The sequence below is a fragment of the Mustelus asterias genome, chromosome 8, assembly GCF_964213995.1.
Source record: "Mustelus asterias chromosome 8, sMusAst1.hap1.1, whole genome shotgun sequence".
Taxonomy (NCBI): Eukaryota; Metazoa; Chordata; class Chondrichthyes; order Carcharhiniformes; family Triakidae; genus Mustelus; species Mustelus asterias.
Window position 1 is genome coordinate 11,326,938 of NC_135808.1, and position 72,089 is coordinate 11,399,026.

General features: G+C 47.2%; 2 protein-coding genes across 2 annotated transcripts; both read left to right on the plus strand.

Annotated features, from left to right (window-relative positions):
- Nucleotides 1-38,783: 38,783 nt before the first annotated feature.
- LOC144497655 (putative G-protein coupled receptor 139) lies at nucleotides 38,784-43,049 on the plus strand. The gene is made up of 2 exons (XM_078219097.1): nucleotides 38,784-39,670; nucleotides 42,941-43,049. Exons 1-2 carry the CDS (start codon nucleotides 38,784-38,786, stop codon nucleotides 43,047-43,049), a joined length of 996 nt encoding a protein of 331 aa, XP_078075223.1.
- A 20,075-nt stretch (nucleotides 43,050-63,124) lies between these two features.
- Nucleotides 63,125-64,021, plus strand: LOC144497656 (putative G-protein coupled receptor 139). The gene has a single exon (XM_078219098.1). It carries the CDS (start codon nucleotides 63,125-63,127, stop codon nucleotides 64,019-64,021), a length of 897 nt encoding a protein of 298 aa, XP_078075224.1.
- Nucleotides 64,022-72,089: the final 8,068 nt, after the last annotated feature.

The window sequence follows — 72,089 nt, forward strand, 5'->3', positions numbered from 1 at the left end:
TGTGCTCCATGGGAACCACAATGGGGTCCACCAGCTCCCACGTCATGCATGAATAACACATCACCTGCCCCTCCATCACTATTTTAGTTTTTAATTTGGGTGAAAAAAAAATTATTTAATTTTGTTTAATTATTTATCTTCTTATTACCTCAGTCTCAATGCTATTTTTAACAGCAATTTAAATGAAATTTCAAATTCAGCACAGCTCCATGTTACCCAATAAAATCACAGCCCTCCTGAGATGTCACTTTTATGTTTTTTTAGTCCGAACTCAGTGACAGTTTCAGAGAATCACGAGGAACACTTCCTTACCAATCAGCACTCTCCCTTTGGCCTCCGCTGTCTGTTTCACCCAACTCCCTGTTTCCACCAAACTCCAAAAGCGCTCCTCACAGCCAGGCAGCACTCACCTTGCAGACCATGATACAGTGAAGTAAAGTTTATTTATTAGTCACAAGTAAGGCTTACATTAACACTGCAATGAATTTAGCGTGAAATTCCCCTAGTCGCCACAGTCCGGCGCCTGTTCGGTTCAATCCACAGAACCAGCACATATTTCAGACTGTGGGAGGAAACTGGAGCACGCGGAGGAAACCCACGCAGACACGGGGAGAATGTGCAAACTCCACGCAGACAGTGACCCAAACCAGGAATTGAACCCTGGCCCCTGGCGCTGTGAGGCAGCGGTGCCAACCACTGTGCCACCGTGCTGCCCATTGTGCCACCGTGCCACCCATTCGGGAAGGATGCTAAGACTGTAACACAAATTGGCAATGAACAGTTTCGGATGAAATTGACAGAAAGTTCTGGATGTAAGATCAGCCCTGAATTTTTTTAAGTTTGAAGTTAAATTTATTGTTACTGTCACAAGTAGGCTTACATTAACACTGCAACGAAGTTACTGTGAAAATCCTCGAGCCGCCACACTCCGGCGCCTGTTCGAACACTGAGGGAGAATTCAGCACGGCCAATGCACCCTAACTGTGGGGGGAAACCAAAGCACCCAAAGGAAACCCATGCAGACAGCGGGAGAATGTGCAGACTCCACTCAGACTCTGACCCAAGCCAGGAATCGAACCCATGTCCCTGGCATTCTGAGGCAGCAGTGCTAACCATTGTGCCACCGTGCCACCCATGTTGCAGAAATTGTGATGAATGTTGTTCTCATGTTTCATGCTAATATTTCAGTGGTAATAGTTTAGATCTGGGATGAGTAAAGTTGAACTGCAGAAAATGAGGAAGTGGCACGGTGGTTAGCACTGCTGCCTCACAGCACCAGACTACTGAGAAATCCATGGAACTTGTCTGGTCCCATTTGCCATTCCATGTGCAGTGTGATGTGCTTGACCACCACATCCTGGTTAATTCTAATCCCTGTTGGCAAATCAATGGAAGATGCAGCATAATTTGGATAAATGTGAGGTTATTCACTTTGGAAGCAAGAACAAGAAGTCAGATTACTACCTGAATGGCTGTAAATTGGGAGAGGGGAGTGTACAGCGGGACATGGGTATCCTTGTGCGCCAGTCGCTGAAGGTAAGCATGCAGGTGCAGCAGACGGTAAAGAAGGCAAATGTTTACCTTCATTGGGGGAGGTTTCGAGTACAGGAGCAGAGATATGTTGCTGCAAATTTACAGGGCCTTGGTGAGGTCACACCGAGAGCATTGTGTGCAGTTTTGCACTCCGTTTCTGAGGAAGGATGTTCTTGCTTTCGAGACAGTGCAGCGAATGTTTACCAGAATAATTCCGGGGATGGTGGGACAGATGCATGAGGAGAGACTGACGAGGTTAGGATTGGTTTTGCTGGAGTTCAGATGAATGAGGGAGGATCTCATAGAGATTCATAAAATTCGAAAAGGATTACAGAGTGTGGATGCAGGGAGGATGTTTCCGATGATGAGGGAGTCCAGACCACAGGTCAAAGCCTGAGAATTCGGGGAAGACCCGTTCGAACGGAGATGAGGAGACATTTCTTCACCCAAAGAGTGGTGAGCCTGTGGAATTCATTACCACGGGAAGTAGTTGATGCCAAAACTTTGAAGGTATTCAAGAGGCGGCTGGATATAGCACTCGGGGCGAATGGGATCAAAGGTTATGGGGCAAAAGCAGGATGAGGCTATTGAGTTGGATGAACAGGTGATGAATGGTGGAGCAGGCTCGAAGGACAAATGGCTTCATCCTGCTCCAATCTCCGATATTTCTATGTTTCTGTGTAATGCACATGGACCTCTTGTTAAATCTGAATATTGGAGCAAAAGTTAGATTTTGTAGATTGTTTGACTTTGCAGACTTTGCACAGTAAATTTTACATTGTTTGATTCAAACCGTTGTTTATTAGCCCAGCGGGTTCCTGGCATTTCAAACTTTTGTCTCCTCGAAGCACAACGTTACTGGTCATTAAACGGACCGTGAGAAAATTGAGTCAGGAGTCCTTTCATGGACAAGCACGGTGCAGGAAAAGAGTGATTGATCTGCACACAGCCAGTACCGAGCGGGAGAGTCAAGTCAATGCTTGTCCCATTCGAAATACGGTGAGTAACAGAATAGTGAAAGGCCTGGATAGAGTGGATGTGTAGAAGATGTCTCTATTATTCGGGGAGACTGGGACCCGAGGGCACAGCCTCAGAGTAAAGGGACAACCCTTCAGAACTGAGATGAGGAGGAATTCCTTCAGCCAGAGGATGGTGAATCTGTGCAATTCATTCCCACAGGAGGCTGTCTGGAGGGAGGGTCAATGAGTGTAATTGAGACAGAGACAGATAGGTTCTTGATTGGCTACAGAATCAAAGGTTACGGGAGAATTGGGTTGAGAATCGTGTCAGCCATGATGGAATGATGAAGCAGATTCGATGGACCGAATGGCCCAATTCTGCTCCTCGTGGTCTCATGATATTAAAGGCATTGGATTGGGAGGAATACCAAGAGAACATAATTCTCAAAAGCACCTGATCAGGTCAAGACCCTGTGATGAGCAACAGTCTAAAATCCAGGGGAATAATGAAACCACAATTCTCCAAATTAGTGTTACTGGTGATGAAATTATTCACTGATCTGAAAATCATTTCATTAATGATGTTTGCTGGATTGTCTGTGTCCCCGCTGGCAGCTGTTATGTAACTTCACCGAGCCATTGGAGGATTGGTTCAGGTATAAATCTGTGTGCTGCTTCCAATGCATGACGCACAGCGCCAGTTGGAGGCTTGCTCTCGGGAAGTTTCAATAATCTCCGTGCAAAATGGGAACAACCAAATCTGGAGATATCACTGTGATTGGTTATCCAATTCTTATCATTATCAGTATCCCTGGTGAGTAACAGGAAACAACTATTTATTTTAGAAAGCCCTGGTTTCGATGTGTTGTCTTTCTCTTTCCCCTTGCTGTCTGTTGCTGAATCCACGTTGACCATCGCTGCTCCAGTTCCTGGTGACAGTTTGAGCAAGAAAATAATCGTATTTTTCCTTATTTGCATGGATCTGGGGATCCGAGACAGAGTTTTGACAGGATGTTGTGATTCACAGTGGACACTGATATCTGGGTGGGTTGAGGGGAAATCCATGGACTCTGTCCTGGCAGCATCTGCCATTTAATGTGCATTGTGGTGAGCTTGATCACAGTTTGCCTGGAAACTCACATGCACCTCATGTTAATGATGTTAATGTGGCGGCACCATGATGGCACCGTGTTTAGCACTGCTGCCTCACAGCGGCAGGGACAGGGGTTCCATTCCCGGCTTGGGTGAATGTCTGTGTGGAAACTGTACGTTGTTCACTCTCTGCATGCGTTTCCTCCGGATGCTCCGCTTTCCCATACGGTCTGAAACACGTACTGGTTAGTTCTATGGGTAATGCTAATTTCTCCCTCAGTGAACCCGAACAGGCACCACAGTGTGGCGACTCGGGGAGTAATTTTATTTCCAATTTCTTACAGCTAACCTGATGGCGATTGTGGTCCTGTCCCGGGGAAGGTGCGGCCTCTCCAAAGGGATCACCTGTTATATGATCACCATGGCGATAGCCGATCTCCTGGTCTGCATTTTTAACGTCACTCTGGTCGGCATCTTTCGCTATCATTTCCCATATTCATTCCTGATGTATACCAGTGTGTGCAGTTTCATCACTTTCATAGAAGTATCCAGCGTCCAGTTGTCCGTCTGGTCCACAACATTATTTACTCTTGACCGTTTCGTAGCCATTTGTTGTCCAAAACTGAAATTAAAATACTGCACCAGGAGAACTGCCACTATGATTCTAGCGGCCGTGAGTGCACTCAGTTTTGTCATGAATATTCCGGCCTATTTCCGTTATGAGCCCTACTCTGTTGTTGCCAATGTGCAGTGGGGCTGCCGCACAGTGAAAGGATACGTTTCCTCACCAGCATGGAGAGCATACAAGTGGGTCGCTAGCCTCGCAATCCCATTGTTGCCATTCCCCTTGATGCTGCTGTTGAATATTCTCACTGTCCGGCACATCTTGGTGGCCAGTAGGTCTCGCAGGGCCCTGAAGGCTCACGGCCCTGGGGAGGGCAGTAGCGACCTCGTGTTGAAGAGCAGAAGAACGACTATCGTCCTGCTCTTCACTGTCTCCGGCAGCTTTATGGTTCTGTGGATGCCAATTGTAATACTTGACCTCCTGTTCGACTTCACCGAGATACCTACCTTGGAAGGTGCCAGTTCACTTCATTTGGCAATGAGAATCACACTCCTGATTATGTATTCCAGCATCTGTACGAACACATGCATTTATATATTGACCCAGAGGAGGTTCCGGGAAGAGATTCTGAACATGGTGAAATACCCATTCATTCTACTGTTCAAATTCCTTCAGTAATTTTAGAATAATGAATTGCTTGGGAAGAGTGGATGTTCGGAAGATGTTTCCATTAGTTAGAGAGACTGGTCTCCGAGGGCCCAGCCTCAGGGTAAAGGGATGGCCCTTTAGAATCGAGATCAGGAGGAATTTCTTCAGCTGGGGGGTGGTGAATTTGTGGAACTAATTGCCACAGGGAGCTGTGGAGGCCTGGTCATTGAGTGTTTTTAACACAGTAATGGATAAGTTCTTGATTGGTTAGGGGATCAAAGGTTATAGGGAGAAGGCGGGAGAATGGGGTTGAGATACATATCAACCATGATCGATTGGTGGGGAAGACTCGATGAGCAAAACGGCTTAAATCTGCTCCTTCATTTTATGGTCTTAAGTATTGGAAGGTTAAGATGAGGGGGTTGGGGAAATAGTTGTTGTTTGAAATCTCAATTGGACCTCACCAAGTGACCAGTAGATCGAAGCAAGTCTCGCTGTTCACAGCTTCTCAATCTTTCACAAAATCAGGGTTATTTTTTTGCTGAAGGAGTTTGGGCTAATATTGTTGTCCTGGGCACGAGTGGTTACCATTGACAGAAATTCAACGAGATACTTAAACAGCACCTTCCAAATGCACGACCACCTCGAGCTGGAAGGACATGGGCAGCAGATATATCTGAACACCACAACCTGCAAGTTCCCCTCCAAGCCACTCATCATCCTGACATGGAAATATAACACTCTTCCTTCACAGTCGCTGGGTCAGAATCCTGGAATTCCGTCCCCGAAGTCATTGTGGGTCAACCCACAGCACGTGGATTGCAGCGAATCAAAAAGGCAGCTCACCGCCACCTTCTCAACAGCAACTAGGGATGGGCAATAAATGGCTGCCCAGCCAAGTGACAGCTATTTTTAAAAATTCATTGGTGGGATATGCGTGCTTTGATCATGCTAAATTCTGGGGAGTGCGGCCAATCCCGGATTTTCACAGTAACTTCAATGCAGTGTTAATGTCAACCTCCTAATAAATAAATTACAAGAATTGTTGAACTGAATAAAATATGCAGATTCGATCAGAGTTAGTGTCGATGTTTTATTTGGAATCGAATCGCAAGGTTTTCCTGGAAGGAGAAATGTGTCCGTGTGAGAAAGCAGCAATCCAGCCTCTTCAGCTGTTTCACAACTGCTGGGGGGGACCCGATGTTAATTTTAACTTTCGGCTGTGTCAGAGAGCTGGCCTCCAAATCCAATTAACTTCCCCATCAACAGAGAGGAAAATCAGTCACAGTGGGTGGCCAATTCCATATCCGGTGTACAGCTTCACCGAGAGTTGAAGTGAACTCACGTCCCCAATGATGAATCTTCCCCTTTGACTTAAACAGTCTGTCAGTCCCAGTGTTGGTGTTAGCCACTGAGCTCAGGTGGCTGGCCGAATGGTTCGTGATGCAGAGCGATGCCAACAGCATGGGTTCAATTCCCGGACTGGCTGGCTTTATCCATGAAGGCCCATGGTGTGGTAGCCCTCAGGTTAAATCACAACCAGTCACCTTTCACCCAAAAAGGGGAGAGCAGCCTATGGTCACCTGGGACTATGGTGATGTTACTTTATAGTTTGGCACTGAGAACTGCACCCAATACTCCAGCTGAGATCCAACCGGTGTCTGGGAGGACAGAGGAGGTCTGGATTTAAGGTATTCTCTGAAAGACAGCACCGGTGGAAGTGCAGCACCCTCTCAGCGCTGGGATGGAGTGCCAGCCTTCATCATTGACTTCAGGTCCTGGCCATGGACTGTAACCCACCACATTCTCACCAGGTGCTGAGGGGATTTGCTCTGCCAGCGTGTGGTTTTTAATTGGGTAAATTAGGGTGGCAAGTTTAGGAATGAGGGATCTGGAAAAAAATTCGGGAAGAATTTCCCAGGAGGCTGAGGGAATTCAACATCTCTCACCAATTTTTCCAGCTGAAACATAGAAAGCACCCTTTCCGGGTGCTTCAGCTTGGTATGGCTGCAGCTCTGACCAAGACCACAAGAATCGACAAAGAGTCATGAATGTAGCCCAGTCCATCACACACCACAGCCTCCCATCCATTGACTCCGTCTACACTTCCCGCTATCTTGGAAAAGCAGCCAGCATAATTAAGGACCCCACATTCCCCACACATACTCTCTTCCACGTACTTCCATCGGGAAAATGATACACAATTCTGAGGACACAAGAGCAACCTCTTCGTTGCTTCCATCAGACTTTCGAATGGACGTACCATATATTAAGTAGATCTTTCTCTACACCCCAGCTCTGATTATAACACTACATTCGGCACCCTCTTCTTTCCTCCTCCCCTATGTACTCTCTGTACTGCACGCTTTGTATAGCGTGGAACAAGCATTCATTTTCACCAGGCAGTATTTTCCATCCTTGTTTGTCCCAAAACCGAAAATTCCCGCCCAAGGTCAACGGATGTGTCCCTCACCAGCTCCGATTCCCCAGATGGGCGGGCGGAGAAAACTCCAGCCATTGTTTGTATCCCAATGTGTGTGACATCAATAAATCAAATCAAATTAAAATCAAATCTAACTGGGTCTGTCCTCTGACTCTCCGGCCCACTGCGAGCACTGCATTCCTCTTAACTGCTTGAATGACTTCCTATCCCATGGTGTCCTGGTCAATTATCCATTGATGAATAAAGCCAAGGCGGACAGTGACGATTTTCTGGATTTTTAGAGAGTCACTGGATATTGGGGAATGAGATGGGAAGTAGAGTAGAGGAAGGAGATCATGCTGATCGTATTGAATGGTGGAGCAGCAGGCTGGTGGAGCCATATACTCTACTCCAGCTCCTATTTCTTATGAAGTTATGTCGTCATGTTCTCCTATTACTTTCAAGAAATAACAATATTATTCAGTCGGCTGTGACCACTACATTGGGAGATTTGCAATAATTTGCAATAAGCACTCACTGTGTTGAATCTGTCACTGCAGAAACGTTGAAGCAAACGGACAACAATGGGCTGAGTTTTTCACCTATCGGGCAGTCAATGGGCCCAGAAGTGGCCACGTAGCCAACAAGTGTGAAAGTGGTGCTGTGTAAGGCTGATTGCTGGTGGGGAGGGCAGGGAGAGGGTGCTGAGAAAAGGGAGGGTGCGGGTTGGCCTTTCCACGGTGCTCTCTTTTGCAAAGTTAGAATTTGGTGTTTGTGAAATTGTAAACAAATTGTAAATTACTCAGTGGGAGCGGGGTGGCGGAGGGGGGGTGGGTGGGGGGACATGTGGGGGGTGGGGGACGGCGGGGAGAAGCATTGCATGGTCCCGTTAAAAGGTGGCGCTTTTACTGTACTTCAAGATTTTAAAAAATTCAAGTGCATGGAGAGCCCAAAATGAAACATTTAAATGGAAAGGCCAAGCAGCAGTGCTACCAAGACAACAGGTTTTTGAATTCAGCCAATCAATTTCAATCAGGCACTTAGATAAAACACAACCTATTAAATTTAAATCTGATGGATTAACAACCAAGGATCAATCCGATTGGGGGAAATATTGATATGTCATCAGAGGTATAAAAGTAGGGGGCAGTGGAACAAAGAACAGACAGCAACTGCCGACTGCAAGCGTTAACAACTCTCTGCTCAGCTCTCTCTCTCTTTCTCTCTCCCTCTCCCTCTCTCTCGAGAGAGAGAATTGTTTGCATTTTTAGCTTCAACTGTGTCTTAAAGAAAGCGCCATTGTGACAGCAAAGGTATCAAAGAAGAACAACGTTATCGACAGAAGAATCAACAGAGAAGGCCCAGAATATTACAGAAGATGCCAAACCTGGTTGTAATTTTGAGAGTGACTAAATTCTGTTTTGTTAATGAGTGGGAATTGTATTTATCTGAATTGCAACCATTATAATCTTGCTTATTTGGGAATATTTAATAGTTTAGTTAATTTGTTCAATGTCAGTTCATAAATAAATTGTTACGTGTTGATGTTAGACTAAGTGTCAGGGATTTATTTTTATTTAGCCATGAGAAGTTGCTGAAGAGCAGGTCACACCACTTCACACACACCTTTTACAGATTATCGGGCGAGGTACTCCTCTTTGAATATTTCGGTGTGAGTTCACAGAGGGGGATTGACCTCTGCTTTACAACATCCCCCAGGGGGAGAGACACATCAGAGCTGTCTCAGGGAGCCCCTGACCCATTGAAAACAAAATAACAACTGAAACAATTATGTCTGGGCAGCGTGTGTGATGATAGTGTAACATGCCTATCGATGTGTACAGAAATATTGTTTTCCTATGTTAAGGGGACTGTTTTAAAGTTCAGTTCCTTACTGCAGGTAGTCGGTATGTCTTGTAGGATTACAGCTCGGATACTGGGAGAGCAGGATAATTACTCATTTTTGCTATGTAGTGCTTACCTAGGAAAGACGTAACAGACATTTGTTTACAAAGGCACAAGGTCCCTGTGGTTTACATTAAAGGAGTAGAAGGTGCTTTAGATTGAGAGGATCATGTGATACTGTGGTTAATTGAAGCAGCTAGTTATGTAGCAAAGGAAAAAAACTCAGCTTTAAGTTCTGGCTGGGGTTTATTTAAAGGCAGAGGACTAAAATATTTGTGTGACTTAAAATCACTCTCTGAAAACTTTGAGACTGATAGCAAGTATACTTAGGGTTGCCAACTGTATTTAAAGTTGTTCTTGAGACAATAAGAAGAATGTTGCTTATTTGGAACTGAAATAATGTTAAGTTAGCAATCAGAGCTGTTTCTTTTACGTGTTGTTCAATGGGTAATATTTAAGCAGCTTCATTGATTAGAGTTATAGTTAAACTGTGGTGGCTAATCAAGTTTTTTTCCGATAAAAGGGGTAAAGTGATTCGGATATCAACTCTCAATCAAGCATCAAAAATTTTCTTGCTGCTCTTTCTTCCTTTATTGTTGTTTGCAAAGGCCATGGTAAATTCTCCCTCAGTGTACCCGAGCAGACGCCGGAGTGTGGCAACCAGACAATTTTCACAGTAACTTCATTGTGGTATTAATGTATGCCTACTTGTGACAATCTGGATAAGAGATGTGTAATAATGCGTGCTCAGACTTCATCACCCAAATATTTATTAACAAGGAAAAGCTTGCACAGAGGCTTGCAGCCCCCTCCCCCTCCACCCCCAGCAGCTATGGGAGTGGCCCACCGGCTGCCCCAGTTCCCATATGTCTTCTAGGTGCCTTCTAGATGTCTGGGCTGATAAAATTCCTGGCACTGTATCCCAATACCTGTGACATTAATAAATCAAAAGAAATCGAAAATCAAATCAACTTCGTCCATCCTCTAACTCTATGGCCCTCTGCTAACACTACATTCCTCTTAACTGCTTGAATGGCGTCCTGTACCATGGTGTCCTGGTCAACGATCCATCGATGAACAAATCCAAATTTGAGAGAGACGGATCTCTTGATTTTTAGAGAGTCAGTGGATATTGGGGAATGAGATGGGAAGTAGAGTAGAGGAAGGAGATCATGCTGATTGTATTGAATGGTGGAGCAGCAGGCTGGTGGGGCCATATAGTCTCCCCCTGCTCCTATTTCGTATGATTTGATGACGTTGTATTCTCCTATTTCTTTCAAGAAATAACAATATTATTCAGTCGGATGTGACCACTACATTGGGAGATTTACAATAATGTTTTAAGACTCACTCTGTTGAATCTGTCACCAGAGAAACCCATTGAAACAAATGGTTAACAATGGCCTGAATTTTTCACCTGTCAGGAGGTCAACAGGCCCAGAAGCGGCCACGAATCCAGCAAATGTGAAACTGGCTCTGTGTGAGGCTGATTGCTGCCGGGGAGGGCAGGTTGAGGTTGGTTGCTGAGAAAAGGGAAGGTGCGGCCTGGTCTTTCCAGTGTGCTACCTCAGGGGAACAGAAACTGCAGAGCTTTCCAGGGAGCCCCTGACCCATTGAAAAAGAATATATTGTTCATTGATTCGTCACAATTAGGCTGCAATGAAGTTGCTGTGAAAAATCTCCTCGTTGCCATACTCCAGCGCCTGGTCGGGTACACTGAAGGAGAATTTAGTAAGGCCAATGCATGTAACCAGCACGTCCTTAGGGATGGGATTTACGACCATTTAGAAAGATGCGGATTAATCCGGGATAGTCAGCACGGATTTGTGAAGGGCAAATCGTGCCTCACAAATTTGATAGAATTTTTTGAGGAGGTAACTAGGTGTGTTGATGAAGGTAGGGCGGTTGATGTCATATAAATGGATTTTAGTAAGGCGTTTGATAAGGTCCCCCATGGTCGGCTTATGATGAAAGTAAGGAGATGTGGCATAGAGGGACAGTTGGCCGATTGGATAGGTAAATGGCTATCTGATCGAAGACAGAGGGTGGTGGTGGATGGAAACTTTTCGGACTGGAGGCAGGTTGCTAGCGGAGTGCCGCAGGGATCGGTGCTTGGTCCTCTGCTCTTTGTGATTTTTATTAATGACTTAGAGGAGGGGGCTGAAGGGTGGATCAGTAAATTTGCTGATGACACCAAGATTGGTGGAGTAGTGGATGAGGTGGAGGGGTGCTGTAGGCTGCAAAGAGACATAGATAGGATGCAAAGCTGGGCTGAAAAATGGCAAATGGAGATTAACCCTGATAAATGTGAGGTGATTCATTTTGGTAGGACAAATTTAAATGTGGATTACAGGGTCAAAGGTAGGGTTCTGAAGACTGTGGAGGAACAGAGAGATCTTGGGGTCCATATCCACAGATCTCTAAAGGTTGCCACTCAAGTGGATAGAGCTGTGAAGAAGGCATATAGTGTGTTAGCTTTTATTAACAGGGGGTTGGAGTTTAAGAGCCGTGGGGTTATGCTGCAACTGTACAGGACCTTGGTGAGACCGCATTTGGAATATTGCGTGCAGTTCTGGTCACCTCACTATAAGAAGGATGTGGAAGCGCTGGAGAGAGTGCAGAGGAGATTTACCAGGATGCTGCCTGGTTTGGAGTGTCGGTCTTATGAGGAAAGGTTGAGGGAGCTGGGGCTGTTCTCTCTGGAGCGGAGGAGATTGAGGGGAGACTTAATAGAGGTTTATAAAATGATGAAGGGGATAGATCGAGTGAACGTTCAAAGACTATTTCCTCGGGTGGATGGAGCTATTACAAGGGGGCATAACTATAGGGTTCATGGTGGGAGATATAGGAAGGATGTCAGAGGTAGGTTCTTCACGCAGAGAGTGGTTGGGGTGTGGAATGGACTGCCTGCAGTGATAGTGGAGTCAGACACTTTAGGAACATTTAAGCGGTTATTGGATAGGCACATGGAGCACACCAGGATGGTAGGGAGTGGGATAGCTTGATCTTGGTTTCAGATGAAGGTCGGCACAACATCGTGGGCCGAAGGGCCTGTTCTGTGCTGTACTGTTCTATGTTCTATGTCTTTCGGACTGTGGGAGTAAACCAGAGAATTTGGAGGAATCCCAGGCAGACACGGGTGGAACATGCAGAATCCGCAAAGTGACCCAAACCGGGAATCGAACCTGGGTCCCTGGCGCTGTGAGGCAGAAGTGCTAACCACTGTGCTACTGAAAAATTATGCCTGGGCAGCTTATGTTATAATCGTGTAATATTCCTATTGATATATACATATATATTGTTTTTGAATGTTAACGGGACTGTTTTAATGTTCAGTTACTTACCACAGGTAGTTAGTTTGTCCTGAGGGAATACAGTTCAGATGCTGGGAGAGCAAGAGAATTATTCATTTCAGCCATGTCATATCTACTTAGGAGACAGTTAACAAACTTTAGTTTCCAAAAATAAAAGGTCCTCTGGGGTTTTAATTAAAGGAATGAAGGTCGGTTTAGATTGACAGGTTCATGTGATACTGTGGCCAATGGAAGCTGCTGGGTACATAAGCAAAGGCAAAACCAGCTTTCAGTTCTGGCTGCGGTTTGCTTAAAGACAGAGAGATAGAAGCTTCAGCGCAACTCAAAATCTCTCTCTGAAAGCTTCGAGACTGACTACACCCTTATAGCAAATATACGTTTGGTTGCTAACTGTATTTGAAGTTATTTTTGAGTCTGTAAGAAGAATGCTGCTTATTTGGAAGTGAAATATTGATAAAGTAGAAATTAGAGTTGTTTCATTTCAATGTTGTTCCATGGATAATATTTGAGCCGCCTCATTGTTAGAGTTATCGTTAAACTATGGTGTTAAATAAAGTTTGTTTTATTCTGAAAAATGTCAAGTCATTCGAACATCAACTCTCAGTAAAGCATCAAAACACTGCTTGCTGTTCTTTCTCCTGTTATTATTGTTTTATTGCCTCCTCTGGATAAGGGATGTGTCACGGTGCAAGCTCAGGCCTCATCACACCAGCATTTATTAACAAGGAAAAGCTTGCACAGAGGCTTGCACCCTCCACCCCCTCCACCCCAGCACCTATGGGAGCAGCCCACTGGCAGCCCCGGATCCTACATATCTGCTATGTGCCTTCTACGTGTCTTCTTCCGTGGGGTGATTACCCACTCTCTGTCCCAATTGGTCACTCCAGTCAGGTGATGCTCTTCTGCACTCAAAGGAATAATTACCACATGATGTTACTGTTGCAAAACTGCCAGAACCTTACGTAACAAGTTCAGACGTGTGTGAAATTAAAAAAGGAAACTTTGGACATGCATCCTGGTGAAACAGTATTTTGCACTGCTGCCTCATAGCTCCAGGGACCCGGGTATGATTCCAGGCTTGGGTCACTGTCTGTGTGGAGTTTGACTGCTCTCCCCGTGATTGCAAGGATTCCTCCGGGTGCTCCGGTTTCCTCCCACAGTCCGAAAGATCTGCTGGTTAGATGCATTGGCCATGACAAATTCTCCCTCAGTGAACCCAAATAGGCACTGGAGTGTGGCGACTCGGGGATTTTCCCAGTGATTTCATTGCAGTGTTTCTGTAAGCCTACTTGTGACACAAATAAATAGATAAAAGTTTGTGCGATGTTTTGATCGATGGATGCGCGTGAGAGTCAGACGTGCACCCACCAGCAATCAAGAAGATAATTTAAATTAATTACCCGTCAATTGATCAGAATTTTACATTGCCCTTCTGACTTTGCAGCGGGCGGATGTTCAGATTGACAAGGCAGCTTAAAACGGTTAAGCTGCATCCTGGATCCAGGGCAGGGTGAAAGGTGAGGCTTGAAATAAATTCACCAATGTGTCTGGGGACTGAGGTCTGTGTATGATCTTGTGTTCGTGCCCTGGAGCAGAATCCCAAATTACATCAGGAAGCCAGATTGGACCCCAGCAACTTTTCTGTTTTGGCATTAATGTGAGGATTGTGTGCTTCACTCCAGGAGTAATTCCACCAACAAATTAGGGACTCCAACCACATTCCATCGACTACCATCAACACAGGTAAAATATAGACCACCTCCTCCGACTAACTTGGAGCGACCCCACTGTTGAATGCATTACAGCACCTGTCATTCATATATCACTGTTCACATACAAAACTACCCCGTGGAAGGTCATGCCACTGTGTGATAACAGACTCTGAGGCAAAGGGCCAAATACACCACACTGCACATTAAATGGCAGACGCGACCAAGTCAAATTCCACGGATTTCTCAGCAAGCCACCCAGATGTCAGTGACCGCTGTGAGTCACAACATCTCGTTAAAACTCTGTCTCCCTCAGGACAGGATTCGACCCTTTACTTTTGAAGATCGAGATCTCTGAGTTCCCACAAAAGCCACTCCGACTCGGACTCTCTCAGCCTTCCGATGGTTTCATGGGTGCGATGAGTGACAAAAATGCATTTCAACATGACCTTGTAGGAGGAAACGAGGGTGAAATGCAGTGTGATTCATGGAAGGATTTCCCGTGAGTTAAGTCACTCCACATATCTTTGTATCATCTGCAAACTTAGCAACAGTGCCTTCAGTTCCTTCCTCCAAATCGTTAATGTGTATTGTGAACATCTGTGGTCCCAGCACTGACCCCTGAGCCACACCACTAGTCACCGGCTGCCATCCTGAAAAAGACCCCTTTATCCCTGCTCTCTGCTTTCTGCCAGTCAGCCAATTCTCTCTCTAAGCCAGGGTCTTACCCTTACACCATGGGCTCTTAACTTATTTAACAGTCTCCTATGCGGCACGTTGTCAAAGGCCTTTTGGAAATCTAAATAAGTCACGTCCAATGGTTCTCCTTATCTCACTTCCATGAAACCTCCTCAAAGAACCCAACAGATTTGTCAGACATGACCTCCCCTTGCCGGAGCCATGCTGACTCAATCCAAGTACTCCAGGATCTCATCTTTAATAATGGCCTCTAAAATGTTGCCAATGACCAAAATCAGGTTTACCGGCCTATAATTTCCCATCTGCTGCCTCCCTCCCTTCTCAAACATCGGTGTTACATTAGCTACTTCCCAGTCCTCTGGGACCCTCCCTGTCTCCAGTGATTCCTGAAAGACCACCACCAATGCCTCCACAATTTCCTCATCTATCTCATTTGGAATCCTGACGTGTTGTCCATCTGGTTCATGTGATTTATCCACCTTCAGACCTTTCAGTTTTCCCACAATCCTTTCCTTAGTGATGGTCACTACACTCACCTGTGCCTCCTGATTCTCCTGAAGCTCTGGCATCCCACTGGTGTCTTCCACCGTGAAGACTGATGCAAAGGAACTGTTCAATTCCTCTGCCATTTCTTTGTTTCCTATTATTCTCCAGCCTCCTTTTCCGGTCGTCCAATGTCTATGTTTGCCTCTCTCTTACCTTTTATATATTGTAAAAAAACTCTTCCTATCTTCTTTTATATTACTAGCTCACTAACACTCATATTTCATCTTCTCCCCCCTTATTGCTTTTTTAGTTGTCCTCTGCTCGCTTTTAAAGGCTTCCCAATCCTTTGGCTTCCCACTAATCCTCGCCACATTGTATGATTTTTTTTGTGCTTTTATTTTGTCCTTGACTTCCCTCGTCAGCCCTGGATGCCTCGTCCTCCCCTCAGGATGTTTCCACCTCCTTGGGATGAATTCCTGTTGTGCCTCCCGAATAACCCCTGAAACTCCTGCCATTGCTGGTCCACTGCCTTCCCTGCTCGGCTCCCTTTCCAATCAACTCTGGCCAGCTCCTCCCTCATGTCTTTCTCGTTGCCTTTGTTTCATTGTAATTCCATTACATCTGAATCCAGCTTCTCCCTCTCAAGCTGGATATTTAGATCCCCGCCCTGATCCCCTTGCAGCCACGTCTCTGTGATGCTGACATCATCATATCGGCCAACCTCAATGTGTGCAACAAGCTCATTGACCTTGTTCCGTGGACTGCACGCAGTTCAGTAAAACACCTTCAGTCCTGCATTGACCACCTTCCTTCTCATACTTGTCACCTTTTTTGCTCTGCCGGAGGTTAGTTTCCTGCCACCTTCTATACTCTCTGTTCTATTACGTGGTCTGGAAACTTTACTTAACCTATCCTGAGCCCTCGGCTCCTTTCACTGGTTGAAAGGCCTCATCATTAGCTTGCACTTCTAACCTCTCGTTTAACTTTGATTTTCTAATGCTCCATATAACTGAACCCTGCACCCCCCCTCCCCCCCCACCCCCCGCCCCTCCCCGCACCCCCTCCCGCTTTTTAGTTTAAAACCCTGTCTCCTGCCCTAGTTATACGATGCTCCAGCACTCTGGCCCCAGCATGATTCAGATGAAATCTGTCCCATCGGAACAGTCCTCTCTTTCCCAGTACTTCCCCAATTCAAACGCACTCTTCCCACACCAATCTTACAACCATGCATTTAGCACCTTAATCTTATTGATCCTGTGCCAATTAGCGAGAGGCTCAGTTAGTAATCCAGAGATTATTATCTTTTCAGTTCTGCTTTTGAATTTAGCTCCCAGCTGTGCAACAATCTCTCAGCAGAACCTTTGTTCCTGTTCGACCAATGCCATTGGTACCTACGTGGATGAGGACAACTGGATCTTTACCCTCCCACTCCAAGTTCCTCTGCAGCCCAGATAAGATATCCCGAACCCGAGCACCAGGCAGGCAACACAAACTTCGGGATTCTCGATACTGGTCACAGAGAACAGTGTTAATGCCCCCTAGCTGTCCTATTCCCCAATTACGACTACATTTCCTTCTTCCCCCCCCCCCCACCCCCGCCCCTCCCCCCCCCCCCCCCTCCCCACCCCCCACGCTTGAATGGCTCCCTGTACCATGGTGCCGTGGTCAGTTTGCTCATCCTCCCTGCAGTATCCATTCCCGTCCACACAGGGAGCAAGAATCTCAACCCTGTTGGACAGGTTCAGGGACTGAGGCTCCTGCAACCCTACCTCCTGGATCCCTCTACCTGCCTCACTCGCAGCGACACCCTCCTGTCCCTGACCACTGGCCGCATTGAAGGTATTTAATCTAAGGGGTGTGACTGCCTCCTGGAACACAGTGTCCAGGTATCTCTCCCCCTCCCTGATGTGCCGCAGAGTTCGAAGCTCAGAATCCAGCTCATCCACTCTGAGCTGGAGTTCCTCAAGCAACCAACACTTACTACAGACGTGCTCCATGGGAACCACAATGGGGTCCACCAGCTCCCACATCATGCATGAACAGCACATCACCTGACCCTCCATCTCTATTTTAATGTTTAATTTGGGTTATATATTTTTTAATTATGTATCTCCGTATTATCTCAGTCTCAACACAATTTCTAAATAGTAATTTAAATGGATTTTCCAATTTAGCACAGCTCCCTGTTCGCCAATCAAATCACAGCACTCCTGAGATGTCACTTTTCAGTTTATTTCAGTCCTCACTCACTGTCAGTTTCAGAGAATCACGAGTAACACTTCCTTACCAATCAGCACTCTCCCTTGGCCTCTGCTGCCTGTTTCACCCAACTCCCTGTTTCCATCCAGCTCCAAAAGCGCTCCTCACAGCCAGGCAGCACTCACCCTGCAGAGCGTGATACAGTAAAATAAAGTTGGTTTATTAGTCACCAGTAAGGCTTACATTAATACTACAATGAAGTTACTGTGAAATTCCCCTTGTCGCCACCCCAGCGCCTGTTCAGGTCAATGCACCCTAACCAGCACGTCTTTCAGACAGTGGGAGGATACCGGAACACGCGAGGAAACACATGCAGACACGGGGAGAACATGCAGACTCCACACAGACAGTGACACAAGCCATTGTGCCGCCCATTGTGCCATCGTGCAGCCCTTGCGGGAAGGATGCTATAACTGTAACACGATCAGCAATGAACAGTTTCAGATGAATTTCATGGAATGATCTGGATGTAAGATCAGCCCTCAATTCCTTTAAGTTTACAGTTTAGTTTATTTATTAGTGTCACAAGTAGTCTTACATTAACACTGCAATGAAGTTACTGTGAACATCCCCTGGTAACCACACTCTGGTGCTTGTTCGGGTACATTGAGGGAGAATTCAGCATGGCCAATGCACCCGCACCCTCACGTCTTTCAGACTGCGCAAGAAACCCAGAGAACCCACTGGCATTTCAAACTTCTGTCTACTCGAAGCACAACGTTACTGATCACCGACCAAACCACGAGGAAAGCGAGTCTGGAGTTCTTTCATGGACAGGCTCAGAGCAGAGAGAGAGCAATTGACCTGAACAAAGCCAATATTCCAGCAGGTGAGTCAAGTCAATGCCTGTCCGATTTGAAATACAGTGAGTAGCAGAATACTGAAAGGCCTGGATAGAGTGGACACGGGGAGGATGTTTCCATTATCAGGAGAGACGAGGATCCGAGGGCACAGCCTCAGAGTCAAGAGACGACCCTTCAGAACCGAGATGAGGAGGAATTACTTCATCCAGAGGCTGGTGAATCTGTGCAATTCATTGCCTCAAAACGCTGTGTGGAGGGAGGGTCAATGAATCTAATTGAGACAGAAATTGATAGGTTCTTGACTCGTGAAGGTATCAAAGGTTACGGGAGAATGGGGTTGAAAAATTTATCAGCCATGATGGAATGGCGAAGCAGACTCGATGGGCCAAATGGCCTAATCCTGCTCCTTGTGGTCTTCTGATCGAAAAGGCCATTGGATTGGGAGGAATACCAACAGAATGAAATGCTCAAAACTACCCTGATGGTGTAGAGATGCTGTGATTAGCAACAGTCTAAAAGCCAGGGGAATAGTGAACACGCGACTCTCCAAATTAGTGTTACTGGTGATGAAATTATCCCCTGATCTGAAAATCATTTAATTAATGATGTTTACTGGATTGTCTGTGTCGCCGCTGGCAGCTGTTAGGTAACTTCACCGAGCCATTGGAGGATTGGTTCAGGTATAAATCTGTGTGCTGCTTCCAATGCATTCCGCACAGCGCCAGTTGGAGGCTTGCTCTCGGGAAGTTTCAATAATCTCCGTGTAAAATGGGAACAACCAAATCTGGAGACATCACTGTGATTGGTTATCCAATTCTTGTCATTGTCAGTATCGCTGGTGAGTAACAGGAAACAACGATTTATTTGAGAAAGCCCTGGTTTCGATGTGTTGTCTTTTTCTTTCCCCTTGCTGTCTGTTGCTGAATCCATGTTGACCATTGCTGCTCCAGTTTCTGGTGACAGTCTGAGCAAGAAAATAACCGTATTTTTCCTTATTTGCATGGATCTGGGGATCCGAGACAGAGTTTTAACAGGATGTTGTGATTCACAGTGGACACTGATATCTGGGTGGGTTGGTGAGAAATCCCTGTAATTTTTCTTGGTCACATCTGCCATTTAATGTGCAGTGTGGTGAGCTTGGCCACAGTTTGCCTGTTCACTCACATCTACCTCCTGTTAATTATGTTAATGTGATGGCAGCACTGTGGCACAGTGGTTCGCACTGCTGCCTCACAGTGCCAGGGACCCAGGTTCGATTCCTGGCTTGGGTCACTATCTGTGCAGAGTCTGCATGTTCTCCGCCGTGCCTGCCTGGGTTTCTTCAGAATGTTCTGGTTTGTTCCCACAGTCCGAAAGACCTACCGGTTCGGGTGCATTGGCCATGCTAACATCTCTCTTGCTGTGACCGAACAGGCGCCGGAGAGTGGCGATAGGGTAGTAATTATTTTTCCATTTTCTTACAGCTAACCTGATGGCGATTGTGGTCCTGTCCCGGGGAAGGTGCGGCCTCTCCAAAGGGATCACCTGTTATATGATCACCATGGCTATAGCCGATTTCCTGGTCTGCATTTTTAACGTCACCCTGTTCATCTTTCACTATCATTTCCCGTATTCATTCCTGATGTACACCAGTGTGTGCAGTTTCATCATTTTCATGCAAGTATCCAGTGTCCAGTTGTCCCTCTGGTCCACAACATTATTTACTCTTGACCGTTTTGTAGCCATTTCTTGTCCAAAACTAAAATTAAAATACTGCACCAGGAAAACTGCCACTGTGATTCTAGCGGCCGTGAGTGTACTCAGTTTTGTCATGAATATTCCAGTTAATTTCCGTTATGAGCCCTACTCTGTTGTTGCCAATGTGCAGTGGGGCTGCCGCACCGTGAAAGGATACGTTTCTTCACCAGCATGGATAGCTTACAAGTGGGTCGCTAGCCTCTCAGTCCCATTATTGCCATTCCCCTCGATGCTGCTGTTGAATATTCTCACCGTCCGGCACATCTTGGTGGCCAGTAGGTCTCGCAGGGCCCTGAAGGCTCACGGCCCTGGGGAGGGCAGCAGTGACCCCGTGTTGAAGAGCAGAAGAATGACTATCGTCCTGCTCTTCACTGTCTCCGGGAGCTTTATGGTTCTGTGGATGCCAATCGTAATACTTGACCTCCTGTTCACCTTCACTGAGATATCTACCTTGGAAGGTGCCAGTTCGCTTCACTTGGCAATGAGAATCACACTCCTGATGATGTATTCCAGCACCTGTACGAACACATGCATTTATATATTGACCCAGCGGAGGTTCCGGGAAGAGATTCTGAACATGGTGAAATATCCATTCATTCTCCTGTTCAAATTCCATAAGTAAATTTAGAGTAATGAAAAAGCTGGATAGCGTGTACGTGGGGAAGATGTTTCCATTAGTCAGGGAGACTTGGATCCGAGGGCACAGCCTCAGAGTCAAAGGACGGCCCTTTAGAACCGAGATGCGGAGGATTTTCTTCAGCTGGATGGTGGTGAATTTGTGGAATTCATTACCACAGAAGGCTATGGTTTGTAAGTTTGCAGATGACACCACGATTGGTGGCGTAATGGATAGTGAAGAAGGTTATCTCGGATTGCAATGGGATCTTGATCAATTCGGTCAGTGGGCTGACGAATGGCAGATGGAATTTGATTTAGATAAATGCGAGGTGATGCGTTTTGGTACTTCGAACCAGAGCAGGACTTACTCAGTTAATGGGAGGGTGTTGGGGAGGGTTGTAGTGAAAATAGGTCTCAGGGTATAGGTTCATAGCTCCTTGAAAGTGAAATCACAGATGGACATAGTGGCGAAGAGGGCATTCGGCATGCTTGGCTTCATTCGTCAGAACATTTAACGCAGAAGTTGGGACGTCTTGTTTAAGTTGTATAAAACATAGGTAAGGCCACACTTGGAATACTGTGTACAGTTCTGCTCATCCTGTTATAGAAAGGATGTTATTAAACTCGAAAGAGTGAAGAAAATATTTACTAGGATGCTACCGGGACTTGATGGTTTGAGTTATAAGGAGAGGCTGGATAGACTGGGACTTTTTTCTCTGGAGTATAGGAGGCTGAGGGGTGATCTTATAGAGGTCTATAAAATAATGAGGCACATCGATCAGCTAGATAGTCAATATATTTTCCCAAAAATGGGGGTGTCTGAAGCGAGAGGGCATAGGTTTAAGGTGAAAGGGGATAGATACAAAAGGGTGCAGAGGGGTAATTCTTTTTCCTCAGACAGTGGTGAGTGTCTGGAACATGCTGCCAGAGGTATTTGTAGAGGTGGGTACAATTTTGTCTGTTAGAACATAGAACATAGAAAAGCTGCAGCACAAACAGGCCCTTCGGCTCACAAGTTGCGCCGAACATGATCCTACCTACTCGGCTTACCTATAACCCTCTATCTGACTAACTTCCATGAACTTATCGAAAAGTCTCTGAAAAGATCCTATCGAATCCGTCTCCACCACCACCACCGGTAGCCGATTCCATGCACCCACCACCCTCTGAGTGAAAAACTCACCCCGAACATCTCCTCTGTACCTACTCCCCAGCACCCTAAACCTGTGACGTCTTGTGGCAACCATTTCAGCCCCGGGTAAAAGCCTCTGAGAATCCACTCTATCAATACCCCTCAACATCTTATACACTCTATCAGGTCACCTCTTATCCTTCGCCTCTCCAAGGAGAAAAGACCTAGCTCTCTCAACCTATCCTCATTGGTATGCCACTTAATCCAGGCAACATCCTTGTAAATCTCCTCTGCACCCTTTCTATGGTTTCCACATCCTTTCTGTAATGAGGCAACCAGAACTGGGCACAGTACTCCAGGTGGGGTCTGACCAGGGTCCTATACAGCTGCAGCATTATCTCCCGATTTCTAAACTCAATTCCTCTATTGATGAAGGCCAGTATTCCAAACGCCTTCTTAACCACAGCCTCTACCTGCGACGCTGCTTTGAGCGTCCTATGAACCCAGACCCCAAGATCCTTCTGGTCTTCCACACTGCCAAGCATCTTACCCTTGATGTTATATCCTTTTATCCTATTCAACCTGCCAAAATGAACCACCACACACTTATCCTTCTTCTTATTAAAAAACATTTAAACAGTTACATGACAAAGATGGGTACAGGGGGATATGGGCCAAATGCGGGCAATTGGGGCGAGCTTTGTGGTTAAAAAAAGTGGCAGCATGGACAGGTTGGGCCAAAGGGCCTGTTGTCACGCTGTAAACCTCTATGACCCGATTTTACCATTGTATTGTGTCCATTTTTGGGCACGAAAACTTGGTGAAGCCGGGCGTGAGCCAAGTACCGCGATCCATACCCGTCTCTGTGGGCAGCCCTCTCCACCTTTCCTGTCGACCGATCTCTGTGGACGGCCCGAAAATGGCCGCGATTCGGACATTTGCATCCATTTAAATTGACTTAATGGGCTGCACGCCCAACCTTACCGGCACTTCCCCCTTTACAACCGTGTTTGCCTATCCAGAATTGGCGCACAATGTTCATGCTCCATAAAAGTCTGATTCGGTTGCTCCAGTTAGTTAGGTGGTAATGGGGGGTCAGGGGGTCAGTAATGTTGTGGGGGTGGGGCAATGTCCGCGGAGGCCAGGGTAAGCCATTATCCAGCCCAGGAGGAGTGGCCGTGGAGCAGAATTCTATCATATTTTTCTGTGCACGCGCATTTGGACGCGCCAATCGGCGCTGCAGGTTTTCGGGCGTGTTTACCCCCGCCCAGAGGCTTGTGCAGCGCGATTTGGAATCACTGATATTTTTTCAGGTAGAGAGCACATGGGGGCGCCTCAGAACGGGTCTAAAAGTCCGATCTCAAACACTCCCAGTTTCAAGTCCGCCAAGCACTTGGAATCAAAATGGTAAAATAGGGTCCCATGACTCTGTTGAGTGCACTTAAGACAGAGAGAGATAGGTTCTTGATTTGTCAGGGGATCGAAGGTGATGTGGGGAAAGCGGGAGAATGGGGTTGAGAAACATATCAGCCATGATTGAATGACCTTATGACCCAACTCTGCTCCTTTAACATTTGGTTTTAAGTATTGGGAGGTGGGGATGGAGGTTGGGGGAACTAATTGTTGTTTGATATCTCAGTTGGGCGTCATCAAGTGACCAGTAGATCGAGGCAAGTCTCGCTGTTCATGGCTTCTCAATCTTTCACAAAATCAGGAGTGGTTTTCGCTGCAGGAGATTGGACTAATATTGCTCTCCTCGACAAATGGGGTGACCACTGACCTGAAAGTCAACTGGAATCGCCACATAAACACAGTGTCGACAAAAGCAGGTCAGAGGCTCGGAGTACTGCAGCGATACTCACCCCCTGACTCCCCAAAGTCTGTCCACCAAAGGCCCAAGTCAGGAGTGTGATGGAATACTCCCCAATTTTGTGAATGGGTGCAGCTCCAACACCACTGAAGAAGCTCGACACAATCCACGACAAAGCAGCCCGTTTGATTGGCACCACATTCATGAAAATCCACTCCCTCCGCCACCATCACTCAGTAGCAGCAGTGTGTACTATCGACAAGATGCACCACAGCAATTCACCAAAGATCCTTAGACAGCACCTTCCAAACTCAAGGTCACTTCCATCTCGAAGGACAAGGGCTGCAGATACATGGGGACACCATAAGCTGCAAGTTCACCTCCAATCCACTCACCATCCAGACTTGGAAATATATCTCCGTTCCTTCAGAGTCGCTGGATAGGAACCCTGGAATTACCTCCCGAATGGCATTGTGGGTCAACCCACAGCACGTGGACTGCAGTGATTCAAGAAGGCAGCTCCCCACCACCTTCTCAAGGGCAACTAGGGATGGGCAATAAATGCTGGCCAGCCAGCGACACCCATTTTTAAAATTTATTTATGGGCCATGCATTGGCCATGCTAAATTCTCTAGAGTGTGGACAATAGAGGATTTTCACACTAACTTCATTGCAGTGTTAATGTAAGCCAACTTGTGACACTAATAAATAAACTTAAAAAATAGTTTAACTGAATACAATACGCAGATTCAATCAGATGTTTTATTTGGAACCGAATCGCAAGGTTTTCCTGGAAGGAGAAATGTGTCCATGTGAGAAACCAGCAATCCAGCCTCTTCAGCTGTTTCACAACTGCTGGGGGGCACCCGATGTTAATTTTAACTTTCGGCTGTGTCGGAGAGCTGGCCTCCAAATCCAATTACCTTCCCCATCAACAGAGAGGAAAATCAGTCACCGTGGGTGGCCAATTCCATATCTGGTGCACAGCTTTACCGAGAGTTGAAGCGAACTCACGTCACCAATGTTGAAGTCTTCTCCATTGACTTGAGCCGCCTGTCAGTCCCACTCCTGATGTTCGCCACTTAGCTCAGGTGGCTGGCCGGCTGGTTAGTGATGCAGAGCGATGCCAATAGCGTGGGTTCGATTCCTGTACCGGCTGAGGTTATCCATGAAGGCCCTGCCTTGCCCCTCGCCAGAGGTGGGGTGAGCCTGAGGTTAAATCACCACCCAGTCACCTCTCCCCTCAAAGGGGAGAACAGCCCATAGTCACCTGGGACTATGGCGATAGTACTTTATACTTTGGCGCCGAGAACTGCACACAATTCTCCAGCTGAGGTCCAACCAGTGTGTGGGAGGACAGAGGAGGTCTCAATTTAACGTGTCCTCTGAAAGACAGCTCCGGTGGAAGTGCAGCACCCTCGATGCTGGGATGGAGTGCCAGCCTTCATCATTGACTTCAACTCCTGGCCTGGGACTGGAACCCACCACATTCTGACCAGGAGCTGAGGGGATTTGCCCTGCCAGCGTGGGGTTTTCAATTGGGGAAATTAGTGGCAAGTTTAGGAATGAGGCATTTGGAGAAAATTCAGGAAGTATATCCCAGGCGGCGAAGGAAATTTGGCATGTCCACTACGACTCTCACCAACATTTACTGCTGCACCATAGAAAGCATCCTTTCCGGTTGCATCACAGCTTGGTATGACTCCTGCTCTGTCCAAGGCGGCAAGAATCTACAAAGAGTTGTGAACGTAGCCCAGTCGATTATGCAAACCAGCCACCCATCAATGAACTCCGTCCACACTTCCTGCTGCCTCCATAATCAAGGGCCCCACACACCCCAGACATACTCTCTTCCACCTTCTTCCATCGGGAAAAGGATACAACATTCTGAAGTCACGTTCCATCTGACTCAAGAACAGATTCTTCCCTGCTGCCATCAGTTCTTTGAATGAGCCTACCATCTATTAAGCTGATTTTTCGCTACACCTCAGCTAGGACCATAAGACTACATTCTGCACTCTCTCCTTTCCTTCTCCCCTTTGTACTCAATGTACCATATGTTTTGTCTGTATAGCGCGCAAGAAGCAATCATTTTCATTGGGTGCGTTTTATGGCCTCATTTGTCCCAAAACCGGAAATTGCCACCCGAGGTCCATGGATCTTTCCATGGCCTGCCCCTTGCCCACTCTGATTCCCGTGACGGGTGGGCTGGTAAAATTTCAGCTGCTGTATCCCTATACGTGTGACATTAATACATCAAGTCACACCCAAATCAGATCAAACTGTGTCTATTCTTTGACTCTACGGCCCTCTGCTCACACAACATTTCTCAACTGCTTGAATCGCTTCCTGTACCATGGTGTCCAGGTCAATTATCCATCGCTGAATAAATCCAAGGCTAAAAATGACGGATCTCTGGATATTTAGAGAGTGAATGGATATTGGGGAATGAGATGGGAAGTAGAGTAGAGGAAGAAGATCATGCTCATTGTATGGAATGGTGGAGCAGCAGTCTGGTGGGGCCGTATAGTCTCCTCCTGCTCCTATTTGTTATGATCTGATGCCGTCGTATTCTCCGATTACTTTGAAGAAATAGCAATATTATTCAGTCGGCTGTGACCACTACATTGGGAGATTTACAATAATGTATTAATACTCACTCTGTTGAATCTGTCACTGCAGAAACCTACTGAGACAAACAGATATCAATGGGCTGAATGTTTCATCTGTTGGGCAGTCAACGTGCCCAGAAGTGGCCACGAAACCAACAAGTGTGAAACTGGCTCTGTGTGAGGCTGATTGCTGCCGGGGAGGGCAGGGAGAGGGTGGGTGCTGAGAAAAGGGAGGATGCGGGTTGGCCTTTCCAATGAGCTCCCGTTGAAAAGTTAGAATTTGGCGTTTGTGAAATTGTAAACAAATTGTAAAATGCTCGGGGGAAATGCATTGCATGGTCCCGTTACAAGGTGGTGTTTTTTCTGTGCTGAGAGATTTTTTTAAAATGCAAGTACACAGAGAGCCCAAACTGAAACATTTGTATCGAAAGGCCAAGCAACAGTGTTACCAAGACAACAGGTTTTTGAATTTAGCCAATCAATTTGAATCAGGCGCTTAGATACAAGAACATATTGAATTTAAATCTGATGGTTTTGACAACCTAGGGCCAAGTCTATTGGGGAAATATTGATGTGTCATCACGGGTATAAAAGTAGGGGGCAGTGGGACAAAGAAGAGAGAGCAACTGCCAACTGCCAGAGTTAACAACTCTCTGCTCAGCTCTCTCTTTCTCTCTCTCTGAGCCTCACACAGAGCCAGTTTCACACTTGGTGTCTTCGTGGCCACTTCTGGGCACGTTGACTGCCCAACAGATGAAACATTCAGCCCATTGATATCTGTTTGCCTCAGTAGGTTTCTGCAGTGACAGATTCAACAGAGTGAGTCTTAATACATTATTGTAAATCTCCCAATGTAGTGGTCACAGCCGACTGAATAATATTGTTATTTCTTCAAAGTAATCGGAGGGAGAGAGAGAGAGAATGAGAGAGAGAATCGCTGGCTCTGATAGCTGCATCTATGTCTTAAGGAAGCAACATAGCAATAGCAAAGATACCAAAGAAGAAAGAACTTCCAGACAGAAGAATCAACAGAGAAGGCCCAGAATATTCCAGACGATGCCAAACCGTGTTGTAATTTTGAGAGTCAAGAAATTCTCTTTGGTTAATGAGTTGGAATTGTATTTATCTGAATGGCAAACCATTAGAATCTTGTTTATTTGGGAATAGTTAATAGTTCAGTTAATTTGTTCACTGTTAGTTCAGAAATAAATTGTTATGTGTTGATTTTAAAGAGTGTCAGGGATTTATTTAGATTTAACCACAAGAAGTTGCTGAAGAGCAGGTCACACCACTTCACACACACGTTTTACAGATTATAGGGTGAGGTACTCCCCTTTGGGTGTTTCGGTGTTAGTTCTCAGAGGGGGGATTCACCTCTGCTCTACAGCATCCCTCAGGGGGACAGACACAGCAGAGATGTCTCAGGGAGCTCCTGGCCCATTGAAAAGAATAGCAGTTGAAAAAATATTTCTGTGCAGCATGTGTGATGATAGAGTAATGTTCTGAAAGTAGTATACATATATATAATGTTAAGGGGACTGTTTTAAAGTTCAGTTACTTACTACAGATAGTCAGTATGTCTTGAGGAAATACCGCTCAGATGCTGGGAGAGCAGGATAATTCCTCATTTTAGCCAAGTAGTGTTTACGTTGGAGTGAGATCACAGTCTTTTGTTTGCAAAAATGTCAGGTCTCCTGGGGTTTAAATTAAAGGAATGGAAGGTGGGTTTAGATTGACAGGGTCATGTCATATTGTGGTTAATGGAAGCAGCTCGCTATGTGGCAAAGTGAAAAACAGCTTTCAGTTCTGGCTGGGGTTTGTTTAAAGACAGAGGGCTGAAAGCTTCTGTTCAGCTCAAAATCTCCCTCTGAAAGCTTTGAGACTGACTACTCCTTACAGCAAATATCTTTTTGTTTGCTAACTGTAGTTAAAGTTGGTTTTGAGTCTGTAAGACGAATGTTGCTTATTTGGAACTGAAACGGTGTTAAGTTAGAAATGAGAGCTGTTTATTTTAAATGTTGTTCAATGGGTAATATTTACGCTGCATCATTTGTTAGTGTAATAGCTAAACTGTGGTGTTAAATAAAGTTTGTTTCACTGTACAAAATGTGAAGTTGTTTGAATATCAAGACAGCGATTCTCCCATCCCGATGGTGAGAGTCACGTGTGCACTGCTACACGGGATTCACGCATGTGCTTCCGATGTGTGTGCATCTCCCAGCGATGGATATCTGGTGCGGTTGGGGCCACACTGGAAACCAGCGGGAACAACAATTAAGTGGTATTAATCTTGTTTTAATGCTCCGTTAATGTGAATATTGGGTCCAGGTGAATTCTCCATCCCAAAAGCATCTCCCACCACCACCAGTACAATTTCACTCCGCTGGGGTTTAGAGTAGCTTTCGGAGAACTAGCAGGAGACCCCGCTGGAGTTAAGGGGAGATTTGGGGCAACCCAGGGGGTTGGGCTGCAGGGGGTTGGTGCCCGCTGGGCATGGGCACTCTGACAGTGCCAGCCTGTTCTCACAGCACAGCCCAAGGGGTGAAGTGCCCATGCCCAGGGGGCACCTTGGCACTGCCCACCAGGCACAAGACCCAGGGGGTTGTGCCGGGGGAGCAGGGCCTATTGTCGGCAGGGCTTGAGGGTGATCGGTGGGGGGGGGGGGTGGGGTCACACAGCCACTCTGTATTGGGATCGGGCTGGGACTGGATGGAGGTCAGCGATCGGGGCGGGCTGAGGGGGAGGTCTGCTGGTGGAGTCTACCTCCCATTAGGGGGGGTCTGCTTCTCGCGGACGGTCTGCTTCCCTTGGAGATGTGGGGGGCCATCACTACAGGGGGGGGTTTGTGCTGGAGATTGGGGCTCTCTGGATTGGGGGGAGGTTGCAGCAGTGCCCCGAATGGACAGGGGGGGGGGGGGGGTCGCGATCGGGCCGTGGGGTTGTCGGGAGGGGCAGCACTGCAAGAGTCCCAGGCTGCCCAGCCATTGAGCTGGCCAGCAATCCAGGGGATGACAGATCGGGGCCACTTCGCGTGCGCAGAGTTCTGGAACTGTCAAACTCCAGCGTGTATAGGCTCCGGCCCCCGAGATTTTAATGATATTCACTATTGTGACCTCTGCATTGCACGAAGTGTGGGAGATTCGAGTCTCAACTCCCACTGAAAAACAATCGTAAATTACACCATTTTCCTGCGAATTCAGCATTTAGAATCATTTTTGGGAGAACTCTTGATCAAGCATCAAAACATTGCTTCCTGCCCTTTCTTCCTTTCCTATTGTTTTATTCCCTCCTCTGGATAAGAGATGTGTAATGATGCAAACTCAGACTTCATCACACCAGCATTTATTAACAGGGTAAGGCTTGCACAGAGGGTCGCAGTTGCCTCAGCCTCGATCCCCAGCAGCGATGGGAGCAGCCCACTGGCTACCCCTGTTTCTACATGTCTTCAATGTGCCTTCCAGATGTCTTCTACCCAAGAGAGGACTCCACTCCCTGGGGTTATCACCCACACTCAGTCCTGATTGGTTCCTCAAGTCAGGTGACCCTCTTCTGCTGTGCTGCCCTTAAAGGAACAATCAGAACAAGATGTTATTCTTGCAAAACTGCCAGAACTTTACGTAACAAGTTCAGACATGTGCCGGACACATAAATGCGTGAAAGTACAAAAGGTAATGTCGGGCATGCATCCCGGTGGCACAATGGTTAGCACTGCTGCCTCACAGCACCAGGGATGGAGGGCATTAGCCATGAGGAGAGGTTGGAGAAACTTGGTTTGTTCTCACTGGAGCGACGGAGGTTGAGGGGAGACCTGATAGAAGTCTACAAGATTATGAGAGGCATGGACAGAGTGGATAGTCAGAAGCTTTTTCCCAGGGTGGAAGAGTCAATTACTAGGGGGCATAGGTTTAAGGTGCGAGAGGCAAAGTTTAAAGACGTACGAGGCAGATTTTTTACACAGTGGGTGCCTGGTCCTCGTTGCCGGGGGAGGGAGTGGAAGCGGATACGGTCGTGCCTTTTAAGGGGCATCTTGACAAGTACATGAATAGGATGGGAATAGAGGGATATGGTCCCCGGAAGGGTAGCAGGTTTTAGTTAAGTCGGGCAGCATGGTCGGTGCAGGCTTGGAGGGCCGAAGGGCCTGTTCCTGTGCTGCAATTTTCTTTGTTCTTTGTTCTTGTTCTTTGTGTTCTTTGGATCCGGATTCAAATCCCGCCTCGGATCACTGTCTGTGCGGAGTTTGCACATTCTCCCTGTGTCGGTGTGCGTTTCCTTCGGGTGGACCAGTTTCCTCCCACAGTCCGAAAGACGTGCTGGTTAGGATGCCTTGACATGATAAAGTCTCCCTCAGTGTACCTGAACAGGTGCCAGAGTGGGGCGACTTGGGGATTTTCACAGTAACTTCATTGCGCCGTTAATATAAGCTTACTCGTGACACGAAGAAATAAAATAAACTGAAGGCAATGTCTTTATGCAATATTTTGATCGGTGGGTGCGCATGAGAATCAGTTGTGGACCCAACAAACAATCAAGAAGACAATTTAAATTAATTAACCAAAAATAGACAAAACGATTTACGTTGCCCTTCTGTCTTTGCAGTGGGCGAATGTTAAAACTGACAAGGCAGCTTTTACGGTTAAGCTGCATCCTGGATCCAGGGCAGAGTGAAAGGTGAGGCTTCAAATAAATTCACCAATGAGTCTGGGGACTGAGGTCTGTGTATGATCATGTGTTCGTGCCCTGGAGCAGAATCCCAAATTACATCAGGAAGCCAGATTAGATCCCAGCAACTTTTCTGTTTTGGCATGAATGTGAGGATTGTGTGCTTCACTCCAGGAGTAATTCCACCAACAAATTAGGGGCTCCAACCACGTTCCATCGACTACCATCAACACAGTTAAAATATAGGTCACCTCCTCCGACTAACTTGGAGCGACCCCACTGGTGAATGCATTGCAGAACCTGTCATTCATATATCACTGTTCACATCCAAAAATACCCCGTGGAAGATCGTGACACTGTGTGGTGGACCTTAGTTGTGCCTTTGTCCTATATGGACCACCGTTGTGTGTGCTTGTCATACCTGGACACATCCCCTTCCAGTTTGGTTCCTCCCCTCGGCACCTAGTATTAAGGTGGCTGTCTCCTCCCCCTTGTTCAGTCCAGGTTGGTTATTTGTTGGGATCTGCTCCTGATTCTGTTGTGAATAAAAGCCTACACTTGTATTGGCACACCGGTAGTCTTTTGCCTTATTGAAAGCGTATCACTCCCTCATGTCTTTCTAGTTGCCTTTACTTAATTGTAATTTCGTTACTTCTGATTCCAGCTTCTCCCTCTCAAACTGCAGTGTAAATTCCATCATATTGTGGCCTCTGCTACCTTAGGGTTCTTTCACCTTCAGTTCCCTAATCAAGTCTGCCTCATTACATATCACCAAATCCAGAATTGCCTGTTCCCTACTCGGCTCTGCCACAAACTGCTCCAAAAAAACATCTCTGAGACATTCCACAAATTCCTTTTCTTGGGATCCACTACCTACCTGATTTTCCCAGTCCACCTGCATATCGAAGTCCCCCATGATTATTCTTTTATTGCCTTTTCTATCTCCTGATTTATTTGCTGCCCCCATCCTGACTACTGCGAGTGGGCCTGCACATAACTCCCATCAGGGTCTTTTTACTTTTGCTATTCCTCAAATCTACCCACAGAGATGTTATGCCTTCTGATCCTCGATCACTTCTTGCTATCATAGAGTCATAGAGTCAGAGAGTCATAGAGGTTTACAGCATGGAGACAGGCCCTTCGGCCCAACTTGTCCACACTGCCCTTTCTTGACCCCTGAGCTAGTCCCAATTGCCTGACTTTTGCCCATATCCCTCCATACCCATCTCACCCATGTTTACTACATATTTTTTAAAAGACAGGATTGTACCCGCCTCTACTACTGAACCTGACAGATTGTTCCAAACACTCACCATCCTCTGTATGAAAACCTTGCCCCTCTGGACCATTTTACAGTATTCTGTAACTTGATTTTGTGTTTCTGTGCCCTGTTTGAGAGCAGATTTCCACTCCATCTGACGAAGGAGCAGCGCTCCGAAAGCTAATGGTATTTGCGACCAAATAAACCTGTTGGACTTTAACCTGGTGTTGTTAAAACTCTTATTCGGTCAAAGAAGACAGAGGGGAGCAGTGGAAGGGTGCATTTCTGAATGGAGGACTGTGACAAGTGGTGTTCCTCAGGGATCAGTGCTGGGACCTTTGCTGTTTGTAATATATATAAATGATCTGGGGGAAAATGTAACTGGATTGATTAGTGAGTTTGCGGATGACACAAACGTTGGTGGATTTGCAGATAGCGATGAGGACCATCAGAGGATACATCAGGATAGAGTTCAGTTGCAGACTTGGGCGGAGAGACGGCAGATGGAGTTTAATCCGGACAAATGTGAGGTATTGCATTTTGGAAGGTCCAATACAGATAGGAAATATACAGTAAATAGCAGAACCCTTCGGAGTATTGATAGGCAAATGGATCTGGATGTACAGGTACACAGGTCACTGAAAGTGGCAACGTAGGTGGAGAAGGTAGTCAAGAAGGCATACGGCATGCTTGCCTTCATCGGCCGGGGTATTGAGTTTAAAAATTTGCAAGTCATGTTGACGCTTTATAGAAGCTTAGTGAGGCCGCACTTGGAATATAGTGTTCAATTCTGGTCGCCACACTCTGAGAAGAATGTGGAGGCTTTGGAGAGGGTACAGAAAAGATTTACAAGGATGTTGCCTGGCATGGAGGGCATTAGATATGAGGAGAGGTTGGAGAAACTTGGTTTGTTCTCACTGGAGCGACGGAGATTGAGGGGAGACCTGATAGAAGTCTACAAGATTATGAGAGGCATGGACAGAGTGGATAGTCAGAAGCTTTTTCCCAGGGTGGAAGAGTCAATTACTCGGGGGATAGGTTGAAGGTGCGAGGGGCAAGTTTTAAAAGACATGTACAAGGCAGATTTTTTACACAGAGAGTGGTGGATGCCCGGTCCTCGTTGCCGGGGGAGGTAGTGGAAGCAGATACGGTAGTGACTTTTAAGGGTCGTCTTGACAAGTAAATGAATGAGATGGGAATAGAGGGATATGGTTCCCGGAAGCGTATGGGGTTTCAGTTCAGTCGGGTAGCATGGTCGGTGCAGGCTTGGAGGGCCGAAAGGCCTGTTCCTGTTCTGTAATTTTCTTTTTTCTTTGTTCTTTAAACTCCATCTGCCATTCGTCAGCCCACTGGCTCAATTGATCAAGGTCCCGTTGCAATCCTAGATAATCTTCTTCACTGTCCACAATGACATCAATCGTGGTGTCATCTGAAACTTATTAACCATGCATACTAAATTATCATCAAAATCATTAATATAAATGACAAATAACAATGGGCTCAGCACCGATCCCAGAGGCACACCACTGGTCACAGACCTCCAGTTTGAACAACAACTCTCTACAACCACCATTTGTCTTCTGTCATCAAGCCAATGTTGTATCCATTTGGCTAGCTCACCCTGGATCCCATGAGACTTAACCTGATGCAACAACCTACTATGCGTTGCCTTGTCAAAGGCCTTGCTAAAGTCCATGTAGATAACATCAACTGCACTGCCCTCATCTACCTTCTTGGTTACCCCTTCAAAAAACGCAATCAAATTTGTGGGATATGATTTTCCACTCACAAAGCCATGCTGACTATCCCGAATCAGTCCTTGCGTCTCTAAATGCCTGTAGATCCTGTCTCTCAAAATACCTTCTAACAACTCATCCACTACAGATGTGAGGCTCACCGGCCTGTAGTTCCCAAGCTTTTCGCTGCAGCACTTCTTAGACAAAGGCACAAAAATTTCCACCCTCCAATCTTCAGGCACCTTACCTGTGACTATCAATGATTCAAATATTTCTGCCGGGGACACGCAATTTCCTTCCAAGCCTCCCACAGTGTCCTGGGATATACTTCAACAGGCCCCGGGGATTTATCTACCTTGATGCGCTTTAAGACTTAAGCACCTCCTTCTCCGTGATATGTACCCTCCTCAAGCCATCACTATTTATTTCTCCAAGTTCCCGAACATTCATGATTTTCTCAAATGTGAATACTGATGAGAAATATTCATTTAGGATCTCACCCATCTCTTGTGGATCCGCACACAGATGATTTTGTTGCTCCTTAATAGGTCCTACTCTCTCCCGAGTTACTCTTTTGCCGTTTATGTATTTGTAGAAGCTCTTTGGATTTTGCTTTGCCTGATCTGCCAAAACAAGCTCGTGTCCCCTTTTTGCCCCCTGATGCTTCCTTAACTATCGATTTAACTTCATTCCTTACTAACAATGCAACACCCGCAACCTATACCCATCTGCTTGTCCTTTCGATAGGACACCTATCCTTGGATATTTAGATCCCAGCCCTGATCCCCTTGTCTCTGTGATGCCCACAACATCGTACCGGCCAAATTCAATGCGCGCAACAAGCTCATTTAAATTGTTCCGTATACTGCGTGCATTTAGGTACAACAGCATCAGTCCTGCATTGACCTTCACATACTTGTCACCTTTATTGCTCTGCCGGAGGTTAGATTCCTGCCACCTTCTATCCTCTCTGTTCTATTACATGGTTTGGAAATATTACTAATCCCTCCTGACCCCTCGGCTCCTTTAACTAGTTGAAAGTCCTCATCATTAACCTGCACTTCTCACCTCTCCTTTAACTTTGATTTTCTAATTCTCGATACAGCTGAACCCTCTCCCTCACTATTTAGTTCAAAGCCCTATCTACAGACCTAGTTATACTGTTCACCAGAACTCTGGAGCCAGCATGATTCAGATGAAGACCGTCCCATCGGAACAGGTCCCCTATTCCCCAATACTGGTTCCAATGTCGCATGAATTCAAACCCATCCCTCCTGCACCAATCTTTGAGACACGCATTTACCTCCTTAATCTTATTGACCCTGTGCCAATTAGTTCCTAGCTCAGGTAGTCATCCAGAGATTATTACCTTTTTCGTTCTGCTTTTTAAATTTAGCTCCTAGCTGTTCATACTCCCTCAGCAGAACCTTTGTTCCTGTTCAACCGATGTCATTGGTATCTACACTGACCACGATAACTGGATCTTTACCCTCCCACTCCAAGTTCCTCTGTAGCCCAGCTGAGATATCCCGAACCCGAGCACCAGGCAGGCAACATAACCTTTGGGGTTCTCGATCCTGGTCACAGAGAAGTGTCAATGCCCCGAACTATACTATCCCCAATTACGACTACATTTCTTTTTCCTGCCCCGGACTTGAATGTCTCACTGTACCACGGTGCTGTAGTCAGTTGGTTCATCCTCCCTGCAGTACACGTTCCTGTCCACACAGGGAGCAAGAATCTCAAACACTTTCGACAAATTCAGGGACTGAGACTCCTGCAACCCTACCTCCTGGATCTCTCTACCTGCCTCACTCGCAGTCACATCCTCCTGTTCCTGACCACTGGCCGAATTGAAGGTATTTAATCGAAGGGGCGTGACTGCCTCCTGGAACACAGGAGTCAGATTATCTCTCCCACTCCCTGATGTGTCGCAGTGTCCGAAGCTCAGGATTCAACTCAGATTACTTCCTGAATGGTTTAAAAGTGGGAGACTGAAGTGTGCAGAGGGACCTGGGTGCCCTTGTGTACCAGTCGCTGAAGGTAAGCATGCAGGTGCAGCAGACGGTAAAGAAGGCAAATGATATGTTGGTATGTTGTTCTTCATTGCGAGAGATTTCGAATACAGGAGCACGGATGTGTTGTTGTAATTGTACAGGGCCTTGGTGAGGCCACACCTAGCGTATTCTCTGCAGTTCAGGACTCCGTTTCTGAGCAAATATATTCTTGCTTTCGAGAGAGTGCAGCGAAGGTTTACCAGGCTGATTCTGGGGATGGTGGGACTGATGTATGAGGAGAGATTGACGAGGTGAGGGTTGTTTTTGCTGGAGTTCAGATGAATGAGAGGGGATTTCACAGAGACTTATAAAATTCTAAAAGAACTAGACCGGGTAGATGCAGGGAGGATGTTCCCGTTCTTGGGGGAGTCCATAATCACAGGTCAAAGTCTGAGGAATCTGAGTAGACCCTTTAGAACGGAGATGAGGAGACATTTCTTCACCCAAACGGTGGTGAGCCTATGGAATTCATTACCGCGGGAAGGAGCTGATGCCAAAACATTGAAGGTATTCAAGAGGCGGCTGGATATAGCACTCGGGGTGAATGGGATCAAAGGTTATCAAAGGGGCGGCACGGTAGCACAGTGGTTAGCACTGCTGCTTCACAGCTCCAGGGACCTGGATTCGATTCCCGGCTTGGGCCACTCTGTGTGGAGTTTGCACATTCTCCTCGTGTCTGCGTGGGTTTCCTCGGGGTGCTCCGGCTTCCTCCCACAGTCCAAAGATGTGCGGGTTAGGTTGATTGGCCATGCTAAAATTGCCCCTTAGTGTCCTGAGATGTGTAGGTTAGAGTGATTAGCCGCTAAATATGTAGGGATATGGGGGTAGGGCCTGGGTGGGATTGTGGTCGTTGCAGACTCGATGGGCCGAATGGCCCCTTTCTGTACTGTAGGGTTTCGATGAAGATCTATGAAGATTCTATGTTATGGGAAAAAATCAGGATGAGGCTATTGATTTGGATGAACAGCCATTATGGTGATGAATGGTGGAGCATGCTCGAAAGGCAAATGGCTTCATCCTGCTCCAATCTCCGATATTTCTATGTTTCTGTGTAATGCACATGTACCTCTTGTTAAATCTGAATATTGGAGTATAAGTTAGATATTGTAGATTGTTTGACTTTGCAGACTTTGCGCAGTAAATTTTACATTGTTTGATTCAAACCGTTGTTTATTCGCCCAGCGGGTAACTGGCATTTCAAACTTTTGTCTCCTCGAAGCACAACGTTACTGGTCATTAAACGGACCGAGAGAAAATCGAGTCAGGAGTCCTTTCATGGACAAGCACGGTGCAGAAAAAGATCGATTGATCTGCACACAGCCAGTACCGAGCGGGAGAGTCAAGTCAATGCCTGTCCCATTCGAAATACAGTGAGTAACAGAATAGTGAAAGGCCTGGATAGGGTGGATGTGTAGAAGATGTCTCTATTATTCGGGGAGACTGGGACCCGAGGGCACCGCCTCAGAGTAAAGGGAAAACCCTTCAGAACTGAGATGAAGACGAATGTCTTCAGCCAGAGGATGGTGAATCTGTGCAATTCATTCCCACAGGAGGCTGTGTGGAGGGAGGGTCAATGAGTGTAATTAAGACAGAGACAGATAGGTTCTTGATTGGCTAAAGAATAGAAGGTTACGGAGAGAATTGGGTTGAGAAATTTGTCAGCCATGATGGAATGGTGTAGCAGATTCGATGGACCGAATGGCCCAATTCTGCTCCTTGTGATCTCATGATATAGAAGACTTTTGGATTGGGAGGAATACCAAGAGAACATAACTCTCAAAAGCACCCTGATCAGGTCAAGACCCTGTGATGAGCAACAGTCTAAAATCCTGGGGAATAATGAACCCACAATTCTCCAAATTAGTGTTACTGGTGATGAAATTGTCCCCTGATCTGAAAATCATTTCATTAATGATGTTTGCTGGATTGTCTGTGTCCCTGCTGGCAGCTGTTAGGTAACTTCACCGAGCCATTGGAGGATTGGTTCAGGTATAAATCTGTGTGCTGCTTCCAATGTATTACGCACAGCGCCAGTTGGAGGCTTGCTCTCGGGAAGTTTCAATAATTTCCTTGTAAAATGGGAGCAGCCAAATCTCTCGACATCACTGTGATTGGTTATCCAATTCTTGTCATTATCAGTATCCCTGGTGAGTAATAGGAAACAACTATTTATTTTAGAAAGCCCTGGTTTCGATGTGTTGTCTTTTTCTTTCCTCCTGCTGAATCCACGTTGACCATCGCTGCTCCAGTTTCTGGTGACAGTTTGAGCAAGAAAATAATCGTATTTTTCCTTATTTGCATGGATCTGGGGATCTGAGACAGAGTTTTGACAGGATGTTGTGTTTCACAGTGGACACTGATCTCTGGGTGGGTTGAGGAGAAGTCCATAGACTCTGTCTTGGCAGCATCTGCCATTTAATGTGCATTGTGGTGAGCTTGATCACAGTTTGCCTGGAAACTCACATGCACCTCGTGTTAATGATCTTAATGTGGCGGCACCATGATGGCACCGTGTTTAGCACTGCTGCCTCACAGCGGCAGGGACAGGGGTTCCATTCCCGGCTTGGGTGAATGTCTGTGTGGAAACTGCACGTTGTTCACTCTCTGCATGCGTTTCCTCCGGATGCTCCGCTTTCCCATACGGTCTGAAACACGTACTGGTTAGTTCCACGGGTAATGCTAATTTCTCCGTCAGTGAACCCGAACAGGCACCAGAGTGTGGCGACTCGGGGAGTAATTTTATTTCTAATTTCTTACAGCCAACCTGATGGCGATTGTGGTCCTGTCCCGGGGAAGGTGCGGCCTCTCCAAAGGGATCACCTGTTATATGATCACCATGGCGATAGCCGATCTCCTGGTCTGCATTTTTAACGTCACCCTGGTCGGCATCTTTTTCGATCATTTCCCGTATTCATTCCTGATGTCCACCAGTGTGTGCAGTTTCATGTCTTTCGTGCAAGTATCCAGCGTCCAGTTGTCCGTCTGGTCCACAACATTATTTACTCTTGACCTTTTCGTCGCCATTTGTTGTCCAAAACTAAAATTAAAATACTGCACCAGGAGAACTGCCACTGTGATTCTAGCGGCCGTGAGTGTACTCAGTTTTGTCATGAATATTCCGGTCTTTTTCCGTTATGAGCCCTACTCTGTTGTTGCCAATGTGCAGTGGGGCTGCCGCACAGTGAAAGGATACGTTTCTTCACCAGCATGGATAGCTTACAAGTGGGTCGCTAACCTCTCAGTCCCATTATTGCCATTCCCCTTGTTGCTGCTGTTGAATATTCTCACCGTCCGGCACATCTTGGTGGCCAGCAATTCTCGCAGGGTCCTGAAGGCTCACGGCCCTGTGGAGGGCAGCAGTGACCCCGTGTTGAAGAGCAGAAGAACGACTATCATCCTGCTCTTCACTGTCTCCGGGAGCTTTATGGTTCTGTGGATGCCAATTGTAATACTTGACCTCCTGTTCGACTTCACCGAGATCCCTACCTTGGAAGATGACAGTTCACTTCGTTTGACAATGAGAATCACACTCCTGATGATGTATTCCAGCACCTGTACGAATACATGCATTTATATATTGACCCAGAGGAGGTTCCGGGAACAGATTCTGAACATGGTGAAATATCCATTCATTCTACTGTTCAAATTCCTTAAGTAATTTTAGAATAATGAATTGCTTGGGAAGAGTGGACGTTGGGAAGATGTTTCCGTTGGTTGGAGAGACTGGTATCCGAGGACCCAGATTCAGGGGAAAGGGATGGCCCTTTAGAATCGAGATCAGGAGGAATGTCTTCAGCTGGAGGATGGTAAATTTGTGGAACTCATTGCCACAGAGAGCTGTGGAGGCCTGGTCATTGAGTGTTTTTAATACAGTAATGGATAAGTTCTTGATTGGTTAGGGGATCAAAGGTTATAAGGAGAAGGCGGGAGAATGGGGTTGAGATACCAATCAACCATGATCGATTGGCGGGGAAGACTCGATGGGCAAAACGGCCGAAATCTGCTCCTTCATTTTATGGTCTGAAGTATTGGAAGGGTAAGATGAGGTGGTTGGGGAAATAGTTGTTGTTTGATATCTCAATTGGACCTCACCAAGTGACCAGTAGATCGAAGCAAGTCTCGCTCTTCACAGCTTCTCAATCTTTCACAAAATCAGGTTTTTTTTTTGCTGAAGGAGTTTGGGCTAATATTTTTGTCCGAGGCACGTGTGGATACCATTGACAGAAATTCAACGAGACTCACAACATAAACACAGTGGCTACAAGAGCAGGTTAGTGGCTCGGAATACTGCGGCAAGAATCTCACCACCTGACTCCCCAAAACCTATCCACCATCATCTGTAAGGCACAAGTCAGGAGTGTGATGGAATATTCCCCACTTGCCTGGATGGGTCCAACAGCACTCAAGAAACTTGACACCATCCAGGACAAATCAGCTCACTTGATTGGCACCATATCGGAAAGCATTCACTCCCTCCACCACCGACGCTCAGTAGCAGAAGTGTCTGCCATTTACAAGATGCACTGCAGCAATTCACCAAAGATCCTTAAACAGCACCTTCCAAATGCACGATCACCTCGAGCTGGAAGGACATGGGCAGCAGATATATCTGAATACCACCACCTGCAAGTTCCCCTCCAAGACACTCATCATCCTGACATGGAAATATAACACTCTTCCTTCACAGTCGCTGGGTCAAAATCCTGGAATTCCGTCCCCGAAGTCATTGTGGGTCAACCCACAGCACGTGGATTGCAGCGAATCAAAAAGGCAGCTCACCACCACCTTCTCAACAGTAACTAGGGACGGGCAATAAATGGCTGCCCAGTCAGTGACAGCTATTTTAAAAAATTCATTGGTGGGACATGCGTGCTTTGATCATGCTAAATTCTGGGGAGTGCGGCCAATAGGGGAGTTTCACAGTAACTTCAATGCAGTGTTAATGTAAACCTCCTAATAAATAAGTTACAAAAATAGTTTAACTGAATAAAATATGCAGATTCGATCAGAGTTAGCGTGGATGTTTTATTTGGAACCGAATCGCAAGGTTTTCCGGGAAGGAGAAATGTGTCCGTGTGAGAAAGCAGCAATCCAGCCTCTTCAGCTGTTTCACAACTGCTGGGGGGGACCCGATGTTAATTTTAACTTTCGGCTGTGTCGGAGAGCTGGCCTCCAAATCCAATTACCTTCCCCATCAACAGAGAGGAAAATCAGTCACCGTGGGTGGCCAATTCCATATCCGGTGCACAGCTTCACCGAGAGTTGAAGTGAACTCACGTCCCCAATGATGAATCTTCCCCTTTGACTTAAACAGCCTGTCAGTCCCAGTCTTGGTGTTAGCCACTTAGCTCAGGTGGCTGGCCCAATGGTTCGTGATGCAGAGCGATGCCAACAGCGAGGGTTCAATTTCCGGACCGGCTGACGTTATCCATGAAGGCCCATGGTGTGGTAGCCCTCAGGTTAAATCACAACCAGTCACCTCTCACCCAAAAAGGGGAGAGCAGCCTCTGGTCACCTGGGACTATGGTGACATTACTTTATAGTTTGGCACTGAGAACTGCACCCAATACTCCAGCTGAGATCCAACCGGTGTCTGGGAGGACAGAGGAGGTCTCGATTTAAGGTATTCTCTGAAAGACAGCACCGGTGGAAGTGCAGCGCCCTCTCAGTGCTGGGATGGAGTGCCAGCCTTCATCATTGACTTCAAGTCCTGGCCATGGACTGTAACCCACCACATTCTCACCAGGTGCTGAGGGGATTTGCTCTGCCAGCGTGTGGTTTTAATTGGGTAAATTAGGGTGGCAAGTTTAGGAATGAGGGATCTGGAAAAAAATTCGGGAAGCATTTCCCAAGAGGCTGAGGGAATTCAACATGTCCGCTGCGGCTCTCACCAATTGTTCCAGCTGAACCATAGAAAGCACCCTTTCCGGATGCATCAGCTTAGTATGGCTGCAGCTCTGACCAAGACCACAAGAAGCTACAAAGAGTCGTGAATGTAGCCCAGTCCATCACACACCACAACCTCCAATCCATTGACTCCGTCTCCACTTCCCGCTATCTTGGAAAAACAGCCAGCGTAATTAAGGACCCCACATTCCCCACACATACTCTCTTCCACGTACTTCCATTGGGAAAATGATACACAAGTCTGAGGACACAAGAGCAACCTCTTCCCTGCTTCCATCAGACTTTCGAATGGACGTACCATATATTAAGTTGACCTTTCTCTACACCCCAGCTATGATTATAACACTACATTCGGCACCCTCTTCTTTCCTCCTCCCCTATGTACTCTATGTACTGTACGCTTTGTATAGCTTGCAACAAACATTCATTTTCACCGGGCAGTATTTTTCATCCTTGTTTGTCCCAAAACCGGAAATTCCCGCCCAAGGTCAACGGATGTGTCCCTCACCAGCTCCGATTCCCCAGATGGGCGGGCGGATAAAACTCCAGCCATTGTTTGTATCCCAATGTGTATGACATTAATAAATCAAATCAAATGAAAATCAAATCTAACGGGGTCTATCCTCTGACTCTACGGCCCACTGCTTGTACTTCATTCCTCTTAACTGCTTGAATGACTTCCTATCCCATGGTGTCCTGGTCAGTTATCCATTGATGAATAAACCCAAGGCTGACAGTGACGGTTTTCTGGATTTTTACAGTGTCAGTGGATATTGGGGAATGAGATGGGAAGTAGAGTGGAGGAAGGACATCATGCTGATTGTATTAAATGGTGGAGCAGCAGGCCGGTGGGGCCATATAGTCTCCTCCTGCTCCTATTTCTTATGAAGTTATGCCATCATGTTCTCCTGTTACTTTCAAGAAATAACAATACTATTCAGTCGGCTGTGACCACTACATTGGGAGATTTGCAATAATTTGCAATAAACACTCACTGTGTTGAATCTGTCACTGCAGAAACGTTGAAGCAAACGGACAACAATGGGCTGAGTTTTTCACCTGTCGGGCAGTCAATGGGCCCAGAAGTGGCCACGAAGCCAACAAGTGTGGAAGTGGTGCTGTGTAAGGCTGATTGCTGGTGGGGAGGGCAGGGAGAGGGTGCTGAGAAAAGTGAGGGTGCGGGTTGGCCTTTCCACGGTGCTCCCTGTTGCAAAGTTAGAATTTGGTGTTTGTGAAATTGTAAACAAATTGTAAATTACTCAGTGGGGGCGGGGGTGGGGGGGGGACATGTGGGGGGTGGGGGACGGCGGGCAGAAGCATTGCATGGTCCCGTTAATAGATGGCGCTTTTTCTGTACTTCGAGATTTTAAAAAATTCAAGTGCATGGAGAGCCCAAAATGAGACATTTATATCGAAAGGCCAAGCAGCAGTGTTACCAAGACAACAGGTTTTTGAATTCAGCGAATCAATTTCAATCAGGCACACAGATAAAACACAACCTATTAAATTTAAATCTGATGGATTGACAACCTAGGACAAATCCTATTGGGGGAAATATTGACATGTCATCACGGGCATAAAAGAAGGGGCAGTGGGACAAAGAAGAGAGAGCAACTGCCAACTGCCAGAGTTAACAACTCTCTGCTCAGCTCTCTCTTTCTCTCTCTCTCTCTTTCTCTCCCTCCCTCTCTCGAGAGAGAATTGTTTGCATTTTTAGCTTCAACTGTGTCTTAAAGAAAGCGCCATCGAGATAGCAAAGGTATCAAAGAAGAACAACGTTATCAACAGAAGAATCAACAGAGAAGGCCCAGAATATTACAGAAGATGCCAAACCTGGTTGTAATTTTGAGAGTGACTAAATTCTGTTTTGTTCATGAGTGGGAATTGTATTTATCTGACTTGCAACCATTATAATCTTGCTTATTTGGGAATATTTAATAGTTTCGTTAATTTGTTCAATGTCAGTTCATAAATAAATTGTTACGTGTTGATGTTAGACTGAGTGTCAGGGATTTATTTTTATTTAACCATGAGAAGTTGCTGAAGAGCAGATCATACCACTTCACACGCACCTTTTACAGATTATCGGGCGAGGTACTCCTCTTTGAATGTTTCTGTGTTAGTTCAGAGAGGGGGGATTGACCTCTGCTTTACAGCATCCCCCAGGGGGAGAGACACATCAGAGCTGTCTCAGGGAGCCCCTGACCCATTGAAAACAAAATAACAAATGAAACAATTATGTCTGGGCAGCGTCTGTGATGATAGTGTAACATGCCGAGAGATGTGTACAGAAATGTTGTTTTCGTATGTTAAGGGGACTGTTTTAAAGTTCAGTTCCTTACTGCAGGTAGTCGGTATGTCTTGAAGGATTACAGCTCGGATACTGCGAGAGCAGGATAATTACACATTTTAGCTATGTGGTGCTTACTTACGAAAGACGTAACAGACATTTGTTTACAAAGGCACATGGTCCCTCTGGTTTACATTAAAGGAGTAGAAGGTGCTTTAGATTGAGAGGATCATGTGATACTGTGGTTAATTGAAGCAGCTAGTAATGTAGCAAAGGAAAAAAACACAGCTTTCAGTTCTGGCTGGGGTTTATTTAAAGACAGAGGACTAAAATATTTGTGTGACTTAAAATCACTCTCTGAAAACTTTGAGACTGATAGCAAGTATACTTAGGGTTGCCAACTGTATTTAAAGTTGTTCTTGAGACAATAAGAAGAATGTTGCTTATTTGGAACTGAAATAATGTTAAGTTAGCAATCAGAGCTGCTTCTTTTACGTGTTGTTCAATGGGTAATATTTAAGCAGCTTCATTGATTAGAGTTATCGTTAAACTGTGGTGACTAATCGAGTTTTTTTCCGATAAAAGGGGTAAAGTGATTCGGATATCAACTCTCAATCAAGCATCAAAAACTTTCTTGCTGCTCTTTCTTCCTTTATTATTGTTTGCAAAGGCCATGATAAATTCTCCCTCAGTGTACCCGAGCAGGCGCCGGAGTGTGGCAACCAGACAATTTTCACAGTAACTTCATTGTGGTATTAATGTAAGCCTACTTGTGACAATCTGGATAAGAGATGTGTAATAATGCGTGCTCAGACTGCATCACCCAAGTATTTATTAACAAGGAAAAGCTTGCACAGAGGCTTGCAGCCTCCTCCCCCTCCACCCCCAGCAGCTATGGGAGTGGCCCACCGGCTGCCCCAGTTCCTACATGTCTTCTAGGTGCCTTCTAGATGTCTGGGCTGATAAAATTCCTGGCACTGTATCCCAATACCTGTGACATTAATAAATCAAAAGAATTCGAAATCAAATCAACTGTGTCCATCCTCTAACTATACGGCCCTCTGCTAGCACTACATTCCTCTTAACTGCTTGAATGGCTTCCTGTACCATGGTGTCCTGGTCAACTATCCATCGATGAACAAATCCAAAGTTGAGAGAGACGGATCTCTGGAAGTTTAGAGAGTCAGTGGATATTGGGGAATGAGATGGGAAGTAGAGTAGAGGAAGGAAATCATGCTGATTGCATTCAATGGTGGAGCAGCAGGCTGGTGGGGCCATATAGTCTACTCATGCTCCTATTTCTTATGATCTGATGACGTTGTATTCTCCTATTTCTTTCAAGAAATAACAATATTATTCAGTCGGATGTGACCACTACATTGGGAGATTTACAATAATGTTTTAAGACTCACTCTGTTGAATCTGTCACCAGAGAAACCCATTGAAACAAACGGTTAACAATGGCCTGAATTTTTCACCTGTCGGGAGGTCAACAGGCCCAGAAGCGGCTACGAATCCAGCAAGTGTGAAACTGGCTCTGTGTGAGGCTGATTGCTGCCGGGGAGGGCAGGTTGAGGTTGGTTGCTGAGAAAAGGGAAGGTGCGGCCTGGTCTTTCCAGTGTGCTACCTCAGGGAGACAGACACTGCAGAGCTTTCCGGGGAGCCCCTGACCCATTGAAAAATAATATATAGTTCATTAATGAGTCACAATTAGGCTGCAATGAAGTTGCTGTGAAAAATCTCCTCGTTGCCATACTCCAGCGCCTGGTCGGGTACACTGAAGGAGAATTTCGTAAGGCCAATGCATGTAACCAGCAAATCTTTCGGACTGTGGGAGTAAACCAGAGAATTTGGAGGAAGCCCAGGTAGACATGGATGGAACATGCAGAATCCGCACAGTCACCCAAACCGGGAATCGAACCTAGGTCCCTGGCGCTGTGAGGCAGCAGTGCTATCCACTGTGCGACTGAAAAATTATGCCTGGGCAGCTTATGTTATAATAGTGTAATATTCCTATTGATATATACATATATATTGTTTTTGTATGTTAACGGGACTGTTTTAATGTTCAGTTACTTACCACAGGTAGTTAGTTTGTCCTGAGGGAATACAGTTCAGATGCTGGGAGAGCAAGATAATTATTCATTTCAGCCATGTCATATCTACTTAGGAGACAGTTAACAAACTTTAGTTTACAAAAATAAAAGGTCCTCTGGGGTTTTAATTAAAGGAAAGAAGGTCGGTTTAGATTGACAGGTTCATGTGATACTGTGGCCAATGGAAGCTGCTCGGTCCATAAGCAAAGGCAAAACCAGCTTTCAGTTCTGGCTGGGGTTTGTTTAAAGACAGAGAGATAGAAGCTTCAACGCAACTCAAAATCTCTCTCTGAAAGCTTCGAGACTGACTACACTCTTATAGCAAATATACGTTTGGTTGCTAACTGTATTTGAAGTTATTTTTGAGTCTGTAAGAAGAATGCTGCTTATTTGGAAGTGAAATATTGATAAAGTAGAAATTAGAGTTGTTTCTTTTCAATGTTGTTCCATGGATAATATTTCAGCCGCCTCATTGTTAGAGTTATAGTTAAACTATGGTGTTAAATAAAGTTTGTTTTATTCTGAAAAATGTAAAGTGGTTCGAACACCAACTCTCAGTCAAGCATCAAAACACTGCTTGCTGTTCTTTCTCCTTTTATTATTGTTTTATTGCCTCCTCTGGATAAGGGATGTGTCACGGTGCAAGCTCAGGCCTCATCACACCAGCATTTATTAACAAGGAAAAGCTTGCACAGAGGCTTGCACCCTCCACCCCCTCCACCCCAGCACCTATGGGAGCAGCCCACTGGCAGCCCCGGATCCTACATATCTGCTATGTGCCTTCGACATGTCTTCTTCCGTGGGGTGATTACCCACTATCTGTCCCAATTGGTCACTCCAGTCAGGTGACGCTCTTCTGCACTCAAAGGAATAATTACCACATGATGTTACTGTTGCAAAACTGCCAGAACCTTACGTAACAAGTTCAGACGTGCGTGAAATTAGAAAAGGAAACTTTGGACATGCATCCTGGTGAAACAGTATTTGGCACTGCTGCCTCATAGCTCCAGGGACCCGGGTATGGTTCCAGGCTTGGGTCACTGTCTGCGTGGAGTTTGCCTGCTCTCCCCGTGACTGCAAGGATTCCTCCGGGTGCTCCGGTTTCCTCCCACAGTCCGAAAGATCTGCTGGTTCGATGCATTGGCCATGACAAATTCTCCCTCAGTGTACCCAAGTAGGCGCTGGAGTGTGGTGACTCGGGGATTTTCCCAGTGATTTCATTGCAGTGTTAATGTAAGCCTACCTGTGACACAAATAAGTAGATAAACGTTTGTGCGATGTTTTGATCGATGGATGCGCGTGAGAGTCAGACGTGTGCCCACCAGCAGTCAAGAAGATCATTTAAATTAATTATCCATCAATTGATTAGAATTTTACATTGTCCTTCTGACTTTGCAGCGGGCGGATGTTCCGATTGACAAGATGGCTTTTATTCATCAATGTGTCTGGGGACTGAGGTCTGTGTATGATCATGTGTTCGTGCCCTGGAGCAGAATCCCAAATTACATCAGGAAGCCAGATTAGACCCCAGCAACTTTTCTGTTTTGGCATTAATGTGAGGTTTGTGTGCTTCACTCCAGGAGTATTTCCACCAACAAATTAGGGACTCCAAACACATTCCATCGACTACCATCAACACAGTTAAAATATAGGTCACCTCCTCCGACTAACTTGGAGCGACCCCACTGGTGAATGCATTACAGAAACTGTCATTCATATATCACTGTTCTCATCCAAAAATACCCCGTGGAAGATCGTGACACTTTATGTGATAACAGACTCTGAGGCAAAGGGCCAAATACACCACACTGCATATTAAATGGGAGACGCGACCAAGTCAAATTCCACGGATTTCTCAGCAAGCCACCCAGATGTCAGTGACCGCTGTGAGTCACAACATCTCGTGAAAACTCTGTCTCCCTCAGGACGGGATTCGACCCTTTACTTTTAAAGATCTAGATCTCTGAGTTCCCACAAAAGCCACACCGACTCGGACTGTCTCAGCCTTCCGATGGTTTCAGGGGTGCGATGAGTGACAAGAATGTATTTCTTTAATACATCCGTGTACCAGGACAACTAGATCTTTACTCTCCCACTCCAAGGTCCTCTGCAGCCCAGATGAGATATCCCGAACCCGAGCACCAGGCAGGCAACACAACCTTCGGGATTCTCAATACTGGTCACAGAGAACAGTGTCAATGCCCCCGAGCTATCCTATTCCCCAATTACGACTACATTTCTTTTTCCTCCCACCGCTTGAACTGCCCTCTGTTCCACAGTGCCGTGGTCAGTTTGTTCCTCCTCTCTGCAGTACGCATTCCCATCCACACAGGGAGCAAGAATCTCAAACCCGTTGGACAAGTTCAGGGACTGAGGCTCCTGCAACCCTACCTCCTGGATCCCTCTACCTGCCTCACTCGCAGCCACACCCTCCTGTCCCTGACCACTGGCCGCATTGAAGGTATTTAATCTAAGGGGTGTGACTGCCTCCTGGAACACAGTGTCCAGGTATCTCTCCCCCCTCCCTGATGTGCCGCAGTGTTCGAAGCTCAGAATCCAGCTCATCCACTCTGAGCTGGAGTTCCTCAAGCAACCAACACTTACTACAGACGTGCTCCATGGGAACCACAATGGGGTCCACCAGCTCCCACATCATGCATGAACAGCACATCACCTGACCCTCCATCTCTATTTTAATGTTTAATTTGGGTTATATATTTTTAAATTATATATCTCTGGATTATCTCAGTCTCAATGAAATTTCTAACCAGTAATTTAAATGGACTTTCCAATTTAGCACAGCTCCCTGTTAGCCAATCAAATCACAGTAATCCTGAGATGTCACTTTTATGTTTTTTTAGTCCTAACTCACTCTCAGTTTCATTGAATCACGAGTAACACTTCCTTACCAATCAGCACTCTCCCTTTGGCCTCCGCTGTCTGTTTCACCCAACTCCCTGTTTCCATCCAGCTCCAAAAGCACTTCTCACAGCCAGGCAGCACTTACCTTGCAGACCATGATACAGTAAAATAAAGTTGGTTTATTAGTCACCAGTAAGGCTTACATTAACACTGCAATGAAGTTACTGTGAAATTCCCCTTGTCGCCACACCCCAGCGCCTGTTCGGGTCAATGCACCCTAACCAGCACATCTTTCAGACAGTGGGAGGATACCGGAACACGCGGAGGAAACACATGCAGACACGGGGAGAACATGCAGACTCTGCACAGACAGTGACACAAGCCAATGTGCCGCCCATTGTGCCATCGTGCGGCCCTTGAGTGAAGGATGCTATAACTGTAACACGATCAGCAATGAACAGTTTCGGATGAAGTTTATGGAATGATATGGATGTAAGATCAGCCCTGAATTCCTTTAAGTTTAAAGTTTAATTTATTTATTAGTGTCACAAGGAGGCTTACATTAACACTGCAATGAAGTTACTGTGAAAATCGCCTAGTCGCCACACTCCAGCGCGATGTTCTGGCTCTGAGGGAGAATTCAGCATGGCCAATGTACCTAACCCTCACGTCTTTCAGACTGTGGGAGAAACACAGAGAACCCAGAGAAAACCCACGCAGACACCGGGAGAAAGTGGAGACCCCACACTGACAGTGACCAAAACTGGGAATCGAACCCATGTCCCTGGCATTCTGAGTCAGCAGTGCTAACCATTGTGCCACCGTGCCACCCATGTTGCAGAAATTGTTATGAACATTGTTCTCATGTTTTATGCTAATATTTCAGTGGTAATGCTTTAGATGTGGGATGAGTAAAGTTGAACTGTAGAAAATGAGGAAGTGGCACGGTGGTTAGCGCCAGATTCCGGAGAAATCCTTGGAACTTGTCTTGTCCCATTTGCCATTCCATGTGCAGTGTGATGTGCTTGACCACCACATCCTGGTTAATTCTAATTCCTGTTGGCAAATCAATGGCAGATGCTGCATAATTTGGATAAATGTGAGGTTATTCACAAGACGTGCTGGTTAATGTGCATTGACCCGAACAGGCGCTGGAGTGTGGCGACAAGGGGAATTTCACAGTAGCAGATTGCTACTTGTAAATTGGGAGAGGGGAGCGCGCAGCGGGACCTGGGCGTCCTTGTGCGCCAGTCGTTGAAGGTAAGCATGCAGGTGCAGCAGGCGGTAAAGAAGACAAATGGTATGTTGGCCTTCATTGCGAGAGGTTTCGAGTACAGGAGCAGGGATGTGTTGTTGCAATTTGACAGCGCCTTGGTGAGGCCTGATGCGCTATCAATAAGGCGAAAGACTACCGGTGTGCCAATACAACTGTAGGCTTTTATTCACAACAGAATCAGGAGCACATCCCAACAGGTAACCGACCTGGACTGAACAAGGGGGAGGAGACAGCCACCTTTATACTCGGTGCCGAGGGGAGGAACCAAACTGGAAGGGGGTGTGTCCAGGTATGACAAACACACACAACGGTGGTCCATATCGGACAAAGGCACAACTGAGGTCCACCACATTCACCCCTCCCTTTAAAAAAAACAACACGGGGGTGAAGCGGAAACAATATTGCAAGTCCAGACGAACCGGTGGCTTGATCCACCGTCGCGATCGTTGTAGTGTAGGTCGCAGAGTCGTCCGAGCATGGAGCGATGTCGGGCCAGGCTCCGTACAGTGAGCGTCGAGAGAAGGCGCCAAGTGGTGTGAAGCGGTCCGATCCGTCGTCCCGTCCAGTCGTCGGGTACTGCGTGGCGACGGCTCTGGCGACTCAAGCGAACTGTACATAGGGGTGAGAGGAGTGAGCTGCGGCCCTGGTGGCGTATGGAGAACAGTGGGAACCGGAGCTGGGGGGTGGGGGGCCGCAACGGGCTCTGGGCGCACTACATTGGAGACAGGGACTGAAGGGGAGAGGGGCATAGCTGTCTCCAAGTGGACAACACCAGGAACAGTGGGACGGAAGGACGTGGTGGCCTCAGGGGCACCCGCGGGTGCCAAGTCACGGACAGAGACCGTGTCCTCCCGCCCATCAGCGTACGCTACATAAGCGTATTGAGGATTAGCGTGGAGCAATTGGACCTCCTCGACCAAGGGATCTGCCTTATGGGTCCGGACATGCTTCCGAAGCAGAACGGGCCCCGGGGACATCAGCCAATCCGGGAGAGAAGTACCCAAAGAGGACTTCCTGGGAAACGAAAACATCCACTCGTGAGGGGTCGTATTGGTCGCTGTGCACAAGAGTGACCTAATTGAATGTAATGCGTCCGGAAGGACGCCTTGCCAATGGCTGACTGGAAGGCTCCGAGACCGTAGCGCTAATAGAACAGCCTTCCAGACGGTTGCGTTCTCCCGCTCTACTTGATCATTACCCCTGGGGTTATAGCTAGTGGTGCGGCTGGAGGCAATGCCTTTGGCGAGCAGGTACTGCCTCAGCTCGTCACTCATGAAAGAGGACCCACGATCGTTATGAACATAGGATGGGAAGCCGAACAGGGTGAAGAGCGTGTTCAGGGTCTGGTTCACTGTAGCCGTGGTCATGTCCGGGCAGGGGTAGGCAAAAGGGAAACGCGAGTATTCATCAATGATATTCAGGAAATAAACATTGCTGTTATAGGAGGGGAGGAGGCCTTTAAAATCAATGCTAAGGCGCTCAAACGCGTGAGTGGCCTTCACCAGGTGCACCCTACCTGGCCGGTAGAACTGCTGGGACTGTAGCTGGTCCAGTTGGGCGCTGGCACATGATTCACAGAACAGGGCATCTGGGGGCTTATTGAGCTTCCCGGGCCGGTACATGATGTCATATCTGTGATGCGCGTTATCGTACATGAGGCTTGATGCTCAGGAAATAAAGGCTTTTATTTGCTGTAACGAAGCAGCTAACAATTATATACATGATCCGAGACTGAGGTGTCCCAGCCAGAGCAGGGACCTTTATACCTCTCCCAGGAGCCAGAGCCCGACTGGGATGTACCACAACACTACAATACAAAGGTGTAACAACCCCACCCTGACCCCAACAGCAACAAGTAGCACAACCCATCCCTAACCCAACAGCAACATATGTACATACTGGCCAGACCCTGGGTCAGTACTATCCAGTGGGAACCAACAATGGTTCACCACATTCACCCCTCCTCTGAGAACAAAGGCCGGCGGGGACAAAAACAGAATAAAATGTCATCAGTCTATACGTTCAGACGGTCAGGGGGACCGCACCGTCGTTGTGACCTCCTCAATACCGGCGGTGACACCGGAGTAGGCACTTGCGGTGGCGTTCTCCCCAAGGCGATGTCCAGCTGTTCCTCCACGGACACACGGGCCGGTTGACCCTGAGGTGACGGAAGTCCATGGAGTCCCGACACGCCCTGAAGTGGCGACCATCCTCTGGACTCAGGCAAGCTGTACACGGGAGTAAAAGGGTTAAGCAATGGTCCCGATGCTGCCCGCGCCGTGTCCGGGGGAGAAACAAGAGTTCAGGGGTTTGTAACAGGGGATATTGGAGCGACAGGGGTTGCTACATCCCCTGCTGGCGCCAGGTCTCGGATCGAGACCGTGTCCTCTCGCCCGTCAGGGTATGCCACATAGGCATACTGAGGGTTGGCGTGGAGGAGATGGACCTGTTCGACCAACGGGTCGTACTTGCGGGCCCTTACATGTCGCCGCAGGAGGACGGGTCCTGAGTACGTCAACCAAGACGGTAATGAGGTCCCCGAGGAAGACTTCCGAGGGAATGAAAACATCCTCTCATGGGGAGTAGCATTGGTTGCCGTACACAGGAGTGAGCGAATAGAATGGAGCGCATCAGGGAGCACCTCTTGCCAACGGGAGACTGGAAGGCTTTTTGACTTCAACGCCAGTAAGACAGCCTTCCAGACTGTAGCATTCTCACGTTCCACCTGTCCGTTACCCCAAGGGTTGTAGCTCGTGGTCCTACTAGAGGCAATCCCGTATGAGAGCAGGAATTGCCTCAAGTCATCGCTCACGAACGACGAGCCCCTGTCGCTGTGAATGTAGCCGGGGTACCCGAACAGGGTAAAGAGATCCCGGAATGCCTTGATAACCGTGGCAGCGGATGTATCAGAGCAGGGAAAAACAAAAGGGAACCGAGAGTACTCGTCAATGATGTTGAGGAAGTACACATTCCGATCTGTTGAGGGAAGGGGGCCCTTAAAATCGACACTCAGTCTCTCGAAGGGACGAGTGGCCTTGACTAAATGTGCCTGGTCAGGTCGGTAAAAGTGCGGTTTGCATTCCGCGCAAACCCGACAGCTTCTTGTTATGGACCTGACGTCCTAAACCGAGTAGGGCAAATTGCGGGCTTTTATAAAGTGGTAGAGCCGAGTGACCCCAGGATGGCATAGGTCATTATGGAGAGCCTGCAAACGGTCCTCCTGTATACTGGCGCATGTTCCACGCGAGAGGGCATCCGAGGGCTCATTGAGTTTCCCTGGACGATACATGATGTCATAGTTTTAGGTGGAGAGTTCAATTCTCCACCGCAAGATCTTGTCATTCTTGATCTTGCCCCTGTTATTAAACATGAACGCCACGGACCGCTGGTCCGTGATCAGGGTGAACCGTTTTCCCGCCAAGTTATGGCGCCAGTGCCTGACGGCCTCCACAATGGCCTGGGCCTCCTTTTCGACCGCTGAATGCCGGATTTCGGGGCCTTGGAGGGTGTGTGAAAAAAATGCGACGGGCCTGCCCGCCTGGTTAAGTGTGGCGGCTAGGGCGAAATCAGATGCATCGCTCTCCACCTGAAAGGGGATGGACTCATCAACAGCGTGCATCGTAGCTTTCGCGATGTCGGCTTTTAATTTATCGAAGGCCAATCGGGCCTCTGGCGTTAGGGGAAAAGTAGTGGACTTAATGAGCGGACGGGCTTTGTCCGCGTAATTGGGAACCCACTGCGCATAATAAGAGAAGAGGCCTAATGATCTTCTCAGTGCTTTTGCACGAGTGGGCAAGGGAAGTTCAGAAAGCGGGCGCAGACGGTCTGAATCAGGGCCAATGACCCCGTTTTCCACCACGTATCCTAGGATGGCTAAACGGCGCGTACGGAACACACACTTCTCCCTGTTGTAGGTCAGGTTCAGGCGAGATGCAGTGCGTAGGAAATTCAGAGATTCGTGTCGTGGTCCTGCTGGTCATGGCCGCAGATGGTGACGTTATCCAGGTACGGGAAGGTAGCCCGCAGCCCGTTCTGGTCCACCATTCGGTCCATGGCACGCTGGAAGACCGAGACCCCATTGGTGACACCAAAGGGAACCCTGAGAAAGTGATACAAGCGACCATCCGCCTCAAAAGCCGTGTATTGTCGGTCCTCTGGGCGAATGGGGAGTTGGTGGTAGGCAGACTTGAGGTCTCTGGTGGAGAACACCCAGTACTGCGCAATCTGATTGACCATATCAGATATGCGTGGGAGGGGATACGCATCCAGCTGCATGTATCGATTAATGGTCTGACTATAGTCAATGACCATCCGGGGTTTGTTTCCACTCTTGACCACCACGACCTGCGCCCTCCACGGACTAGCGCTGGGTTGTATGATCCTTTCTTTGAGGAGCCGCTGAACCTCTGATCGAATGAAGATCCGATCCTCAGTGCTGTAGCGCCTACTTTTAGTCGCAATGGGCTTGCAGCCTGGCACAAGATTCTGGAACAGGGAGGGTGTGGTGATCTTCAGCATCGAGAGCTACAGGCATTGGGCAATTTGGAGGCTGCCGTTCTCCCACTGACAGTGAAGGGAGTGGCCCACCGTACTGTAGGGTTACACTCCTCAAGTGGACCATGAAGTTTAGTCCGAGAAGTATTGGCGCGCAAAGGTACGGCAACACGAGGAGCTTGAAACGCTCGTAAACTGTGCCTTGCACGGTCAAAGTTACCACGCAACTCCCTAGCACGGTGACAGACCGGGATCTCGTTGCTATAGAAATTGTCTGTTTGGCAGGTTGAATCCGGAGTCCACACCACTTCACAGTGTCTGGGTGGATAAAGCTCTCAGTGCTCCCGCTGTCAAACAGACAATAAATCAAGTGGTCATTTACCTGCATGTTCATCATAGATTTGTCAAGTCTATGAGGCTGGGCCTGGTCCAGGATAATCGACGCCACCGTTGGTTCATGAGCGCCACTGCAGGCAGCTGAAATCGACGAGGAGGACCACTGCTGGTCGTTCGCGGTCGGTGCCGACCAACATGGCCGCTCCCATAGGTCGCACATGGGTGATGGCGCCAAACTCAGCGACCCCTGGTGGTCACACACCTCCGACTCCGTCGACCGTAATGGCGTCGTCCTGGCCTCGCACGTGGACGAACCCCTCGATGATTTGGACGACGAAGAGCCGGGCTCTAAAGAATCGCAGGCACACTTTCGAATAGTGCCCCTTCTTACCGCAGGCGGAGCACAACACAGCCTTAGCAGGACATCGTTGCCGAGTATGCTTCGCTCCCCCACAGAAGTAACACCGCGGGCCGCCCGGTGCTGCTGCCATCGTTTGGCCCGAGTGTGAGCACGCCGCTACGCAGCATTTCGAACCCGAGGGACGAGGAGGGATTGGCTACTGCTCCTGCCACGTTGTCTCCACGTGGTCTTCAGGATACAATACTAGGCTTTTGGAGGCCGTCTCCAGCATCTCCGCTAGCTCGATTGCCTGAGGAAGGTCAAGGTTACCTTTCTCCAGTAGTTTAAGTCGAATGTACGACGATCCGACTCCCGCCACAAACGCATCTCGGGCGAGGTCGTTCATACTCTGCTCAGCCGACACAGATTTGCAGTTACAGCCCCTGGCTAGCTATAGGAGCTCGTTCGCATATTCCTCCATCGTTGCGCCAGACTGCCGTCGTCGAGTGGCTAAGAGGTAACGAGCGTGTATTTCATTGGGCGGTTTGATATAACGCTTCTTCAGAAGCTCGAGGGCCTTTGTGTAATCGGTGGCCGCACGGATCGCGAGGTAGACAGTGTCGCTTACCCTCGCATGGAGGACCCAGAGTCTGTCATCATCTGTGGTGACCGCTGCGGAGGCTGCCAGGTTGTCTTCGAAACACTTCAGCCAGTGGTCGAAGGTGTTAGAGGCGCCCACCGCACGTGGATCTAGTGTAAGGCATTCCGGCTTCAGTATCTGCTCCATACTCTCTTTTTTTTTCGACGAGAGTTAACAACAGCAAATAAAATTGATGCGCGTTATCATACACGAGGCTTGATGCTCAGGAAATAAAGGCTTTTATTTGCTGTAATGAAGCAGCTAACTATTATATACATGATCCCAGACTGAATGGGTCCCAGCCAGAGCAGGGACCTTTATACCTCTCCCAGGAGCCGGAGCCCGACTGGGATGTACCACAACACTACAATACAAAGGTGTAATTTTTATGAAGATGTGACTAGGGCGGTTGATGGAGGAGAACCGGTGGATGCGGTGTTTTTGGATTTCCAAAAGGCGTTTGATAAGGTGCCCCATAAAAGGCTGCTGAAGAAGATTAGGGCACACGGAGTTGGGGGTAGTGTGTTAAAGTGGATTGGGGACTGGCTATCCGACAGGAAGCAAAGAGTCGGAATAAATGGGTGTTTTTCCGGTTGGAGGAAGGTAACTAGTGGCGTGCCGCAGGGATCGGTACTCGGGCCGCAACTGTTTACCATTTATATAGATGATCTGGAGGAGGGGACGGAGTGTAGGGTAACGAAGTTTGCAGACGACACAAAGGTAAGTGGAAAAGTGAATCGTGTGGAGGACGGAGAAGATCTGCAGAGAGATTTGGACAGGCTGAGTGAGTGGGCGAGGATATGGCAAATGGAGTATAACGTTGAGAAATGCGAGGTTATACACTTTGGAGGAAATAATAACAAATGGGATTACTATCTCAATGGAAACAAATTAAAACATGCTACCGTGCAAAGGGACCTGGGGGTCCTTGTGCATGAGACGCAAAAGCCCAGTCTGCAGGTACAACAGGTGATCAAGAAGGCAAATGGGATGTTGGCCTATATTGCGAGGGGGATAGAATATAAAAGCAGGGATGTCTTGATGCACCTGTACAGGGCATTGGTGAGGCCGCAGCTGGAATACTGTGTGCAGTATTGGTCCCCTTATATGAGGAAGGATATATTGGCATTGGAGGGAGTGCAGAGAAGGTTCACCAGGTTGATACCGGAGATGAGGGGTTTGGATTATGAGGAGAGGCTGAGGAGATTGGGTTTGTACTCGTTGGAGTTTAGAAGGATGAGGGGGGATCTTATGGAGACTTATAAGATAATGCGGGGGCTGGATAGGGTGGAGGCCGAGAGATTCTTTCCACTTAGTAAGGAAGTTAAAACTAGAGGACACAGCCTCAAAATAAAGGGGGGTCGGTTTAAGACAGAGTTGAGGAGGAACTTCTTCTCCCAGAGGGTGGTGAATCTCTGGAATTCTCTGCCCACTGAGGTGGCGGAGGCTACCTCGCTGAATATGTTTGAAGCGCAGATGGATGGATTCCTGATCGGAAAGGGAATTAAGGGTTATGGGGATCAGGCGGGTAAGTGGTACTGATCCACGTCAGATCAGCCATGATCTTATTGAATGGCGGGGCAGGCTCGAGGGGCTAGATGGGCTACTCCTGCTCCTATTTCTTATGTTCTTATGTTCTTATGTAACAACCCCACCCTAACCCCAACAGCAACAAGTAGCACAACCCATCCCTAACCCAACAGCAACATCTGTACATACTTGTAGTACTGGCCAGACCCTGCGTCAGTACTATCCAGTGGGATCCAACGATGGTTCACCACAATCTGTAGGTGGAGAGCTCAATCCTCCACCGCAAGATCTTGTCATTCTTCATCTTGCCCTTTTGCCTGGTGTTAAACAGGAAGGCAATGGACCGCTGGTCCGTAATTAAGGTGAACCGTTGGCCCGCAAGATAATGGCGGCAGTGCCGGACGGCTTCCACGATGGCCTGGGCCTCCTTCTCGACCGAGGAGTGTCGAATCTCAGGGCCTTGTTAGGTCCGGGAACAGAAGGCCACCGGACGGCCCCTCTGGTTAAGGGTGGCGGCTAGGGCAAAGTCAGACACATCACTTTCCACTTGGAATGGGATGGATTCATCCACAGCATGCATCGCGGCCTTCGCGATGTCCGCTTTGATGTCGTCGAAGGCCCGACGGGCCTCCTCCGCCAGGGGAAAAGAGGTCAATTTTAGAAGCGGATGGACTTTATCCGCGTAACGGGGAACCCACTGGGCATATTAAGAGAAGAAACCCAGGCATCTCCTCAGTGCTTTGAGGGTAGTCGGGAGGGGAAGCTGCATAAGGGGACGCATACGGGCTGGGTCGGGACCAAGGACACTATTTTCTATCACGTACCCAAGGATGGCGAGGCGGCGTGTCTGAAAAACACACTTCGCCTCATTATATGTCAGGTTCAGGAGAGTGGCCGTACGGAGGAATTTTTGTAGGTTGGCATCATGGTCCTGCAGGTCATGGCCGCAGATGGTGACGTTATCCAGATACGGGAAAGTGGCCTGTAGTCCATGCTGGTCCACCATTTGATCCATGGCCCGCTGGAAGACTGAGAACCCATTGGTGACACCAAAGGGGACTCGGAGGAACTGGTAGAGGCGACCGTGCGCCTCAAAGGCAGTATATGGGCGATCCTCCGAGTGGATAGGGAGCTGGTGGTAAGCCGATTTTAAATCGATCGTCGAGAAAACCCTACAGTGCGTGATGCGGTTGACTATGTCCGCGATGCGGGGAAGAGGGTACGCATCTAGTTGCGTATATCTGTTTATGGTCTGGCTGTCGTCAATCACCATGCGGTGTTTCTCCCCCGATTTAACTACGACCACCTGCGCCCTCCAGGGGTTGGTGCTGGCCTGAATGATCCCTTCCTTGAGCAAACTTCGTACTTCAGACCGAATGAAGGCCCGTTCTTCCGCACTTTAGCGCCTACTTTTCGTGGCTATAGGCCTGCAATCCAGGGTGAGATTATCGAATAAGGGGGGGGGGGTAATCTTGAGGGTCGAGAGACTGCAGGTGGTGCGCGAGGGGTGCTGCAGTGACGGCGCCTTGCAGACGGAGAGCGGGGAATCAGGGCCATCATACTGCAGGGTGACGCTCCTATGATGGGTGAGGAAATCTAACCCCAGCAGTACAGCTGCACAGAGTCGCGGCAGCACGAGGAGCCGAAAACGCTCGTAGACTGTGCCCTGTACCGTCAGCGTCACCAAACAGCACTCGAGGACCTCCACTGAGTGGGAATTCGAAGCCATGGAGATGGTCTGGCTCTAGGGTCGCACGGGAAGGGCATATTGACGCACTGTGCGAGGGTGTATAAAACTTTCTGTGCTCCCACAGCCGAACAGGCAGTTTTCTGCATGGTCATTTACTTTGATCTCCATTATTGACTTGGAGAGTTGATGAGGCTGCGACTGGTCCAGGCAAATCGATGCCACCGTCGAATCCAGGAAGAATCCATCTTCGTCCGCGTCTGATGACGTCACGGATAAAGCTTCCTGCTCGGCATGTCTTGATGACAGCCTCAAAGATGGCGATTCCCGCTCATCCGGTGACCGCATCAAAGATGGTGACTCCCACACTTCCGGTGACCGCATTAAAGATGGCGATTCGTGCACAGCCGCCACCTGCATTAAAGATGGCTGCGCCCGCGGAACACACGTGGCGCCACGAGACTTCGGAATCGGCAGACTTTAACGCATCCTGAGCAGCTCGCATCCTTCGCCGGGCAGCGACGCCGAGGGTGTTCGGATAGGCCACAAAAGTAACATTTGGGCCCTGCCGGAACAGCCGTCGTCGTGGAGCCATCGATGGAACGGGATGCGGGATAGGACCCGAGGTTGTGAGAGGCCGCTTCTAGCGTTTCAGCCATCGTGGCCGTTTTTCGGTGGTCCAGGCCATCTTGTTCAAGCAGACGCTGCCGGATATAGGTAGACTCAATGCCCGCAACGTAGGCGTCTCGGATCAGGTCCTCCGTGTTCTGAGCTGCTGTAACAGCCTGACAGTCACAAGCTCGAGCTTGGACCCGCAAGGCGCGCAGAAATTGGGTGCATGATTCTCCTGGCTGCTGCTTGCGGGTAGTTAGGAGATGTCTGGCGTAGACCACGTTAGGGCTCTTTCGAAACTGTCCTTTTAGGAGTTCTATAGCATCCGCGTATGGAGCAGCGACCTGGAAGATACCGTAGACGGCTTCGCTTACCCGGGCGCGGAGCACGTGGAGCTTAACATCGTCGGAGTCGATGGCCATAGCGGCGTCGACGAATGCTTCGAATCAGTCCAGCCAATGGTCAAATTTATCAGAGGCCCCGACCTCTTGAGGGTCTAATGTTAACTTTAGAAACTGCTCCATGTTGGTCAACTGTTGTGAATAAAATTGATGCGCTATCAATCAGGCGAAAGGCTACTTGTGTGCCAATACAACTGTAGGCTTTTATTCATAACAGAATCAGGAGCAGATCCCAACAAATAACCAACCTGGACTGAACAAGGGGGAGGAGACAGCCACCTTTATACTAGGTGCCGAGGGGAGGAACCGAACCGGGCGGGATGTGTCCAGGTATGACAAACACACAACGGTGGTCCATATAGGACAAAGGCACAACTGAGGTCCACCACAAGGCCATATCTCGAATATTGTGTGCAGTTTTGGACTCTGTTTCTGAGAAAGGATATTATTGCTCTCGAGCGAGTGCAGCGAAGGTTTGCCAGGCTGATTCCGGGGATGGCAGGACTGATGTATGAGGAGAGATTGACGAGGTGAGGACTGTTTTTGCTAGAGTTCAGACGCATGAGGGGGGGATCTCATCGAGACTTTTAAAATTCTAACAGGACGAGACAGGGTAGATGCAGAAAGGATGTTCCCGATGGTGGGGGAGTCCGGAACCAGGGGTCACAGTCTGAGCATTCGGGGTAGACCATTTAGGACGGAGATGAAGAGACATTTCTTCACCCAAAGAGTGGTGAGCCTGTGGAATTAATTTCCACAGGAAGTAGCTGATGCCAAAACATTGAATGTATACAAGATGCGACTGGATATCGCACTTGGGGTGATTGGGGTCAAAGGTTATGGGGAGAAAGCAGGATTAGGCTATTGAGTTGGACAATCAGCCATGATCGTGATGAATAGTGGAGCAGGCTCGATGGGCCAAATGGCCTCCTAGTGCTCTTATCTCCTCTGTTTCTGTGTTAAAATGTAATGCACATGTACCTCTTGTTAAATCTGAATATTGGAGTATAAGTTAGATATTGTAGATTGTTTGACTTTGCAGACTACTGAATTTTACCTTGTTTGATTCAAACCGTTGCTTATTCTCCGAGCGGGTAAATAGCATTTCAAACTTTTGTCTACTCTAAGCAGAACGCTACTGGTCACGAACTGGACCATGGGAAAATCGAGTCTGGAGTTCACTCATGGACATACTCAGCGCAGAAAGAGAGCGATTGATCTCCTCACAGCCAGTACCGAGCAGGAGAGTCAAGTCAATGCCTGTCTTATTTGAAATACAGTGAGTAGCAGAATACTGAAAAGCCTGGATAGAGTGGACGTGGGGGACATGATTCAATTATTAGGAGAGACTGGGATCCGAGGGCACAGCCTCAGAGCAAAGCCCTTTAGAACCGAGATGAGGAGGAATTTCTTCAGCCAGAGGATGGTGAATCTGTGGAATTCATCGCCACAGAAGGATGCGTGGATGAAGGGTCATTGAGTGTATTTAAGACAGAGATAGATAGGTTCTTGATTGGTAAGTGGACCAATGGTTCCGCGAGAATGGGGTTGAGAAACCTATCAGCCATGATTGAATGGTGAAGCGGACTCGATAGGCTGAATGGCCTGTTTCTGCTCCTTGTGGTATTATGGTCTAAACGGCCATTAGATTGGGAGGAATATCGAGAGAACGTAATTCTCTAAAGCACCCTGATGGTGTAGAGACGCTGTGATGCGCAACAGGCTAAAGGCCAGGGGAATAGTGAACCTGCCACTCTCCTAATTAGTGTTACTGGTGATGAAATTATCCCCTGATTGGAAAATCATTTCATTAATGATGTTTGCTGGATTGTCTGTGTCGCCGCTGGCAGCTGTTAGGTAACTTCACTGAGCCATTGGAGGATTGGTTCAGGTATAAATCTGTGTGCTGCTTCCAATGCATTACGCACAGCGCCAGTTGGAGGCTTGCTCTCGGGAAGTTTCAATAATCTCCGTGTAAAATGGGAACAACCAAATCTGTCGACATCACTGTGATTGGTTATCCAATTCTTGTCATTATCAGTATCCCTGGTGAGTAACAGTAAACAACGATTTATTTTAGAAAGCCCTGGTTTCGATGGGTTGCTTTTTCCGTTCCCCTTGCTGTCTGTCACACTTTCTGGTGACAGTTTAGGCAAGAACAGAATCGTAACTTTCCTTATTTGCATGGATCTGCGGATCTGAGACAGTGTTTTCAGAGGATGTTGTGATTCACAGTGGACACTGACATCTGGGTGGGTTGATGAGAAAGCCATGTAATCTGTCTTGGTCGCATCTGCCATTTAATGTGCAGTGTGGTGAGCTTGACCACAGTTTGCCTGTTAACTCACATGTACCTCATGTTAATTATGTTAGTGTGGTGGTGGCACGTGGCACAGTGGTTCGCTCTGTCAGGGACCCGGGTTCAATTCCCGGCTTGGGTCACAATGTGTGTGGAGTCTGCACATTCTCCGTCGTGTCTGCATGGGTTCCCTCCGGATGCTCTGGTTTCCTCCCACAGTCTGAAAGACGCATTGCTTAGGTGCTTGGCCGTGCTAATTTCTCCCTCAGTGTACCCGAACAGGCACTGGAGTGTGGTGACGAGGAGTGTTTTTTTTCCAATTTCTTACAGCTAACCTGATGGCGATTGTGGTCCTGTCCCGGGGAAGGTGCGGCCTCTCCAAAGGGATCACCTGTTATATGATCACCATGGCGATAGCCGATCTCCTAGTCTGCATTTTCAACGTCACGCTGGTCGGAATCTTTCGCTATAATTTCCCGTATTCATTCCTAATCTACACCAGTGTCTGTCGTGTTTCTGCTTTCATGCAAGTATCCAGCGTCCAATTCTCCGTCTGGTCCACAACATTATTTACTCTTGACCGTTTCGTAGCCATTTGTTGTCCAAAACTAAAATTAAAATACTGCACCAGGAGAACTGCCACTGTGATTCTAGCGGCCGTGAGTGTACTCAGTTTTGTCATGAATATTCCAGTCTATTTCCGTTATGAGCCCTACTCTGTTGTTGCCAATGTGCAGTGGGGCTGCCGCACAGTGAAAGGGTATTATTCCTCACCAGCATGGATAGCTTACAAGTGGGTCGCTAATCTCTCAGTTCCACTATTGCCATTCCCCTTGTTGCTGCTGTTGAATTCTCTCACCGTCCGGCACATCTTGGTGGCCAGTAGGTCTCGCAGGGCCCTGAAGGCTCACGGCCCTGGGGAGGGCAGCAGCGACCCCGTGATGAAGAACAGAAGAACTACTATCGTCCTGCTCTTCACTGTCTCCGGTAGCTTTATGATTCTTTGGATGCCAATCGTAATACTTGACCTCCTGTTCGACTTCACTGAGATCTCTACCTTGGAAGGTGCCAGTTCGCTTCACTTGACAATGAGAATCACACTCCTGATGATGTATTCCAGCACCTGTACGAACACATTCATTTATATATTGACCCAGAGGAGGTTCCGGGAAGAGATTCTGAAAATGGTGAAATACCCTTTGGTTCCCCTGTTTAAATTCCTGATGCATTCTTAGAATAATGAAAAGCCTGGAGAGAGTGGAAGTGGGGAAGATGCTTCCATTAGTCGGAGAGATTGGGATCCCCGTGCACAGCCTCAGAGTAGAGGGTCGACCCTTTAGAAATGGGATGAGGAGGAATTTCTTCAGCCCGATGCTGTGGAATTGATTGCCATAGAAGACTGTCGGGGGTGGATCATTTATATTCGTTATTTGGATGAGAATTTAGGAGGCATTGTGAGAAAATTTGCAAATGACACCAAGACTGGTGCATAGTGGATAGTGAAGAAGGTTATCTTGGATTGCAATGGGATCTTGATCAATTAGGCCAGTGGGCTGACGAATGGCATATGGTGTTTAATTTAGATAAATGCGAGGGAATGTTTGTTCACAGATCGAACCAGGGCCGACTTCCTCAGTTAATGGTTGGGCGTTGGGGAGAGTTATAGAACAAAGTGATCTAGGGGTACAGGTTTATAGCTCCTTGCAAGTGGAGTCACAGGTGGACAGAGTGGTGAAGAAGGCATTGGGCATGCTTGGTTTCATTGGTCAGAACATTGAATACAGCAGCTGGGATGTCTTGTTGAAGTTGTACAAGACATTGGTAAGGCCACACTTGGAACATTGTATGCAGCTCTGGTCACCCTGTTATAGAAAGGATATTATTAAACCAGAAATAGTGCAGAAAATATTTACGAGGATGCTCATGGGACTTGATAGTTTGAGTTATAAGGAGAGATTGGATAGTCAGTGACTTTTTTCTCTGAAGTGTAGGAGGCTTATTGGTGGTCTTCTCGAAGCCTGTAAAATAATGAGGGACGTAGATCAGCTAGATTGTCAATATGTTTTCCCAAATATGGGTGAGTCTAAAACTCGAGGGCATTGGTTTAGGTTGAGAGGGAAGAGATGCAAAAGGGTCCAGAGGGGCAATGTTTTCACTCAGAGGGTGGTGAATGTCCGGAACAAGCTGTCAGAAGTAGTAGTAGAGGCGCTGCAATTTTGTCTTTTAAAAAGTTTAAAGAGTTACATTGCTACGATGGCTCCAGAAGGAAATGGGCCAAATGCGGGCAATTGACTCGCATCATGGTTTAAAAAGGGGTGGCATGGACAAGTTGGGCCAAAGGGCCTGTTTCCATGATGCCAACCACTATGTTTCTATGGGCCCGATTTTACCATTGAATTGCGCCCGTTTTCGGGCGCAGAACTTGGTAAAGTCGGGGGTGAGATGAGCAGCGTAATCCATGCCCGTCCCCGTGCCGTTTCCCTCTCTGCCAAGACCCGAAAATGGCCACGATTTGGACATTTGCATGCATTTAAATTGACTTAATGGGCTGCACACCCAACCTCACCGGCACTTCCGCCTTTACCACGAGGTTCTCCCAACAGATTCGGCGTGAAATACACATGCTCCATAAAAGTCCAATTTGGGTGCTCCAGTGAGTGAGGAGGTAAGTGCCGAGTGACCGATGGCTCTCGGATCGTCTGGGTGGCAGGGGGTGGGGGGATAAGGGTCTCAGTAATGTTGTGGGGGTGGATCAATGTCTTTAGGGGCCGGGGGAGGCATTATCTGGCGCGGGAGGGACGTGGCAGGGGAGCGGCATTCTATCCTTTTTTCTGCGCGTGTGCATGAGGAGGCACCGATCGAAGCTGCAGGGTTTCGGGCGCGTTAAGCCCCGCCCACAGCCTTGTGCAGCGCGATTGGGAATCGCTGATACTTTTTAGGCAGAGTGCGTGTGGAGGCACTTGAGAACAAGTCTAAAAGTCAGAGCTGAGACACTCCCAGCTTCAAGTCCACCCAACACTTAGAATCAAGTGGAAAGTAGGGCCCTGTGGCTCCACTGAGTGCATTTCAGACGGAGAGAGATGGGTCCCTGATTGGTAAGAGGATCGAAGGTTATGGGGGGAAGGCGGGAGAATGGGGTTGAGAAACATATCAGCCATGATTGAATGATGGTGCAGACTCGATGGGCCGAATGACCCAATTCTGCTTCTTAATCTTCTGGTTTTAAGTATTGGGAGGTGGGGATGGAAGTTGGGAGAACTAGTTGTTGCTTGATATCTCAATTGGACGTCATCAAGTGACCAGTAGATCGAGGCAAGTCTGGCTGTTCATGGCTTCTCAATCTTTCACAAAATCAGGGTTTTTTATTGAGCTGAAGGAGTTTGTACGACCTTTGTTCTCCCAGACAGATGGGGTTACCATTGTCCAGAAACGCAACTGGACTCGTCACATCAACACAGTGGCTACAAGAGCAGGTCAGATTCTAGGAATACTGCGGCGAGTAACTCACCTCCTGATGCCCCAAAGCCTTAAAAATCTACAAGGCACAAGTCAGGAGTGTGATGGAATACTCCCCACTTGTCTGGATGGGTGCGGCTCCAACAACACTCAAGAAGCTCAACACCATGCAGGACAAAGCAAGTCACTTGATTTGTACCACATCTGCAAACATCTACTCCCTCCACCACCAACGCTCAGTAGCAGCAGTGTGGGCACTGTACACGATGCACTGCCGCAATTCACCAAAGATCCTCAGACAGCACCTTCCAAACCCATGACAATTTCCATCTAGAAGGGCAGAAGATAAATGGGAACACCACCACCTGCAAGTTCTCCTCCAAGCCACTCACCATTCTCACTTGGAAACATGCCGTAGTTCCTTCACAATCGTTGAGTGAAAATCCTGGAATTCCCTCCCTAGCGGCATTGTGGGCGAACCCACAGAACGTGGACTGCAGCGATGCAACATGACGGCTCAGCACCACCTTCTCAAGGACAACTAGGGATGGGCAATAAATGCTGGCTAGCCAGCGATGCCCATTTTTAAAATTCATTTGTGGGACATGGGTGTTGCATGCATTGGCCATGTTAAAGTCTACGGAGATGGTTAATAGGGGACTTTCACAGTCACGTCGTTGCAGTGTTAATGTTGGCCGACATGTGACACGAATAAATAAACTTCAAAAAATAGTTTAATGGGATAAAATATGCAGATTCGATCAGAGTTAACGTGGATTTCTTTTGGAACCGAATCACAAGGTTTTCCTGGAAGGAGAAATGTGTCCGTGTGAGAAACAGCAATCCAGCCTCTTCAGCTGTTTCACAACTGCTGGGGGGGACCCGATGTTAACTTTAACTTTCGGCTGTGTCGGAGAGCTGGCCTCCAAATCCAATTACCTTCCCCATCAACAGAGAGGAAAATCAGACACCGTGGGAGGCCAATTCCATATCCGGTGCACAGCTTCACCGAGAGTTGAAGTGAACCCACGTCCCCAATGCTGATGTCTTCTCCATTGACTTGAACCGCGTGTCAGTCCGGCTCCTGGTGTTACCTACTTAACTCAGGTGGTTGGCAGGCTCGTTAGTGATCTGAGCACTGCCAGCAGCGCGGGTTCGATTCCCGTAATTGCTGAAGTTATCCAGGAAGGCCCCCTCTGCACCTCGCCTGAGGTGGGGCGAACCTCAGGTTAAATCGCCACCTTTCCCCATCAAAGGGGAGAGAAGCCCTTGGTCACCTGGGACGATGGCGACGATACTTTATAGTGTGGTGCCCATAACGACACATAATGTTCCAGCTGAGGTCTAACCAGTGTCTGGGAGGACAGCAGAGGGCTCAAGATAACGTTTTCTCTGAAAGACAGCGCCGGTGGAAGTGCAGTGCTGGAATGGATCCATCATTGACTTCAAGTCCTGGCCTGGGACTGGACTGCGCCACATTCTGACTGGGAGCTGAGGGGATTTGCTCTGCCAGCGTGCAGTTTTATATTTGGTAAATTAGTGGCAGGTTTAGGAGTGAGGGATTGGGAGAAAATTCAGGGAGAATATCCCAGGAGGCCAAGGAAATTTGGCATATCTGCTACGATGCTCACCAACGTTTGCGGATGCACCAAAAAAATCATCCTTCTGGCTGTATCACAGCTTGGTATGGCTCCTGCTCTGTCCAAGACCACAAGAAACTACAAAGGTTTCTGAATGTAGCCCAGTCCATCACGCAAACCAGCCTCCGATCCATTGACTCCGCCTACACTTCAGGCTGCCTCAGAAATACAGGCAGCATAATCAAGGGCCCCACGCACCCCAGACATACTCTCTTCCACCTTCTTACATCGGAAAAATTATATAAAAGTCTGAGACCACGTATCACTTGACTCAAGGACAGCTTCATCCCTGCTGCCATCAGACTTTGAATAGACGTATCTTATATTAAGTTAACCTTTCTCTATTTTGCTGGCTATGGTTGTAACTCTACGTTCTGCACTCTCTCATTTCCTCCCCCCCTATGACTCTATGCATGGTGTGATTTGTTTGTACAGCGCGCAAGAGGCAATACTTTTCACTGGGCGGTTTTGCCTGAAAACCGGAAAATCCCGCCCGAGGCCAACGGATCTTTCCATGGCCTTTCCCTTGCCCGCTCCGGTCCCCAAAGGCGGGCTGGTAAAATGCTGTATTCCAATATGTGTGACTTTAATAAATCAAATCAAATCAAAACCAGATCAAAGTGCGTCTATCCCCTGACTCTCCGGCCCTCTGCTCGCAATACATTCCTCTTACTGCTGAATGAGTTTCTGTAACATGGTGCCCTGGTTAATTATCGATCAGTGAATCTATCAAAGGCTGAGATAGATGGATTTCTGGATTTTCAGAGCCAGTGGATATTGGGGAATGAGATGGGAAGTAGAGTAGAGGAAGGAGATCATGCTGATTGTATTGAGTGGTGGAGCAGCAGGCTGGTGGGGCCATACAATCTACTCCTGCTCCGATTTCTTATGATCTGATGCCATTATATTCTCCTATTACTTTTGTTATGACACAGATGTTGATTTCCTTTTGAGAAGTAATGCTGACTCCCCCAAAGAGGAATATCTCGCCTCATAATCTGTTCAAAGTGTGCGGGAAGGTGTGAACTGTTCTTCAGTAATGTTGAGTGGTTAACGAACAGAAATACCTGACACTCACTTTAAGATGAACACTTAACAATTTATTTATTTCACTAATAGGGAACTTTAACTCAGCAAGTAACATGCTGAAATAAAAAACTTTCTACTGGAATGCTCTTCAAATAAATACAATACTCATTCATTAACAAAAAAAAGCGATAGAATTTAGACACTCTCATAAAAAGGTTTTGTGTCTTTCAGAACCTTCTGGATTTTCTCAGTTGATTTCTCTGTCTGTGAGTTATTTTCTCGTTGGTAACTTTCGCTGGATAGTTGGAGCATTCTGTTAACGGATATATAAAGCTGGCAGGGCGGAGAGCTGCTTTCTCGCTCTCCAGACTTGAGAGGTGGCAGTTGCTAACTCCTGTTTTCCCTCCTGCGCTCTCTTTTATTCCTGAAATGATCTATCAATTTTCCTATAATAGAATTGATCTGATTTTTTTCAACATCATCAAATTCAAATTTATAGGTTCTTGGTAGCTGAATGACTGCTTCAAATTGATTGGGCAAAATTCAAACATTAAATATCTGAAACCTGTTACCCTGCTTTCTGGCCTTGGATACAAATGTTTCAGCGTGGATTCAAGATGTAATTTGCATTTCAAACCTGCAAAAACTGAAACCACAATCAGCTGTTAAAGGGACCACACAATGTTTCCCCCCCCCCTGCGTTTTTACATTCTTTACATCTTTACAAACACAACTTCGCAACACTTTCAACAAAATAACAATGTTATTCAGTCAGCTGTGACCACCACACAGGGAGATTTGCAATAATGTATTAAGACTCACTCTGTTGAATCTGTCACGACAGAAACCCATTGGGACAAACAGATAACAATGGCTTGAATCTTTCACCAGTCAACGGGCACAGAAGCAGCCACGAAGCCAGCAAGTGTGAAACTGGCTCTGTGTGAGGCTGATTGCTGCCGGGGAGGGCGGGGAGAGGGGGGGTGCTGAGAAAAAGGGAGGATGCGGGTTGGCCTTCTCAGTGAGCTCCCTGTCACAAAGTTAGAATTTGGTGTTTGTGAAATTGTAAAAAAAAACGTAGAATGCTTGGGGGAAAGCATTGCATGGTCCCCTTAGAAGGTGATGCTTATGATTGGAGGTTTAAAAAAAAATTGAATTACACAGAGAGCCAAATGAAACATTTGTATCGAGAGGCCAAGCAGCAGTGTTACCATGACAACCGCATTTGAATTTAGCCAATCAATTTGAATCGGGTACTGAGATACCAAAAATTTTTTAAATTTTAATCTTATGGTTTTGACACCCTAGGACCAATCCTATTGTAGGAAACATTGATATATCATCACGGGTATAAAAGAGGGGGCAGTGGGGCAAAGAAGAGAAAGCAACTGCCATCTTCCAGAGTTAAAACATCTCTTATCTCTCTCTCTCTCTCTCTCTGACGAGAGAGAGAGTGAGGGAGAGCTTATAGCTTTGTCTTTGTCTTCGAGAAAACACCATCGAGATAGCAAAGGTATCAAAGAAGAAAGAATTCCACACAGAAGGATCAACAGAGAAGGCCCAGAATATTCCAGAAGACACCAAACCTGGTTATAATTTTGAGAGTGACTAAATTCTATTTTGTTCATAAGAGGGAATTGTATTTATCAGAACAGCAAACCATCAGAATCTTGTTTATTTGAGGATAGGCAATGGTTCAGTTGATTTGTTCACTGTTAGTGCCACAAATAAATTATGTGTTGATTTTAGAGAGAGTGTCGGGGATTTATTTTGATTCAACCGCTGGAAGTTGTTGAAGAGCAAGTCACACACATTCACATACACTTTTTGCAGATTAAAGGGCGAGGGACTCTTCTTTGGGTGTTTCAGTGTTAGTTCTCAGAGGTGGACATCCACCTCCACTTTATAACATCCCTCAGGGGGACAGACACCGCAGCTGAAAAATTATGTCTGGGGAGCATGTGTAATGATAGTATAATATGCCTGAAGATTTATACATATATGTTGTTTTTTATGTTGAGGGGACTGTTCTAAAGTCTAGTTAGTTACTACAGGTAGTCAGTATGTCTTGAGGGATTATAGTTCAGATGCTGGGAGAGAAGGATAATTACTCATTTAAGCCATTTAGTGTTTACTTAGGAGAGAGCTAACAGATTTTTGCTAACAAAAAATGAAAGATCCCCTGGAGTTTTAATTAAAGAAATGAAAGTGGGTTGAGATTGACAAGGTCATGTGATGCTATGGTTAATGAAAGCTTCCAGCTACAGAGCAAAGGTAAAAACAACTTTCTGTTCTGGATGGGGTTTGTTTAAAGACAGAAGGCTACAACTTCGTGCAACTCAGAGTCTCTCTCTGAAATCTTCAAGACTGGCTAAACCCTTATTGCAAGTATACTTTTGGTTGCTATTTAAAGTAGTTTTTGAGTCTGTCAGAAGAATGTTGTCCATTTGGAACTGAAATGGTGATAAAATAGAAATTAAAGTCATTCCTTTTAAATGTTGCTCACTGGGTAATATTTAAGCTGCTTCATTTGTTGGAGTTATAGTTAAACTGTGGTACTCAATAAAGTTTGTTTTACTGTAAAAAATGTAAAGTGCTTCGAATACCATCTCTCAATCAAGCATCAAAACACCTCTTGCTGCTCTTTCTTCCTTTATTATTGTTTTAGTCCTTCCTCTGGATAAGAGATGTGTCACGGTGCAGCTCAGGCTTTATTACACAAGGATTTATTAATGAGGAAAAGCTTGCACAGAGGGTTGCATTGCTTTGTGAATCACAAAAGGTTGGTTGGCAGGTGCAGCAGGTAATTAAGAAAACAAATGGATTTTTTTCCTTCATTGCAAGAGGGATGGAGTTTAAAAACAGTGAGGTTATGTTACAGCTGTATAAGGTGCTGGTGAGGCCACACCTGGAGTACTGTGTATAGTTTTGGTCTCCTGACTTGAGAAACGATTTTACTGGCACTGGACGGGGTGCAGAGGAGAGTCACTAGGTTGATTTCGGAGTTGAGAGGGTTGGCTTATGAGGAGAGACTGAGTAGACTGGGGCTATTCTTATTGGAATTCAGAAGAATGAATGGAGATCTTATAGAATCATATAAAATTATGAAGGGAACAGATACGATCGAAAAAAGGAAATTGTTTCCACTGGCAGGTGAAACTTGAACTCGGGGGCATGG

What these genes read in the sequence shown, in the direction of transcription:
- LOC144497655 (XM_078219097.1), top strand. Translation starts at nt 38,784, where the DNA reads ATGGCGATTGTGGTCCTGTCCCGGGGAAGGTGCGGCCTCTCCAAAGGG. An exon ending in CTACTGTTCAAATTCCTTAA is followed by an intron (nt 39,671 to 42,940) that starts GTAATTTTAGAA and finishes CTGTCACTGCAG; the next exon opens with AAACGTTGAAGCAAACGGAC.
- LOC144497656 (XM_078219098.1), top strand. Translation starts at nt 63,125, where the DNA reads ATGGCGATTGTGGTCCTGTCCCGGGGAAGGTGCGGCCTCTCCAAAGGG.